This window comes from Anolis sagrei, chromosome 4, assembly GCF_037176765.1.
Source record: "Anolis sagrei isolate rAnoSag1 chromosome 4, rAnoSag1.mat, whole genome shotgun sequence".
NCBI lineage: Eukaryota > Metazoa > Chordata > Lepidosauria > Squamata > Dactyloidae > Anolis > Anolis sagrei.
Window position 1 is genome coordinate 49963976 of NC_090024.1, and position 55986 is coordinate 50019961.

Below are 55986 nucleotides of genomic sequence, written 5' to 3' on the forward strand. Positions count from 1 at the left end.
TTGCTCCTTTTCTTTGGGTTTGATGAGCTGTGATATTTCAGATTTCTCTTTCCCAATATTTCATGTACATGTTGTCCAGGATTTAAAACAACACCAACACAGAATTCTTGAAATATTGTGAACTTGCATCTGAATGGAATGAAGGTAGCCACATTCCACAAAGTCTTTTGAAGATGACAGATTGCTAATTGTAGGATTACATATAAATATGTATGGTCATGTAAATGTAGCAATGTAACACTGGAGAATTAATTAGAAAAGACACCTCCTATTTCAGCATTTAGCTGTCAGTCTGCAGTCAGTAGAATCACAGCATCATTGGACACCTAGGCAAAAGAAGCACAGACAGACACCTTCTCTGCAACCCCAAGGGGGGAAAACCCTACAAATTCAGCTGGAAAGACAGTGAGAAAGAAGAGACATAAGACTTATCTGCTTTGATATCTGGTAATGCTTTTAAACTCTTGTTTTGAAGGATTGTAATCCTGTTTCTTTTTAAGGTAGTATTATTAAAAGCAATAAGCATACTAAATACCTTTGGAAGCTTGTGATTCGATCACTGAAATCCTTAGGGACAAATCCTATCCAGTATCTATTTAGTGGGAATTGCTCCCAATAAGACTTGACTTTTTTAAAATGGAAACTGGGTAGTTTATGTATTCTATTTTATATAGTCATTCAGAATGCTGTTAATACTGTGCAGATTAAAACAGATTTACGGAATCATTGCAAGTAATATTTTAGCCTTTATTTATTCTGCATTAGCCAAGCCTCAGCTGGAGTTCTGTATACATTTCTTGGTGTCTCATTTTAACAATACAGACACGTCAGGACAGGTTCATGGAACAGCAACATGAAGTATGAGTGTGGAGATCAAAAGATATGAGGAACAGTTGAAGAAGTTGGTCATGTTCATTACATGATGATCCACTTTAAATCTCTAAAGGGCATTCATGTATAGGAGGGTGCAGGTTTGATTTCTGTTGCCCCAGAAGATAGGACCAGGTCTAACAATTTTAAGTTACAAGAGAGTAGATTTTAATAGAATACTAGAAGGAATTATTCGACAGTAATAAATGGTGGGGCTTCTATCTCTGGATGGCTTGAAAAAGAGGCTGCACAGCAATCTACACTGAGTGAGAAGTTGGAACTTGATAGCATATGGAACTCCTACCAAATTTATCATTCTATTATACTATTCCATTTTTGTTTGTTCGATTTTTAAAATTACTTTTAGATGCATGAAATGAAATACTATTGAAAAAATGTGATTAAGCCACACAAAGGCTTAAAGGGAGAAGGGAAAACAGTGTGGGGAAATGTACAGAAATAGAACAGGAATTATTTGTTCTCTTTCAAGTTGATCCTTTGGAAGAATGGCAGAATATGCCATGCCATTTAGGTGGGAAACTTCAAAGTTAAAGATAGAAGAATGCTTGTTGTTTCTCGTGTTAAAAATGATGGTTGCTTCTGCTGCTAATATTGTGTGTCTTCAAGTTGTTTCTGATATATGTCCACCCTAAGGTAGATGTATCCTGGAATTCTCTTGGAAATATTAGTTCAGAAGAAGCTGAAAGGTGATGACTTAGGGCCACTCAGTGGATTTTCATAGGGGAACAGGGAATCAAATCCTGGTTTTCAGAGTCTAAAACATAAACCACTATGTCATGCCAGCTCTCTAAGAAATTGTAACAACATAATAGTGTGTTTGGCTAGTACTTATCACATGAGGTCACTTCTGTCGGGTAGATGCCTTGCATTTGTGGAATGCCTTGTTTCATTGATGGGAAAACAATCAGTAGCTCACGATGGAAACTAAGATCTTCTGGGGAGGCCTACTCTCGGTCCCGCCACCATCACAGGCGTGTTTGGTGGGAATGAGAGACAAGGCCTTTTCAGTGATTGCCCCCTGGTTATGGAACTCCCTTCCAGATAATATTATATCAGTCTCCTCCCTCCTTTCCTTCAGAAGGATAGTGAAGACCTGGCTGTGGGACCAAGCCTTTGGGGCAGTGCAATGAGGCAAATGGTGTCCTGAGATGGTTTTTAAGCAACTTTTAATGTGAATATAAGTGATTTTAATGTTTGTATATATTTATGGTTTTATGTCCCGGCATTGAATGTTTGTCGTACATATGTTGTGATCTGCCCTGAGCCCCCCGCAGGGTGAGAAGGGCGGAATATTAAATAATAAATAGAGCTGCCATTCCAATACAGTGTGTGACAGATCCCTTGATCTGCTTAAAATATTGACTCAGGAATATCTCTCTATATCTCTGCCTTCTATTATCTATCTATCTATCTATCTATCTATCTATCTATCTATCTATCTATCTATCTAGTATTTCACCTGCATTCCACAGGATTCTACAGGAATTCTCCACTCTTGTGCTTTGCATACGATCTGCAAAAGCAATGGGCAGGCTTTGCTTAATCCTGTCACTTGTGCCCATCCAAGTATACCTCCTAAAGTAATTATTACATGGTCAGTCACTGATATCCCATTGGTTCAGTGGATCTAACCTTAGTGAGAATACATAGGATTCAGGTCATTCAACGGGTATTGATATGCATAACCACATCTCCTTAGTTCATTCTAGTGTTAGGTTCTCAGGGCCATAAAACCGAGGTTGTGTCCATTTCATGCTGCATTCGAAATGGTGCCCAGGTGCAGCACTGAATTTCTGCAGATCAGCTGTTCTAGAACACGGCCATATAGACCGAAAAAACCTACAACCCAGATCAGCTGTTTCTTCCACATCCCTGCACCCACCAAGGACCTCATCACATGGAGGTCCAGAAGCCAAAGGACAAGTGGGGTACAGTGGGGAAAATCAGGGGGCAGTGTCCAGCTTCATCCCCTTACCATGGTTGGCCATGGGCTGCCCTCCCATGACATTTTCTGTCTGTCCCTTGCTTCCTCCTGTGCTGTCCCCAGCTTCTTCAGTGAGAATATGAGTAGTCACCTATATTCTCAGGGTTCCCTCTTAGCATGCTGCTGGCCTGCTGCCAGGACGGAGCTCAATGGAGCCCCACCAGAAGTAGCCATGCGTCATATGATAGGCTCCGGCAGACTCTATCCCGGCAGCATCACATCTGATGAAGTCACAAGTAATCATTGAAACAGGGCTGCTGGTCTTCCTCTTCTTTCCCCTTCACCTCCATCTGTAGAAATTAGAAACATAAGTACAATGAACAGTTGTTCCAAAGGTTATGAGAGAGATTCTGAAATTATCTGATCTGGCAGACTAGCAACTTTCCCCCCATTGTGCAAGAGATTGATAGTATATCATATCAGTCAAAATTGTTTACATTTGCATAGATTTCTGGAAACTTTCTTTGAACTGACATTTTATGAGCTGGCAGTGACCCACAGATTATCTGTTTGAATAGCAGGAGATTAAGAGGCATTGGCTTTATCCCCCTTCTCCCGAGCACTTGATCCTTTTCTATCAGGTTAGGTTTGGGAATCATTCACTAAATAAATCAGGGTAGATACCTAAACAAGGAAAGGCTATAAATTTGTTGGGTGGGATGGAGGCCGGCCGGCCAGTTGAAGTCTTGCTTCTACATGTAGCTCCCTTTTGTGTACATTTAATGACATTCAGTGAGATTCTATGAACAACTATGTGATCTAAAATTTTATGACCACTTTATGAGAAGACAATAATTCTACCTGATTTATTTAATGCAAAAAGTGACCCCTTCGACTTCTCAGTGTTCTTCAGGTATTGGTCTTCACAGATCTGAGGAACAATTCACCACATGTATTTTTATCCCTGTTTTATGTCATTTCTGTAATACTTGCCAAGGAGTTCTAGGAACATTGCTCCAAAATGTTGGGATAATGTAGGAGTTCATTCCAGTTCAATCCTGCAAAACCGATACTGAATTAAGCTGCAATAACACTATCTCATTATATCAAACATTGGAAGTACTGTCCTAATAGTGGTGATGTAAATTATGGAAGAACAGCAATCAGCACCTGTAGACTACAGACAGTTATCAGACTGGAATTACATCTTGGATACCTAGAGCATGCTATTTCTTTAGCAATAAATTCCAGGTGAGAGAATAGGCACATTCTGAAATACTCATTCTAAAAACTTATTCTATGGTTTCAATAAAGGTGTGCAAACAATGTTTTCTAGATGTGACCGAAACTTATAGCTGCTTCTATACGTGCTGAACATATACTCAATATTGCAAATGAAGTCAAATGAACACAATTTTGAAGGTTTTTATGCTGAAATTGTGCTCAAAAATATTGACTGAAGGCCCCTCTGCACAGGTCCTAAAATGTGGAAGAAATTGGGATAAAAGGAGGGTGGCTGACTAAATGAAACTGAAGGACATTTAAACTCTGATTTCAGCTGGAAAATGTGCACATTCACATGACTGTATATTCCAGCACACAAGGAAAACATGTGATTTCATTGCTATACACTGGTGTGGACTGTTCCAGCACATGTACACATGTTAAAATCCCAAAATAATTGTAAATAAGTGGAGCCATGGACACACAGGTGGCTAAATAGAAGCATAATTGGAAAGCAATTCCCATGAGAAGTCTCTGCAAGCATTCCTTTGTTCTCGTGTTTATGAAATTTAAAAGAACTTGAATTTACATAGTGGGCACCAGCATGGCAGGCAAGTGACCACAAAGGGAAATGGGGTTCAATGCCTTAAAAAAGGGACTGAAAAACTTGGCTTATACTCGAGTATTTATGGTAGGCTATAACAGGGTGGGAAAATCATGAACCGTGACATGCATATTGTTGTTGTTCATTCGTTCAGTCGTCTCCGACTCTTTGTGACCTCATGGACCAGCCCACGCCAGAGCTCCCTGTCGGCCGTCACCACCCCCAGCTCCTTCAAGGTCAGTCCAGTCACTTCAAGGATGCCATCCATCCATCTTGCCCTTGGTCGGCCCCTCTTCCTTTTGCCTTCCACTTTCCCCAGCAAGACATGCATATAGCACCCCCATTTGAAAAACTAGGAGAGATCATATTTTAAAAAGTGAAGTGGACTGGTTGAAATCTTGTGTTCCAGCAAGTTTGTTTTAAAATGGATGCAATGGAGTGAGTGACCTCATGGATGGCCAATACAAACCCTCAGCCACTGAAAGTTGTCTTTTTAAACTGTGAACACTGTTAGAAGTTTTCCACCCTGTCTCATCATTTTTTTAAAAAATAATGCTGCTTGTAGTTGAATGAAAAACTTTATATAAGTTACATAAAACTGCATTTCTAACATAAATGGGAATTATGGGCCTGATTCCTACATGAGGGGAAGGCGTTTTGCTTCTGAGTTCAGCATGCAGATATAGGTAGTGAGCTAGTGGGCAAAGACAATGGCAAAGGAAGTAGTAGATAGGACCAGAGATAGCAAACCAATATGCATCTCCATTCCCAACCACAACTTTACCCTTACTTCAAACACACACACACACACACACAGAAATATCCCAACAGTTATGAGACTGTCTCCTCCTATCCTTGATACTGCATATGGGGAAAGGAAAGATTAAACCTCCCCTCTCCACAGTTTGAGATCTTAAATGCTTTCCACTTTATCAATCTTTTCCCCAGATAACCCTGCTCAGATAAAAAAAAGAGCTACAATGAAATGGGTTCTTAATATTATTATCTTTAATGTGTTTTAGCAGAATCGTTTGTATTTTATGATGTTCGGTTGTTGTTACTTTGTCTGTTAAGTTTAATTAGGTTTGTTATATTATCTAATGTATTTATTTTGATGTAATTGTCTGTATGGCAATTGTAATTGTATTTGTCTGTATGGCAATTGTAATTGTCTTTGTATTTGTATTTGTAATTGTAATTGTCTGTATGGCAATTGTAATTGTCTTTCTGGCAATTGAATGTTTTGCCTTACATGATGGAAACTGCCCTGAGTCCTTGTGGGGAGCTAGGGTGGTATACAAATAAAGTTTATTATTGTTATTATTATTAAAAGTGCATGATAGAAATAGGAAGCATGGTGAAAGGCATGACTTTGACATTTTAGGATACCTCTATATAATAATAATAATAATAATAATAATAATAATAATAATAATAATAATATCTTTATTTTTATTTCCTGCCACCATCTCCCCGAAGGGACTCAGGGAGGCTTACAAGTGGGAACAAACCCAACCCAACAAGGTTGACAAACTAAAAACACATTTAGAAATATAATACATATATAACAATCTGATTAAAACAATTAAAAACATCAGAATATAAAGGCAACCATTAAAATGAATCTAAACAAATCTCAATAACCAGAGCCAGAGATAAGATGGGAAAGATCAGAAATTGGAGAGAGCTGGGTGTGGGCTTGTGCAAACAGCAGATTATAGGGTAGGACTGGGGTAAAATGCCAAGTTCACTGTAATGATCAGTTTGGGCTGGGCATTCATAGACAGGGGCCTAATCATTATCAAATGCGCATTGGAACATCCAGGTTGTGAGGTCCCGGCGGAAGATGGACGAGTGGGTGCTAGTCTAATCTCCCTAGGGAGGGAGTTCCAGAGCCGAGAAGACACCACCGAGAAGGTCCTCTCTCTCTTCCCCACCAACTGTGCTTGTGATGTTGGCAGGAGCAAGAGGGTCTTAGGGTCTGTGCCAGTTCATAGGGGAAAATGCAGGCAGGACTCGAACCGTTTAGAGCTTAAGAACCTGCACTTTGAACTGGGACCAGAAACATATTGGCAACCAGTGGAGCTGTTTTAATAGGGGAATCATCCACTTCCTATAATTAGCTCCAGATAGCAATCTGGTCACCGACCTTTGCACCAGTTGCAGTTTCTGGGCTGTCTTCTAAGGCAGCCCCACGTAGAGTGCATTGCAGTGAACCAGGCTGGATGTAACTAAGGCATGGACCACTGTGGCCAAGTCAGGCTTCTGTAGCACCACAGTAGTTCTGTTATACCTCTGACATTTGAATATATGTAAAGATGGATTTGTTTTCCAAGCTAATGGTATAACTAATGTTATTTTCTTTTTGGTTGCAGGGACTAAAGACAGGCACATTCAGTAACACTGGAGAGGTATCTATGACTTCCTCTGCAAACATATCACACATATTTGAAGAATGGATGGGAACAACACATCTGATGGAATATTTTCTCTTAGGGTTCATGTGGCTATTTCTGGCATCAGTTGCAGGTGTTCTCTGGGTCCTTTTCTATGTCTATCTCTCTGCTTTTGTGGTTTTGATCTACGAGAAGACCCTTAAATTAAAGGGAAAATATGATGCCGTATGTTATATAATTCTGGCATATCTCTGGGACATCTTTGGAAGAATATGGCATGGTAAGAAAGGCTTTAGTTGTTTTGTGTTTTGTCCATTTTTTTTTTACATTAGACTAGCAAGCATTACTTTCTGAAGTATTGTGTGGTTTCTGGGCTGTATGGCCATGTTCTAACAGCATTTTCTCTTGCTGCTAGAACACAGCCATATAGCCCAGAAACCACACAACACTTCAGTGATTCTGGTTGTGAAAGCCTTCGACAATACATTCCTTTTTGAAATCAGGTGAAACATTATTGTACAATTTTGTGGGCATCTATACAGAAGTGATGATGATCACTGAATTTAATGGAACTTTTCAGTTCTGCTGGACCCCCCCCCCCCCCCGCAGTTGATTTATGCAGAGCTGCATATTACATATATTTTGAATCTCTACCATAGATTAGAGCTCCAGTTTTATACTCTGTCTATACAGACTTATATTGAATGTTCTTACACTGTGCAGAAACCATCCTTTCATCATTTAAGATATTATTACTCAGAACTATCCTTGAAGTTATTCATGAGTATAGAATCAGAGTTGGAAGAGACCACAAGGGCCATCCAGTCCAACCTATGCCATACAAGAATATCCAATCAAAGCACTCCCATCAAATGGCCACCCAAACTTGTTTGTTTTTTTAAATCTCCATAAAGACACTACCACACTTTGAGGCTGCATATCCCACTGTCAAACAACGCTTACTGTCAGGAAGTTCTTCCTACTTTTAAGTGGAATTCCTTTTTCTACACTTTGAGTTTATTGCTTGTGTTCAAATCTGCATCTACACAGCAGAATTAATGCAGTTTGACACCACTTTAACTACATGGCTCAATTATGGGAGTTTTAGTTTTACAAGATCTTTAGCCTTCTTTGCAAAAGAGTGCTGGTGCCTTGTCAAACTACAAATCCCAGAATTCTATAGCCTTGAGCCATGACAATTAAAGTGGTACCAAACTGCATTAATTCTACAGTCTGCATGCAGTCCAAGACTCTGAAACAGCAGAGCACAAGCTTGCTGCAAGATAGCATACTTTCAAATGTTTAAACGTAATTGTCATGGCCTTAACCTTCTCTTCTCTTCTTTCGACTAAACATATCCAACTTCCTAAGCTCTTCAGTGGGTTTGGCTTCGAAACTTTTTACCATTTGAATCACGATTCTGTACTGTGGTATTAGCTATTCCCCCATCAAATGTGGTGTGATCTGCAAATTAGATAAGCATGTCCCCATCCTATCATTCAAGTGATATATAAAGATGTTGAATAGCACTGGGCCCAGGACAGAACACCATGGCTCCTCAATGGTTATTTATCTCCAGGATGAAGAGAAGCCATTGATGAGCACCCTTTAGTCTTGGTTAATCAATCAATTACAAATCCACCTAATAGTAGTGTTGTCTAGCCCACATTTTACTAGTTTCAAAAATACCACAGGGAACTTTGTCAAAGGCCTTACTGAAATCAAGATATTCTACATCCATAGCATTCCCTTTATCTACCAAACTTGTAGCTTTATCAAAGTGTGCTGTTTCATGTCCCTTGGTTGTATCTTGCTATATGCACATATGTGCTACATATATGCACGATGGGAATAATGGAAGGCCTCCAGCTATAATATTTTAAGAAATACTTGTGTTAGTCTGTTTTGCTCTAAAGGCATAAAAGAATCCAGTACCACATTTGAGACTAACCAGGAAGAAGAAATTATGAAATATGTTTTCATAGATATAGTCCAAAGTTGCAACTGATGAAATGGACAATCTACAAAAGCATATACTAGAACTTTTTTTCTTCTCAAATTGTTATAAAGAATTTTCTGGGTGCCTTTATGTCTTTTTATGAGCAATAATAAGACATGTATCACAAAAAAAAAAAAAATCCAGATTCAAGCCCTTGATTTTTTCTTCTCCCATAGACCATGATTTTATATAGAGGTATTTCTCTCCTATCTGCAGAAGCTTTCAACACAATTTTGAATGAATGTAGTTCCCAGGTTACAATCAAGATAGGTCCTGTAGATTTGTTCTTAAGCTGAATTTGTATGTAAGTTGGAACAGGTACCTTTTAAAGTGTAACTCCAGCCATATATCTGTGTGTTTTGGATAGCATGTAACATTTGTTTTGCTGTTTTTGCCACTGCTCAGAAGATTTCCCCTCACTTTCTGTCTCTGTGACGATTGGATTTTGAAAATTTTGAGTTGTTGTGGAAACAAGGATTAATGATAAAGGTTCAGTGGAGATACCCATTTCCCATGATAACTCTTACAGGAGTGAATTTCTCTTCCTAGGGGTAGATTTCCTCTCACTTCCTGTTGACTCATCCATGTTTGTAACTAGGAGTCATATGTAAGTTGGATGTTTGTAACTCGGGGATTGCCTGTACTCATTTTCCAAGTTGCTTGTAGAATTTCTACAAGCATAGGAGTGCTCTTTACATAAATTCCCCATACCCCAGCCTAATGGATGATGGAAATTGTAGCACAGAGAAGTGTAGTATGTGTCACCCTTCATCATAAAAAGGAATGTTTAAATAGGTCTAAAAACCCCAAGAAATTGTGGAATGGAAGCCAGTGGACATGCATGGAAAACACACATGAAATCGGCCTAGCTGGCTTTAGCCATCTTGGCCAGTTAGGATTGCATTCTCATTTTTTAAAATGAAGTGTAAGGACAAAATACCAAGGTGTGGTCTAACGTATACACCCATTTATGATATTTCCCCTGAATGTCCTCTGATGAACCAGTGTATCACAAGCACTTTATCTCACAATTCTTTTGCATGTCAGGATTAGGATTAGAAAACGTTTTATAATAAATATTGCTTGGTCAAATGCAGTGTGTAATTAGGCTCTTGGCCTTACACCAACCACAGGAACTGCTTTCTTGAATTGCAATCATTATTGCAACAGTTGATCCATCATAATCTATTATTTACAGAGTTTGAAAGAGTTCCCTTTTAGTTGCTGTTTTCAGATTCTGAGCATTATAGTCTTAAAAAAGTAACTTTCCATGCTTGATCTACCAAACTGATTAATGACTCTCATTCCTCAAGAGCATCCTCTAAAAATATATGTGAATGTAAGGGAAGAGAATGCTCACCTACTGTGTTTTTGATGAATAACAAATGATCAAAAATGGACATGATTCTCATGTCTTTATCCTCATGAAGCCCCCAGTAGAGCAGTGGGTTAAACACTTGTGCTGGCAGGACTGATAACTGACAGGTCAGAGGTTTGAATCCGGGGAGAGCACGGATGAGCTCCCTCTGTCAGCTTCAGCTCTCCATGCAGGGACATGAGAGAAGCCTCCCACAAGGATGATAAAACATCAAAAACATCTGGGTATCCCCTGGGCAACATCCTTGCAGACAGCCAATTCTCTCACACTAGAAGCGACTTGCAGTTTTTCAAGTTGCTCCTCATGGTGTAGATAACATCTTGGTAATCTTCAGTACATCTTGGTTCTTGGGAATCATTCTAGTAAGAAATGATTAAACATTATTTAGTATATATTAATGTAAAAAACCTCAAGTTGAATAGAGATATCTGTGTTCATTCCATTTATAATCAATGGGATCCCATTTTACTTATTTTGTACAAGTCTCTGTTTATACAGCAAAAGCTAAAATAGAATACTGTGTCTAGCCATATCAATTATATTAGCTGCAACAAATAAAATAAGATGCAGACATGAACCAGTATGCTTCCTCCTGGAAGATTAAAATCTTCACTTCTCTATGAAAGGAGAAGAAAGCATTCTCAAACAAACAAACAAACAAACACCATATCACTCCACTATTCCCAAAAACTTTATGGCTACGGCAGAGTTTCCATTAACAGTTGTGTCAACACATTTTGGACACTAGGAATCAGCACTTTCCAGTTAGGTAATCTAGTGAGTAAAAGGACTGGCACTTATTTCTATTCCTTTAGAAAAGGTATGGCTCAATTTATTTAATACAATATTGTCATCCTCCTGAACCTATTTAATGACAGTGTAAAATCTCTTTAAGTAGATTACAACAATTTCATGCCAGCTAAAGCTGGTGAAGGGTGTACCTCATTACAACATCCAGAAGTGATGATAGTATAAAAACTCCCAATGTACAAACCTAGTATTTAAGGGCACAGAAATGCGCACTAATCCATGCCCTACCTATAACCATTTATCTAGACCAGGGTTTCCCAAACTAAGGCCCGGGGGCTGGATACAACCCTCCAAGGTCATTTACCCAGCCCTCACTCAGGGTCAATGTAAGTCTGAAACAACTTGAAAGCATACAACAACAAAGTTGATATTGTATTGTATTGTATTGTACTGTATTAATTGCTGTTTTTAATCTAGTGTGTTATTGCGATTGCATTTTATTGTAACTGTTGGCATTGAATTGTGCCGGATGTAAGCCGCCCTGAGTCCCCCCTAGGGGATGAGAAGGGCGGGGTAGAAATGACCGAAATAAATAATAAATAAATAAAAACAACAATAACAACAACAACAATCCTATCTCATCAGCCAAAAGTAGGTCCACACTTCCCATTGAAATGCTAATAAGTTTATATTTGTTAAAATTGTTCTTCATTTTAATTACTGCATTGTTTTTAAGTGTTTTTTGCATGAAAAATATGATATGTGCAATGTGCATAGGAATTAATTCATTTTTTTTCCAAATTATAATCCGGCCCTCCAACAGTTTGAGGGACTGTGACCTGACCCTCTATTTAAAAAGTTTGAGGATCCCTGATCTAGACACAGCTTCATATTATTAGTATTCCTCTCGAGTTTAACCACTGCCTGGACTATATCTGACAGATATATTCCTGTCTTATTCAGCTATTTCCCCCAAAGTTCTAATTTCACTTTTAAAAGAAGTTTTAGACTTTTCTAGTGACTTTCATAAGCATTGCCTTTCTATTGACATAATAGATTCTGCCCAATTCAGTTACTAAAGAGCTTTACATTATTGGCATGTGAACAGAATAGGCACAAGAAGCAGCTGGCTAAGAATTCTAAATGCTCAACTATGAATTGCAAATCTTAGAATTCAATAACAACTGCAGAGTTTTAGAATATAATGATATAATTGTATAGTACTGGTGGGCTTCTGTTGTGAGAATGTATAATGGGGGAAAAACCAATAATTGTGGATCGAATTATACTTGTATTTCTTAATATCCAAGTTTTTGCTCTTCACTGTTGGGAAAAGTAAGGCGAGCAACAGCCATGTCCCTAATGTGTTACTTCGAAGATCTAATCTTGATGTCCCACAGCATATTGAACTAACATCTGAATTGCAACAGTATTTACATTGAGAAGCTTCTATCAATATCATGATTACCAAAGTAGTTAAGGATTACATGATGCCTAAAATTACTAGAAAAATGAATTACATTTGGCTTAAATATTAGTATGTAACTACTGGAAATTAAAACATGAACATAGAATTAGGAAGATGGCAGAAAGTATACAGTAAGTTTGGGGAAAGAGTTTCAAAACCAATGGAATAACCTGTTACAATCAAATATAAATTCAATGTGTTTGTCAAATGCGCAATATCTGTTTGTGAATACATATAAATATGATTGTGATATAATGGTGGACTGAGATGTCACAACTGACATATGCAATGGAATATTTAATGGCAAAGCTTAATCAAACATGGTATTTATTTATTTAGTACACTTGTATACCGCTAATATCTCAGCCTGTGCGGCGACTCATTGCGGTTTACAACATATTTAAAAATACAATATTCACTTTAAAAATATAAAATAAAATATAAAAATACATACATATACATACATAGTATTGGGCCACCAATACAGACCGGAACATCTCATAGTTAAAGTCGTAATCCAATTCGTTATCCTTGATTGCTAGTCCATGATCAAAACATCATCACATCAGAATTAGTTGAAAACTTGCTCGAACATCCAAGTTTTCAGTTTTTTCCGAAATGCCATTAGCGAGGTGGCTGATCTTATTTCAGTAGGGAGGGCATTCCAAAGCCGGGGGGCCACCACAGAAAAGGCCCTATCTCTCGTTCCCGCAAGCCGCACTTGTGAAGCAGGCGGGATGGAGAGAAGGGCTTCTCCTGAAGATCTTAGGGTCCTGGTGGGCTGATAGGCCGAGATACGTTCGGATAGGTATGTAGGGCCAGAACCGTTTAGGGCTTTAAAGGTCAAAGCCAGCACTTTGAATTGGGCTCGGTAGCTAATCGGTAGCCAGTGGAGCTGGTACAGCAGAGGAGTTGTATGCTCCCTGCGCCCTGCTCCTGTTAATACCATGGCTGCCGCCCGTTGGACTAATTGGAGCTTCCGGGCCGTCTTCAAAGGCAACCCCACGTAGAGAGCGTTGCAGTAGTCAAGGCGGGATGTAACCAGAGCGTGGACTACCGTGGCCAAGTCAGACTTCCCAAGGTACGGTCGCAGTTGGCGCACGAGTCTTAACTGTGCGAATGCTCCCCTGGTCACCGCCGAAACCTGGGGATCCAGGCTCAGCGATGAGTCCAGGATCACACCCAAACTGCGAACCTGTGTCTTCAGGGGGAGTGCGACCCCGTCTAACACAGGCTGTAACCCTATACCCTGTTCGGCCCTGCGACTGACCAGGAGTACCTCTGTCTTGTCTGGATTCAATTTCAATTTGTTCGCCCCCATCCAGACCGTCACAGCGGCCAAGCACCGGTTCAGGACCTCAACAGCCTCCTTAGTAGCGGGTGGGAAGGAGTGACAGAGCTGGACATCATCTGCGTACAGATGACACCGCACCCCAAAACTCCGGATGATCTCGCCCAGCGGCTTCATGTAGATGTTAAACAACATGGGGGACAGTATTGAACCCTGAGGAACCCCACAAAACAAAGGTTGTGGGGTAGAACAGGAGTCCCCCAGTGACACCTTCTGAGACCGACCCTCGAGGAATGACCGGAGCCACTGCAGAGCAGTACCTCCGAGACCCATTCCCGCGAGGCGTCCCAGAAGGATACCGTGGTCGACGGTATCGAAGGCCGCTGAGAGGTCGAGTAGCACCAACAGGGACACACTCCCCCTGTCGAGCTCCCGACGGAGATCATCCACTAAGGCGACCAAGGCTGTCTCGGTACCGTGTCCCGGCCTAAAGCCAGACTGTGCCGGGTCTAGATAATCCGTGTCTACCAAGAATGCCTGGAGTTGTGAGGCCACCACACGTTCCATGACTTTGCCCAAAAAGGGAAGATTGGAAACAGGCCGATAGTTTACCAATTGAGTGGGGTCCAGTGGTGGTTTCTTCAACAGCGGTTTTATCACAGCTTGCTTTAAGCTGGCTGGAAAAATGCCTTCCCGAAGGGAGGCATTAACCACCACCTTAACCCACTCGGCCAATCCCCCTCTGGCCTCCTTTAGAAGCCAGGATGGGCAGGGGTCTAGGATGCATGTGGTAGCTCTCATTCCTCCAAGCACCTTGTCCACATCCTCGGTTTGAACCAATTGAAATGAATCCATCAAAATCGGACAAGCAGATGCTCGTGTTACATCCTCAGAGACTGCCGTTAATATGGTGTCCAGTCCAGAGCGGATCAAAGCGACTTTGTCTGTAAAGAACCGAGCAAAAGCTTCACAGAGAGCTGCCGCGTCATCAGGGCACCCATCCTGAATGGTGGGTTTTAAAAGGCCTCTGACAACTCGGAACAGTTCAGCCGGACGGTTCTTTGCAGACGCAATAGTGGCCGCAAAGAAAGTTTTCTTTGCGGCTCTTATTGCTGCGGCATATGACCTTAAAAAGGACACAAACCGTGTTGGGTTTGGCTCGCTCAGATCCGAACGCCACACGCTCTCTAGTTCCCTCTTCTTTCGCTTCAACACCGCCAGCTCCTCAGTAAACCAAGGAGCTGGTTTAGTTCGGCTACTTGAGAGGGGACGTTCTGGAGCGATCGTGTCTATTGCCCTGGTCATCTCCCCATTCCAGAGAGCGACCAGGGCATCAGCAGGATCACCAACCGAGGTGGCGGGGAAATCCCCAAGAGCCATCAGGAATCCTTCCGGATCCATAAGCCTCCTGGGGCGGACCAATTTAATAGGTCCTCCACCTCTGCGGAGGTTAGGGGGCGCAGTAAGTCTAAAGCTGACCAGGTGGTGGTCGGTCCATGGCAACGGAGAGATGGATAACTCCTCAACACCGCCACCTTCCTCCCATCCCTGGCAGAAAACCAAGTCCAATGTATGTCCAGCACTGTGGGTGGGGCCAGATACTTGTTGGGACAGACCCATGGTCGCCATGGTAGACATGAAGTCCTGAGCCGCTCCCGTTAGGGCAGCCTCGGCGTGGACGTTGAAGTCCCCCAGCACAAGCAGCCGTTGGGACTCCAATGCCAGGTCCGAGACTACCCCCGCTAGCTCAGGTAGGGAGACTGTAGTGCAGCGAGGTGGACGGTACACTAGCAGAATCCCTAATCTGTCCCGGTCACCCACCCTCAGGTGGACGCATTCAAAATTTGTTGACTGCGGGATGGGGGTCCTGGTCAGAGAAATGGAATCTCTATAGACTACTGCAACCCCGCCTCCCCGCCCTCCGGATCTCGGTTGATGCTGCACAGAGAACCCGGGTGGACAAAGCTGGGTCAAGTTTACACCTCCAGCTTCGTCCAGCCAGGTCTCTGTGATGCACGCCAGATCTGCCCGTTCATCCAGGATTAAATCCTGGATTAAAGTTGTTTTACCATTGACAGATCTGGCGTTCAACAGCACCACTTTCAATCCTGAGGGACCGCCATCCTGGTTACACCTACTTACCATATCAGGAGACCGATTTGGGATTACTAATGTTGTTCCACGTTCCCTAGGCCGAATTAAAGGTCTCCTTTTCCCGTATCTCCCCTTCCCCACCACGACTTCTATGGGGGCTCCTCGGTTAATGGAAGCCTCTCCCTCCTCCATGACGCATTTGATACGTATAATAATAAACCAAGGATCATTGCGGTTTGCATGCCATGTTACAGTTTCAGTTTGCCATAGCTTTGCCTTCCAAGTGGTTTTTGGTCCTGTTAGGCTGTATTCGAGTTCCCTCGTGCTATTCCATTTCCTCTTACCCACATATGCAATTAGCAACCAAATTAACAGATGCCAAGAAGTAGATGGTGGCATGAGTAGTAATTGTTAAGCACAGTCAGGGCAGGGTTAAGCTGTTGAAATACAGATGGAAACTTATTTCAGCACAACACAGTAGAACAACAAATAAATGCGATGGCTTAAATTAACCCAAGGTGTTAACTAAAGTGCGTCATGGAGGCCTGATTCAACACTAGCTGTATCAATCGAATTAAAGTGCTATAGTTGGTTAAGTGCACAAAGAAGTAGTTTAAAGTGCTAATGGCATAAAGTGCAAGATCACAACAATTAATAAAATACACGATGTAACCAACTGGTCATGGAATCCAGATTAGTTAGCAACCATCAGGAACGGTCAGCACAAATTAAGATGATCAACATAGACTACAATAATAGTCAATAAAAGCAGAGGTAATTGGCACCGTCAAGAATGATTAGCACACTCAAAAATAGATAGCAAGGTTAAGAAAGATTAAGGTGCTAAAGCTCATATAAAATAATAGTCCACTGATGTAATAGGTTAAGGTGCTGATAGTATAAATGCTAGTAACCCACAAAATTGGAGACAATGAGATGCCGGAAGATGGCAATAATTAAACCAAAACAAGGATGGCCCACACGGTTTTCCGGATTTGGTGGGTTGCCCGGCGAGATGATAAAAACTCGAGCAATGGCGGCGGATTACTCCCAGAGGGATGGAGGAGCTGGGGCGCTGGAAAACGGCAGATCAGTGAACCGGCGCAATGAAGAACTCCCTCGAACGCCAGGCCGGACGTCCTTAATTGTTGGGGCGGAGCCGGAGCCGGAACGCCGGGCTGATGACCGAGCACCGGGTGGGTGACAGGAAGGGACGACCAAGTGTCCGGCAGAGCCGGGGCCAACGCGTCGGGCCACGGCAGGCAGCAAACACACGGGAGACCGGCGCGCCAGAGATCGATGCGCCGGAGGCCCAACCAAGCGCCAAGTTGAACGGCAGCAACTGGGGCCGCGAAGGGTTGGCGGGGCAGGCGCGCCAAGGACCACAGCAACAGTTCCACAACGGAGGCCCTGCAGGACACCAGGCCAGAGGCACTAGCGGCCGATGGAATCGAGGCCAAACGCCGGCTGGGGTTATCGAAGGGTCGCGTCAATTGCCGCGGTAGCAGCACCGGCTGGGCAGGGGGCTACTCACCCTTCACAGCTCCCTGAGAAGGGGAAGGCTCCCACCGTGGCCTTAGCTACGATGATGGTGGTGGCAGTGTCAGCAGCAATGGCGGCAGCAGCTCTCACCCGGTTGCTTGTCCCCTCCCGGGGGCAGCTCTGCCGCGGCCCAATCGGATGGCAGAGTGGCGGTAAAGGCCCAGCTGGAACACGCGGCGCTCGCGGCGGCGGCCTCAGAGGCGGCTTTGGCAACAGCACAGGCCCTGACACGTCCCTCCTCAGCACTCTGAGGAGGGGATGGACTCTGGCAGCAATTTCGCTGCGGCAAGGGCGACCGCAGCAGCGGCAACAACAGCGGTCTGTCTGTCTATCTCCTCTCGGTCTCCAGCACTGAGTTCTCAAGAATTAGCTACACAAATAGATGTCAAAGGAGACCCGTTTGCTGAAATGCTTTTGATTCTCTGCCGCAAAGTGTGGTGGAGACGCCTTTTTTGGAGGTTTTTAAACAGAGGCTGGATGGCCATCTGTCGGGAGTGCTTTGAATGCGATTTTCCTGCTTCTTGCCAGGGGGTTAGACTGGATGGCCCATGAGATTTCTTCCAACTCAATGATTCTATTATTCTCTGATTCCTCATCTTCATTAGTGACACTGTTTTGCTTTCCATTTAAAACAGGTTATGAACTACATGGCATAGAAAATATACCAAATGGACCAGGACTCATAATTTATTACCATGCAGCAATTCCCTTGGACTATATCTTATTTATAGCAAAGATATATCTTTTGGAGAAGAAAATATGTTATTCAGTGGTTGATCGCTTTGCCTTTAAAATGCCAGGTAATATTTATTTATTAAATCATTTATATGCTTAATTATTGTCTTTTTCTCCAGGACACTTTCAGGAATATATATGCACTTTCCCCATCTTAACCCAAGTATAACAAGAACAGCACTTTTAAAAGTCCTTTTTGTATCATAACAGTTGGTGAATCATCATTATCATTATCATTATCATCATCATCATTTATATCTCGCACCCTCTCCCAGAAAGGACTTATGGTGGCTCACAACAAAATAAATAAATACAATAAATGATATAACACAGACAATAATCATATATCAATGAACAAAAACAAAATGGCACAGTAGTGTCTCATAGTACCCCTTGAGAGTTCAAAAACTGAACCTAAAATAAAACGGACACAGGATACATGCCAGTATACAAACAGACTTGCATCAGAGGAAATATACATTTCCTGACCATCTATAACAAGTTTAGCTAATCTCCCTGGCACACAACAATATGCTGGTAATAGCATTTCACAAACGTATATTGGATGGATATACCTTTGCAGTCATTCAAATGCAATGATAAATTACCAAGCAGCTGCCAAGTAAACCCTATTCACATGAACTCTTTCCCTCACATTTAAACTTTCTGCTGTTATTAATAAAAAAATAACTGCCTGTCAACCCTAAGATTGAAACTATTAATTTGGTTTTCTTTAAGATTCATAAGAACAAAATAGCTGCAGTTTCTAAAATAAAATCTGTAGTTGATGATACTTTTAATTGAGTATAATTCTATGTTAATTTGGTTTTATGTTCACCGTAATACATTTCCATATCTCAGTTCCTCAAATCCTCTAGCCACAAAGCTGGAAGGCATTTTATTGGCTCTTTACAGTATAAATACATTGGGAGGGGCTTAAAAGGAAAGGGAAAAGAAGAAAAAGGAAAAAAGGAAAAATATTCATAGGGATTGGGCATATGCACTGATGCAAGATGACCAGATCACCCAAAGTACATTTTCTTAAAGTTGATGCTTCCTGCATTAGACTGCCAATGCCTTTCCACCCCTGAATGAACCTCATCACATTAAGGCTGGGATTCATCACAACCTGTTGCTCCATGCCCCGCATCACCCACCTGCCCCCATCCCATCCCATGCCGGTAAGTGTCCGCTGGCCAGTTTCCCCCTGTTGTTTCCTGTGCAACATGGGAAGCCTCCCGTGTTGCCACCGCAGCCCCTTACTATGCTTCCACTTCATTTGCAGCATGTACCCCTGCTGGAAGTAGATCGACTTTATGGAATGGGAGCTGGTGAGCTCCGCAACACAAGTGAAGTGGAAGTGTCATACAAAGGGAAATTTTGCCTGTCTGATAAGGCTGTAAGTCTTTTTGGGACACCAGTGCAATAGCCATTAACACTTTCTAGTCTTTAATATAGTTTGACTAATATTTAACAAAATGCTTATATATTTTTAGTTCAATCTCTTTGCTGAGATAATAGCCCAAACCTTAGAGATCTTAGCTCTAGCTTTACACGAATCTATGATCAGGGAAAAGGGATACAGCTTGTACTGGATGGGGTCACACTCTCCCTGAAGACACAGGTCTGCACTTTGAGGATCCTCAGTGCTGGACCTGGAGGTCCAGGTGTCATGGTGTCCTGGAGGGCTTTTGTACAATTAAAACTTGTGTGCCAACTATGTCCATTCTTTGGAAAGCCAGATCTGGCCACGGTGGTACATGTCTTAGTTACATCCCATCTGTAATACCGTAACTTGCTCTACATGGGGCTGCCTCTGAAGAGTGCTCAGAAACTTCAGCTGGTCCAAAGAGCTACATCCAGATTGCTAACTGGAGCTGGCTAAAGGGGGCAGACAACCCTCCTGTTGTAGCAGCTCCACAGGCTGCCAGTCTGTTACTGGACCCAATTCAAAGTGCTGGTTATGACCTTTAAGTCCTAGATGGTCCTGGTCCAGGGTATTTGGTCAACTGCATCCCCTTGTATGAACCTGCCCAGGCCCTGAGATCTTCAGGAGATGCCCTTCTCTTGGTCCCACTTCTATATCAAGCTCAGTTGGTGCGAATGAGAGAGCGGGCTTTTTCAGTGACTTCCTCACAACTCTGGAACTCCCTGCACAGGGAAGTCAGAATGGCTCCTTCCCTGCTGTCCTTCTGGCAGAAGGCTAAAACCTCTTTCTATTAAGCAGGAATTTAAAGATGAAGGTGTTTAAAATCTAGTCAGGGGATGCTATGGTTTTTAACTTTGAATATGTTTGATGGATTTTAACTGAACTTTTAAATACTGTTTGTGTTTAATTCTGTTTTAATGTTTGGATATTTGTATATTTTAAATTGGATACCAATGTTTTTATGTAAAGCCACTTTGAATCCCCTTTGGGGAGATAAAGTGGGGAATACAAATGATGATGATGATGATGATGATGTAATTATTTTTATTTCTTGTATTCTCAGAATTATGTGGCTTTGCATTTTTATATTCAGAACATTTCTTGAGGGAATTTATAAGAAATGTGTGTTGTATTTTACAGGAAAATATTTGATTAATACAATTGTAGTATGCATGTCTGGGAGGCTTAAAATATTCATGTTTTTTCCCACCGTCAGGGGGATCTTGCAAACGTTGAGGGCAGACTATATTGTAATGTGGCATTTAATAGGTATTTTAAAACTGCTTTTCATGTAGGCCTGAAGAATATGTACGAGATCTTGAAAATGACAACTGGTACAAAGGATGAATGTCTTTGTACTCTGAAGGAAGGTCACTTGTTGGCTATTTCACCAGGAGGAATGCGAGAAGCCCTCTTCAGTGATGAAACCTATACAATGATATGGGGCAAACGAAAAGGTTTTGCACAGATTGCTCTAGATGCAAAAGTGGTTAGTAAGAAACATGCATAGATTTTTTAATTGTTGTACCATGAGATGGAAATTAAGCATTTTATCATTGTCTTGATGATAAAATATTTATATTAATGATAAAATATTTCTCTAACCCTATATAACACCTGCTTTCTTTTTCCAATTGTTTTGTGGCTTTGCAAGTATTGATGACAGACCCCTATAGCAGATTTATAATAAATCTGGATTTCTTTTTTAGTGTGTTGTTTCTATATTGATTATTTTTTCTCAGTTATATCCACAACAACTTATAGCTTCCTATTGTTCTCCTTCCCCTGAATTCGCTGTTTATTTACTGTTTTTCGTCTCTTGAGAGTCCTTTCCTCTGTTCCATATGAAAACTGTTGTTCCAGTGCTCCCAAGCTGCTGTTGCTCACAACCTACTTATTTTTATATAACTCTTCATATTTTTTTTAGTGATGAGACGCTAGTGAATGGCTATTGGTGTTAATTGTATATTGTTGTTAATTGTATACTTTTCTATAATATGTTATGATGTTAACTGTTTTTTATACCGTGTGTTGATACCATTGAATTTTTGCTGTTCTTGTTGTTAACCGCTGTGAGTCGCCTAAGGGCTGTTGCTCACAACCTACTTATTTTTATATAACTCTTCATATTTTTTTCCTTTAAAAGTACACTTCTATTTCAGCTGCCTTCTCTTTTGGAAGATTTTAATTTATACACACAAGCCATCAAAGGGGTGATGTGGGTCTTTTTTTAAAATCCAGTTTGCATGAGTTTCAACTTCTTTCCCATCATCATATTGCATTTCTTCTCTTGCAGTGTATGCAGTGATATTTTTCTTCCCTTCCCCCGTGTAGGTTGTTGTTGGTATTTATCACAGCTATTCTATACTAGCTACTTAGGACTTTATTACACAGAGGCAGGCCCGTAGCCAGGATTTCAATTTGGGGGGGGGGGCTGATTTTGTTTCGGGGGGGGGGGCTGAGTCTGAGTGAAAGAGGGTCTACCCTAGCAAACCTTTTGAATCGTTACCCCAATACCCCCATGCATATGGGATATATTGAGTATTGTGATCAGATCATGATATGAATAAACATAGCAGTTTAAATAAACATAACAGTTTAAATAAAGTAAGGCCTTTTCGCGACCCACCATGAGAAATTCGGGGGGGGGGGCTGAAGCCCCTCAAGCCCCCTCCCCCCCGGCTACACGCCTGCACAGAGGTGAAATGTGGCACAATAGCAATATCCATTGTGTGATATCCATTGCGAGTCTGCTACCTTCCTATGATGAAGCAATTATTAGGAGCTATTAACATTCAAAGCCAATTAATAGGCTCTGATTATTATGCAAAAGTACCAGGACATACCTCATGTGATAAAATCTAGGAACTTCTGAAGTGGTAGCCTCTCCTCTCTCCTGCAGAAAACAACATGTATTTTGATCACATATTGTGAAATGCCTTTTAAAAACTCAAAACAAAAAAGTATGGTGTATAGTGAGAGGGTAGAGTCAGTGCATTTCAGTAGTGCAATAGTAGTAGATGTGAAATGTTGCCCATCATAATGCTGGTAAATGGCTGCCATTCTGCATTGAAGGAACACCATAGATTAGTTGTTCTAGTATAGTTATGTCCTTAGTTATGTATGTGCAACTTGCAACCACATCACATAAGCTCCTTTTTGGCAGCATGCACAGGTTCACCTCTGATTTTATGATGAATCCCACTGGTTCCCATTCCATGAGGTTAAACAACTTCCAGTGGGGCTACATCATAAAAGTAGAGTCAAAACATTGCATGCCATCGTGGTGGCAACACAGGAGGCTTTCTGTGTTGAATAGAAGTTAATGGGGGAAGCTGGACGGCTGATGCTTCTCCATGTGGGATGGGGACTCAGGTGAGTTGGACAATGTGGGGTGTGGGGCAACGGATTCCACACATCCCAATGGGTACTGCTGGATTCACCTCAATGTGTGGCCATTCCAGCAGCCTTTCTGATGCGGTTGTAAGTAAGAAATGCTGGCTCAATTCTCCTAAGACCATCTTAATGGCCATATTGGGCAAAGGAGGTCTATTTAGCTGCAGTTGAGGTTCAAAGAGGAGGATGTTCAGTCCAAACTCTGGAAACAGCCATTGAAAAGCCCCTCTCTTCAGGCACATGTGCCTGAGAAAACAATAGACTTGAGAGAAAATCCTTCCCCGAAGAACTTAGAGCACAATGTATTGTCGAAGGCTTTCATGGCTGGAATCACTAGGTTCTTGTGGGTTTTTTCGGGCTATAGGGCCATGTTCTAGAGGCATTTCTCCTGACGTTTCGCCTGCATCTATGGCAAGCATCCTCAGAGGTAGTGAGGATGCTTGCCACAGAGAGATCACAGTTTAGATTCATCCTGTGCTGTTCTGTACACAGACAGTATATATTTATGGGGGAAATATGTTTTATTATTCTATCTAACTACCACATAAGCAATAGAGAAACTTCTCCAATATTTAAGCATATTTTAACTAGTTTACATTTTTCTTCAGTTCCTTTTAAACAAGTATTGTAAAATTTAAATTGGGGTAGCAATTTCTCCCATGCACTAACCTCATATTTTTCCTCTCCTTACTTAGCCCATAATTCCTATGTTTACACAGAATGTTCGTGAAGGGTACAGGACCAGTGGAAAAATAGGTAACATGGATTTTCTATTTCTCTTCTTAATTTAAGTGTACTTTCTCCAAATTTTAAAATAAATTGTCACTATGGTAATTTAACATTCTGCAGGATACTGTATTCTATTTTATTTTACTTTCAACGTCGTAATTTTATTTTATTTTATTTGTATTAACGTTTTATTGAATTTTAACATAGGTAAGTAAAGGATAGAACATCAAAAGAGTGAGAACAATTTTTTTGGATAGGAAAGTTTGGAAAAAGAGAGAGATTGGAAAAAGGGAACAATTAAAGAGAGAAGAAAGAAAAAAAAGGAAGGCGTGATGTTTTGACTTCTATCTAATCTCCGGTGGTTGTAGAATCATAATAGTCAGCCTCCCAAGGGGGCATGGTACAACATTAATCTAAGCATCCCTGTGGTTTCTAGTCTGCTTGTGAGAGTTTGTTAGTTATATCATTAAGACTATCTTTAATTTCTTAAAGTAGTTTTTGACCAGGTCCCAAGGACTTCCAAAAAAAGTTGTAATTTTATTTTGAAGTTTTTACATTATGCAACGGTTTTATCAAATAAAATGTGTCCATTTATCCCTTCATCTCATTTTAACATAGAAATTGGTTCTTTTTATTGTTGTATCTTAGAATAAATGTATTGTGCATATTTTCTTTTAGTTATACTCGTCCTTCCTGTTAATTATATTCCACCTCTTTCCTAACATGGCATCCAAGAGGCTGATTACATAGATGAAAACAAAGTATAGCTATAAAATCGTGATTATAAAAACAGATTAGAGAAATGGGCCAAAACTAACAAAATGAAGTTCAACAGGGACAAATGCAAGAAACTCCACTTAGGCAGAAAAAAATGAAATGCAAAGATACCGAATAGGGAATGCCTGGCTTGATAGCAGTATGTGTGAAAACTATCCTGGAGTCCTCGTGGACAACAAGTTAAACTTGAGCCAACAATGCGATGCGGCAGCTTAAAAAGGGGGGGGGGGATTTTGGCCTGCATCAATAGGAGTATAGTGTCTAGATCCAGGGAAGTCATGCTACCCCTCTATTCTGCCTCTGTTCTCAGACCACACCTGGAATCACACTGTATCTAATTCTGGGCATTGCAGTTGAAGGGAGATGTTGACAAGCTGGAATGTGTCCAAAGAAGGATGGCTAAAATTTAAGTCCTATGTGGAGTGGCTTAAAGAGCTGGTCATGTTTAGTCTACAGAAGAGAAGGTTGAGAGGAGACATGATGACCATGTATAAATATGTGAGGGGAAGTCATAGGGAGGAGGGAGAAGGCTATAATACAGAATCTCAATCAATTTTCTTTAATTAAATAAGCCATCCTATTAAACAGTAAAAGATCTCCATATTGACAGAAGTTGACCATACAGTTGTTCTGGAGGACCAAAAGACTCCAAGAAATATGCTATCTCAGAATTAATTTGTTTGCAGTTTTCCCACATTAGCAGGTATCCTGGGCTCCTAACTCACTATATCATATTGAAAACAAATTAATAATAAGATTACCAATATCATACTGGAATTCCATCTACATTCTGGCCTTGGAATAATAATATTGTAGGGCTGGAAATGATATGGAACAGTCAACCAAAATAATCAAAAAATAGCAAGGCCTTATGCAGAAATGTTACATTTCAGATGCGTTTGCTAATAGGAATAAAGATGATAAAATGTATATAATTGTGTATGTCATGGAGAAAATGAACAGGGGTTAATTTCTCTTTATTTTTCATAATGCTAAAATCTGGAATCACCAATTGAAATTAAAGCAGGAGATTCAGGACCATGGAAAGGAACTATCTTTTGGCATAGTTATATTCTGGGATTCAGTATCACATTGTGCAATGATGACTGTAAGCATGGTTGGCTTTAAAAGGGGCTTGGATACATTTGTAGAGGTTAGAAACATTAATAGTCAGGATGTCAGTATGTCTTTGTATTTGAATTTCTGGGGTATATGGGAAGGAAGATATATTTTGATAACTGTTCCTGCAGTTAGGCTACTCCATAATTTTAAAATACATTTTATGAGCAATTTTGCAATTTATGAGCAATTTTGTAAATACGTTATATTTACAATTCAAATATAATTGAAAACAATTCAAATATAATTGAAAACAACCAAATCTTTCTCAAAAATAAGGAGAGGGAGGAAGGAAAACAGGAGAATCCCATTGACTGACATCAGAGCCAGCATTTCATCACAAAAGTAGAATGGTACAATCATCTCAGTTAGGTGATGGGAGCATGCTGTGACTTGCTCTTCCTGGTTTTTTTTTCATGTCAGGAGTGACTTGAGAAACTGCAAGTCACTTCTAGTGTGAGAGAATTGACTGTCTACATGGATGCTGTCCAGGCAACGCCCGGATGTTAAGCTAAAGGCTTCCCCTTGACATTAAGTTTAGTCTTGTCCAACTCCAGCGAGGTGGTGCTCATCTCCATTTCTAAGTCAAAGAGCCGGTGTTGTCTGTAGATGCCTCCAAGGTCATGTGGCTGGCATGACTGCATGGAGCCCAGATGTTAGGGCAGATAATTGGTTTATCATGGAGAATAGGCAGATCGACAATGGGATGCAATTGTATCATGCGATAGGGACCATAAAAAAAGGTGACAGTCCTGCTCCAATGCCAGTTTGCCTCCTTCATGCGATAAAGCCCATGCAAGTCCAGGATCTATTTTTGATGATGTTATTGCACTTTAGAATTTTCTTCCTGTAAACATGAACTTGAAAGCTGTGAGGTGCATGCTGATGTGTCATTTCGCTTTTATCTCACATAGGAGTATTGCGAAAACTATATGAATCTCTTCGAGTGCCATTTGTTTTTATATATGGTGGGTGGCCAGTTAAATGGCGTACATATATAGGAGAGCCTATTCCATACGACCCAAATATAACTGTTGAAGAGCTAGCCAAAAAGGTAAGCTAATTTATACCTGAAAATTCAGATCCCACTGATACTTGATTTTCCAGGACAATCATACTTGGCCACAAGTGATTGCTTCTGATGGCTTTACATTCCTTTGCAAAATTGAAATCCCTTTGCTATTTGATATTACCTTTTGCCCTCAGGGATTCTCAAATGCTCTCTAGGGAATGGGGAGGCAATTTTGGCATATGTTTATAAGAAGAAGGATTTTGATCCTATAGAAGTGGTCCAAAGTCTACTTCTAGATTACTTCTTGGTGAAAAAGGCAACCTCAACTGGGCCTAAAAATGATCTAGAGAGGGTTAAAATTATTGTGAAATTTCCTACACACCTCTGAAATGATATTTACATGAAACTTTCCCAATTTTGTAGGAGACACAATCCTCCAAGGCTGCTTGCAGTGCTAATGGTAGCCAATAATAACAAAAAGTTACCTGCTGTGATTGAACCCCCCCCCCCTCACACACATCTATCTATCTATCTATCTATCTATCTATCTATCTATCTATCTATCTATCAATGCTCTGTTCGTTTTGAGTGACATCATAATGCAAAATATGATGGACTAATTGCCACCAAATTTGGCCACAGGACACCTACTAACCCAAGGAGTGACCATCACTCAAAAATTGATTTTTTTTTGTAGTGGAAGTTGCTGAGATCTATAGTTAACCTACAATTAAAGAACATTCTGAAGTCCACCAATGATGGAACTGAACCAAATTTGGCACACAGGGCTCCCAGGACCAAGAGAAAACACTAGAAGGGTTTGGTGGGCATCGGCCTTGAGTTTTGGAGTTGTAGTTTACCTACATCCAGAGAGCACTGTGGACTCAAACAATGAAGGATCTAGACCAAGCTTGGCACGAATACTCCATATGCCCAAATATGAACACAGATGGAGTTTAGGAGAAATAGACCTTGGTATATTTTGGAGTTGTAGTTAATGGGATTTATAGTTCACCTACAATCAAAGAGCATTCTAAACTCCACTAACAATAGAGTTGGGCCAAACTTCCCACACAGAACTCCCCATGACCAACAGAAAATACTGTGTTTTCAGTGACCCTTCTGACACCCCCCCCCCTCCCGCAATCCCCCCCCCAGGGGTCCTAACCCCCTGGTTGAGAAATCCTGCCTTAAGGCCATCCAGTACAAATCCCTTCTCCAGGGCAAGAAAATATAATCAAAACCCTCCTGACAAAGAGCCATTTAGCTATATATATATATATATATATATATCATACACACACACATGTATATATATGTATATGTGCATGTATATGACAGATATAGTATCATAGATTTGAAAGGGACCCCTAAAGAAGGGCAATTATATGTTGCATGTTTCAGAGTAGGCAAACCAGACATTCTCTACATCAACACTGACAAGAAAAACAACAAGCATAAAGAAATTACATATATTAGAAACCAACCTTTCTCATTACTTTATTTTCCAGATCACTAGACTGGGCCACAGCAATGTGTGGCAGGGGATGGCTAGTAAAATATAAACTACATAATGCTTTAAATGGGGAATGGGTACAAGTGTTATATACAGAAACAATTAGTGTGTAAAAACACAAATACCTAACCAAAAATTCAGTTCCAGCACACCAGCATTTCTGTTAAGATGACATATTAAGAAAAACATGCACAGTGTTTGGTCAGGACTTGAGCTATTACATCTAATTGTTTGGACAGTAGAACAAAGTTATGCCAGGATCATCTGGAAAAAAATTCAGGAGTTCACAATGTTTTGCTTGGCTTCCTAACAAAGCAAACAAACATTATTTTGTTTCTCTTTATCTATACTTCTGAACATCCGAGCAAGGTTTGCTCAAAAGGTGAAAACAATATTCCTCTGTTATAGTCTTCTTGGAAGGATAAAGAAACTATTGCTCTCTATTGAAAATGGAGGGGATTACTGAAAAAGAAGAGTAATTTCTGTCAAATTGAGCTTTTATAGAGGATACTATTACAGGTTAAGCATCCCTGATCCAGAATTGTAAAGTCTGCAGTACTCCAAAGCCTGAAATTGTTCATGTGATTGGCTGGAAGAATGTGCTCAAATTTAGTTTAAAACAAAAATAAGATAAATATTACTTAAATTTACCTTCAGACTGTGTGTAAGATATACACAAAACATGAATGAATTACTTGGATTCCATCTCTGAGATATTGCATTATGTATGTGGACATACAGCTTATTGCAAATTCTGAAAAAGAAAAATCCACAATCTAATGCACTTTGGGTCCCATGCATTTTGGATTACGGATTTTCAATTTGTAGTGCCTTCTAGAAAAAAAGGTGGGAGGGAAACAGACTTCCACCAAACTTTTTACCTTTCAATCAAAGAAAGAAGGATGTAATTCTCTCTTGAGACCAAATGGTAAGATGAAAAGTTTTTCCCAGAGAACTTAAAATTAGGGTAAATTTATATGATAGAATACAGTTCTTTAAGTTACCTGAATCTGAAACATACCATGTTCTAGTTATTATTTTTGTAAGCACCAAATTGAAAAATGATCCCTGTCCTTAACCTACCCTTTCACACTTCTTTTACTTCTTTAAAACATAGCTCAAAATGATTAGGTATATTAATAGAATATACTTTTCAGCATTAAGCTCTATGAGAAAAAATGATCCTTCTCAGCTTCTAATCCATAACTCTGTCCATGGCCCTACCACATCAGCTGGGAACTTCTGTTTTTCCTTTCCTTATTCATTTCCTTATTCCAGAATGTTGTAGCATAGAGGGGGCCTAAGTTACCCAGTGGGATTCCATGGCTGAGTGGGGATTAGCAGCATAAACCAATGCTCAAATCAATTCTGCCGCACTAGAAGTCTAAATATCCTTCCCTAAACTGAAAATTCTAGGATTTCAGAGGATAGAATGACTGCAGTTAAAGCAGAATCAGAACACTCCAATTCTGTTGAGTGAGAGTCTTAGGTTGAAAGAGAACTTCAACATAAAGAAAGCTTGAATTGTGCTTTTTTCTTATCTTAACAGACAAAGATTGCTCTGCAGTACTTAATAGACAAACATCAAAGGAAGCCGGGATGCATAATAAGAGCTCTGCTGGAAAGATTTTATAATCCTAACCATGCAAAAGATGTCTGATTACCTTGAATAAACTATGTGGCAAGGTCTGCTTCATTATTTAAATACTAAACCAATTTTACTGCCTTGCTGTAGAAGTGGGAAGAAGTACATTAGTGTTCTTGAACCACGGCACACCCTCTCCCAAATTAATCTGGATCTTTAAAAGACTTCAAGCAAGATATACAATATTCTCTTTATTTTTTAAACCTTTTGAACTTCTGCCGCTTCGAGTTTATGCTGTTCTGAAGCCGCTGGAGGCTCTGGGAGGATCCAGGAGCAACTGTACCCTGCACTATATTGAAATCAAACGTCTTAATAAATTTATTAAATTATATTCTTGTGTAAATTGTATTGATTGTATTCTGTATCAGTTCCTAAATGTATACAGCTGTATCAAATATGTTGTGAAGGCATCGGTTTCTCCAATGCCCCTTATTTTAATAAGCTTCTAGGAAAAGAGATTTCTCAGCCATTAAGAGGTCCCTCCAGAAATCTCACAAACTAGATAATATCAGTTTCTTTGCGTATATATGTGAGAGATTATTCCGTTATCACCAGGGTAGTACAGATACAGTGAAGACATCTGCCTTTGCGCTATGCTACTTTGCTGCTGAGTATGCATGCCCAGTGTGGAACACATCTCACCATGCTAAAACAGTGGATGTGGCTCTTAATGAGACATGCCACATTATCACAAAGTATCTGCACCCTACACCACTGGAGAAATTACACTGTTTGGCCGGTATTGCACCACCTCACATCTGCCAGGAAGTAGCAACCAATAGTGAAAGAAGCAAGGCAGTGACATCTCCAGCCCACCCCCCTGTTTGGGTATGAGCCAGCACACCAATGCCTTAAATCAAGAAATAGTTTTCTAATATCTACAGAGACGCTTGCTGGAACACCTCAGCAAGCGAGAGTCCAAAAGTGGCAGGCTAAAACCCAGAACCTCAATCAATGGCTGATACCAAATGAGAGACTCCCTCCTGGGCACACAGAAAACTGGGCAACTTGGAAGGCGCTGAACAGACTGCGCACTGGCACCACGAGATGTGCAGAACCAACCTTAAGAAATGGGGCTACAAAGTGGAATCCACGACATGCGAGTGTGGAGAAGAGCAAACCACAGACCACCTACTGCAATGGAACCTGAGTCCTGTCACATGCACAATGGAGGACCTTCTTGCAGCAACACCAGAGGCACTCCGTGGCTAGCTACTGGTCAAAGGACATTTAGTCAACTACCAAGTTTGCAAACTTTGTGTTTTGTTTGTTTGTTTGTTTTTAATGCAATATAACTGTTTGCTCCTGACACAATAAATAAATAAATAACCAGGGTGGTATTTATATTGTTTACTTGTTTAATTATGACAGGAGATTTATAGTTCCAATGGAAGAGAAGGCTAAATCAAAGATGAATATGTTAGCTTTCTGAAAGGGCAGCTGAGCCTTTGGTTACCCAAAAATATTACATTTTTTTTTCAGGTCTTGCACCTTTGTCTTCTTGGAACTAGAAACAAAAATCAATCAAGACATCATCTATATACTCACATCATAATTGTTTTTAGTTTTGGCCCTCCATGAGAGCATCTCTGCAATAGATTGGACCTATAAACCAACTAATTATCAGCATTTCTTCTTCCTGCCATGGGGATGCCCTCCTCCTGTCTGTGACAAAAAGGAACCCCTCAGCCAGCCTGTCCATAGATCCTAGTTAGCCCATTTGTCAGCAAATTAGGAGGAGATGCGGAAAGTCTGAATAGCTGTCAAAGTTGCTTAAAAATGCCTTGTACTTTGCTATAAAGGTGTGCTTATACATTCTGAATAGTACCCTGGCATCCTTTTTGGCCAGATTGTAAAAAACCTCTATAGTTGGTCTTCAGACATGGAGTGCTTTGTTTTCTCTTCTGGCTGATCAGGTTTAGCAGAAGGTCACTGGGCATATACTTTCTTAACCACAATCTTAGGTGAAATCACTATATAAGGATCTACTGGTAGATATGGGTAATCTGAAGTAGATACGCAATTGTTTAATAATCCCACTTCAGACCCCCATTATGTCACTGAAATGAAAATGGAGAATGATGAAGGGGAAAGCACCAAAAAACAAAGAGGAGCTTCAGAATTCTTGTATTGAAAATATAGGTCTTTTGCACCCATGGTTGGTGGATCTCAGATTGGCAGAAAAAAAGACTCCATGAGTCTGATGTCTAGTCATCTGTACTTTCTTGTATTACTGCTGTTTTCATAAAATTTAAAGTTCAATTGCTTTAAGCATTTAACATTTCTATACAGATCTATTTTCTTCTTCTAAAGGTGAAATGGTATGGAAGAAGTTTTCTACGTAAATATGGATGTTTTACTGGTGGTTGTTTTTCATTCTTAATGTAATACTTTATACTTTTTAGGAAAAAGATAACTATAATACCTGCTTGAAAAAATATCATATAAACACATTTCATGCTGATGATAATAACAGTACAGACAGTCCCCAAATTGCGAACAAGATTGGTTCCATAGGTTTGTCCTTAAGGTGAATTTGTATGTAAGAAAGAACAGGTACATTTTAAAGTGTGACTCCAGATATATATATCTGGATAGCATATTTATCACCCCTGTGGCATTTGCTTTGCTGTCTGTGCCCCTGGTGTTGGAGGAAAATTCTGAGAGTGCCTTGGACCGTGAGAAGATCCAACCTTTCCATACTTCAGGAAATAAAGCCCAACTGCTCACTGGAAGGAAGGATATTAGAGGCACATAATGAGAAGACAGGAAAGCTTAGAGAAGACAATGATGCTGGGGAAAATGGAAGGAAAAAGGAAGACGGGCCAACGAAGGGCAAGATGGATGGATGGTATCCTTGAAGTGACTGGCTTGACTTTGAAGGAACTGGGTGTTCCCACGGCTGACAGGGAGCTCTAGCGTGGGCTGGTCCATGAGGTCATGAAGAGTCGGAAGTGAATGAATGAATAAACAACAACAAAAACATTTCCAAAATACTTTAACAAAGCCACATTTCTGGCTGAAATAGTGATAACTTTGCTTTCTGGCAATTTGATGTACAGAAACCTTGTTTGAAACACAAAATGAATTAAAATGTTAAAATTTCCTTTGGGCTATGTGTAGAAAGTGTATATGAATTTTGCTGTTTAAACTTGGATCCCATCTACAAAATATCTCATTATGTAGTTATATGCAAATACAAGTATTTGAAATCTGAAAAAAAAATCCAAAACAGTTCTGGTTGCAAACATTTCAAATCAGGAATACTCAACCTGTGTGACATTTTGAGCTTTCCTTACACAAATAAGAACATGTGAGATGGTGCATAAAAATACTACAGGCACACAAGATTTTGTAGTACTATCTTACATTATTGACCTGGAATGTATAGGGTTAATATTAATATCTTAATATTCAGAACAGTATTGAGACATTATGAGTTCTATCTCTCTATTTTTAGGGAATTTTCTTAATTTGCATCATTGTTGATTGCCTATTAATGTCAGTTGTGTTCACAGTGTAATAACAGAGCCATCAAATGCCAATCCCACATTGGGAACATACGTATCTAACATCAGACGAAGATATACTATTTGTTATTTAAGTATGACCAAGAAGTGCTTTCAACTGATTGGAGATGACTTGCTACACATTGAGCTGAAGGTGCCTTTCCCTAATATCCAAAAGTAATTTTCCAGTAACCTGAAATATCTTCCTTCCAATAGTCGAGTTAGTATGTGCAATATAAACGTTCCCTACTTTGTCTTCTAAATGCCCCAAATAGCTCAGGTTCAGACTATCTTAAAGACAAAAGTCTGAAAGAGGAGTAGAGAAGCACCAAACTCTGTTACTGTCACCATCATAGCTGTACCCCACCCCCCAACCCCACCTTACTCTCCACACTGAAGGCAAGAAAGAGGGAATGTCTGCAGCTGAAAGTTTAAGGTTGAAAGGGATAGCAATAAAGGCACATTTACTCTTCCATCTGTTTGGCCTTGCAACTCTAATTGTGAGCTTCTTTGGTGCTATATTAGGAAAAATATTTTAAAATAAATTTATATAATAACATATAGACATACATCTTTGGAGAAAATAGATTTGACACAGATTTTTTCCTAGTGTCCTTGTTTTATTCAGTCATCATCATAGTGAAAGAACAGTGTAGTAGAATCAGGTTTCATCAGGTCTCAAAAACAAAACATCCCTGAATATAATAATCTGATTTGCATTACAACTATTACCTCTGTGTCCCAATTCCAGAAGCCGTTTCTAATAAGGTTACACGGGTATTATTTAAAGTTATTGCATAATTACTTCTATATTGAAATATGGTCACGTGTATAGCTTACGGAAAGTATTAACATTTATGTTCTCATAGGTAGGATGGCATGAGATACATCTAAGATAATTGAGAGGAGCCTCCTCCCACTTCTGCAAGACTCTGGAAAATACTCAATTGAAAGTATTCCTGACTGGGAAAACCTCCAGACCTAGTTTTCAGGATGTCTGCAGTGGAAAGAAAACAGAAGACATTTCTTCCATGCTGGAAATAAAGCACCCATGCCATGCTGGATGTAATAACTTTTTTTCTGAGTAAAAATGTTTACTTTAGCACTATCACTTTTTTCTTATATAGTAGTTGTGGAAAGAGTATATGGTAGACTGCCTACAATATAACAGGGAGATAATATGGAAAACTTCCTAATAATGGAAACACATTCATATGACAACAGAAGGCTAGTTTATAGTTTATTTTAATTGCATAATTAAGATCTGCATTCAGTGATGACGAGGCTTGCGGCTCCATGTGCACTAATAAGATTTATTTGTCATACAACTAATTAAGTGGGATGCAGTTCCTGGAAACATATATCAACAAGGCTTGTTAGCCTTTTAGGTACCACACAGCTCTTCACTGTTTTTGCTACAACAGACTAATACCAACCTCCTCAAAACCCCAAAACAACAACAATAACAAATAGTGACCCATAAATTATCTTTCTCTATAGTTACTTCAGGTTGTTAGGAAATGTATTAGGTGTATATCTGTCTCAAAATTAACTGCAATTTAATCATGCAGAAATATTTTGATGTGGTATTTATTCATTTATTTTACATCTTGGTTTTTCTTCAGTATGGGACCCAAAGCTGCTTATAATGCCAGTTAAAACAAAGTAGCTAAAGCAATATATACGACAAAGTAATAAAAAATAAGCAAACAATTGAGTTATACATTAATTTAAAACTATATTTCCTTTTCATTAATGGTTATAAATTGTAATTTTATTCATTACTAGCTGTCCTCTGCCACGAATTGCTGTGGCCCAGTCTGGTGATTTGGAAAAGTAATGAGAAAGCATGTGGACAATTTCAACAGAAAGGAGGAAACCATGAAAATGAACAAAATCTGGCTACCAGTATTAAAAATAACTCTAAAATTACAACAGCAAAAAAAACAGAGGGTAAACAATCAGGGACATTTATTTATTTATTTATTTGGGGTTCTTGTACCCCGCCCTTCTCACCCCGAAGGGGACCCAGGGCGGCTTACAGCTGCAAGGCGCACTTAGACGCCTGCTACACAAACAATCATCACAAAAAAATATAACAGTACAAATTCCCACAATTCAACATTATCCAATAAAATCAGTAAAATGATAAAATCAGTAAAAACAATACAAACCTGGATCTTCCTCCTACCCATCAGTGTACAATCAACTCAAAGATCTGTTTTGGTTCCATTTCGACAATCCTGCCGATCTTACACATCTGATTGTCTTATTTGGTTGTTATTGTCTAATTGCCTGGTTGCCCAAAGGCCTGGTTCCACAGCCATGTCTTCACCCTCCTCCTGAAGGAGAGGAGGGTTGGTGCTGTTCTGATTTCCCCCGGGAGTGAATTCCACAGGTGGGGGGCCACCACTGAGAAGGCTCTGCTTCTCGTCCCCACCAGCCTCACTTGTGAGAGTGGTGGGGTCGAGAGCAGGGCCTCCCCAGATGATCTCAAACTCCGAGGTGGGACGTAGAGGGAGATACGTTCGGACAGATACACTGGACCAGAACCGTATAGGGTTTTGTAGGTTAAGACCAGCACCTTGAATTGTGCTCGGAATTGAACCGGCAGCCAGTGGAGCTGGCACAACAGGGGGGTGGTATGCTCCCTGTATGTCGCTCCGGTGAGCAATCTGGCTGCCGCACGCTGGACTAGTTGGAGTTTCCGAACAGTCTTCAAGGGCAACCCCACGTAGAGCGCGTTGCAGTAGTCTATCCGGGATGTAACAAGAGCGTGGACCACCGTGGCCAGATCAGACTTCTCAAGGTACGGGCGCAACTGGTGCACAAGTTTTAATTGCGCAAAAGCTCTCCCGGCCACCGCCGAGACCTGGGGTTCCAGGCTCAGCGGTGAGTCCAGGATCACTCCCAAGCTGGGACATCAAATCACCTCTCAACAAAAGATTGCCCCAGGCACTGCCAGGCCATCAAATGCTAATCAAGGTGGTCAGTTGAAACATTCACACCTAGCTCCAGCAGACAAGAGTTCTTTGTCCCACTCTGGTCATTCCACAGATATATAAACCCATTTTCCTAGTTCTAACAGACCTCACTACCTCTGAGGATGCTTGCCATAGATGCAGGCGAAACGTCAGGAGAGAATGCCTCTAGAACATGGCCATATAGCCCAAAAAAATCTACAACAACCCAGTGATTCCGGCCATGAAAGCCTTTGACAATATAATGCGAAAGCGTTGGTTTCTAATATAGGTTATTTCTTTATGCTTGTGGGTTAACAATATTTCTTGTTGTTTCTTTGTCAGTGTTGATGTGGAGATTGGTTTGCCTACTCTGGAACATGCAACATATAATTGCCCTTCTCAGGCCCGTAGCCAGGGTTTTGTTTCGGGAGGGGTTGAGTTTGATTTTTTTTGGGGGGGGGGGCGGCTGAGTCTGAGTGAATGGGCATATGGAATGTTCATGCCAAGTTTGGTCCAGATCCATCATTGTTTGAGTCCACAGTGCTCTCTGGATGTAGGTGAACTGCAACTCCGAAACTCAAGGTCAATGCCCACCAAACCCTTCTAGTGTTTTATGTTGATCGTGGGAGTCCTGTGTGCCACGTTTGGTTCAATTCCATTGCCAAAATTTGGCGGCAATTCGTCCAGTGGTTTTTGAGTTATGTTAATCCCACAAACAAACATTGCAATTTTATTTATATAGATTATGTTCCATCAGGTATGGATTAAAATGGGAAAATGATGCAGGGTGAAATGGTTTCAGTGTTGGACTACAACTCTAGAAAGTTGAATTTGAATCTCCACTTAGCTGTGAAAAGTGTTAGGTTTACTTTAGGTTTGCCAGATGAACAGAACTTCCATTTAATTTCAGAAACACTGTGAAAAAATATGGTCTGAGTCATGAAAAACATACTTCATTCTTAATCTTTCCTCAGCTCTGTCATATATAATATATATACTGATGTGAGGGAGCACGCATGCACACACGTGGGAGAATAAAACAGATCAATTGATAATTTCTATCTTAATTGTGTACTTACCTAATAATGATCCAATAGCCTCCCCTACATCACAACCCACACAAATCCTTGTTGCAAATAAGGATTGTAGGAGGTCCCAAACAATACTTAGAGGATAATTTCTGCTAAGTATTTCATGGCATCTAATGATGTCATTCATTAACCTTACTTCATAATTATGTATTATTTCATTAGCCTTTTAAAGCCCTTCCAGACAAGTCTCAATCCTGGGAGGAACTGGGATATTTTTTCAAGAATTTGTGCCTTTATTGGCTTACATACAGCCTACAAATTATAAATTACTACTTATTTAGTATAGAATAATGTGAATGATAATACATGAACAAGACACAAACCCAGATGCCAACCCTGTGCACACTTCTCTGCTAGCAATATCACAGGAGCCAATAATATGACCTACAACCTAGAAGTGCATTTATGTGTCTTTCCTCCAATGTGATACATGCCATCTGATGGCAGCAATGCCTCTCTACACTCTACCTTAGACTAACAGAGATGGGCTAAAGTGCTTCTGACCCAATAACAGTCTGGGAGAGTGCTAAAGCCTGCTACCAAAAGAGCAGTCTTCAAAACACTTCTGTAATTTGAAAGTGTTGAAAGAATGAACCATCAGAAAGTGAGCAATTGAAAGACAGTGGGTGCTTCTAGTTATGTTGAAAGAATTCCATTGTTACAGGTACATCTACCAATGCCACCTTCTCAAAGCCTAGCTCTTATTATCCCAACTAAAAGGTTTCCAGGGCACTGCACATCAGGGGGCTAGAAAGTGATGGCTGAAGTCCAGTCCAACTTGGGGATGCACTGAGACAGGAATGAGGAGGTCCCTCCACATTATCTCCTTTGAACTGGATTTTGTGAGTTTACACTGTCATATAATCCAATTCAAAGAAGATAACCTGGATTTTATATAGCAGTGTAAAAGCAGCCTAGAAGGGGCCTCAGGCCCCTTCCTCACTGCCACTAGATCCCAAGATCTGATCCCAGATTATCTGCTTATCCCAGTTTATCTAGCAATGGAGACTCATATAATCCAGTTCAAAGCAGATATTCTGGGATCAGATCCTGGGATATAGGGGCAGTGTGGAAGGCGCCATAGAGTCCTGCCTCAGCCGCTTGTCTCAATGTGTTCACTGACTCAATTTCCTAGCATCTCAATTTGCAATCTTTTGAAACCCTTCAGCTGGAGTACTGTCTGTTTTAAAAGCGAGAGTTTTGGGATCATGTTTCATCAGGAATGATGAAAGGTCAGCAGTTCAAATCTGGGGAGCAGGATGAGCTTGAGGTGTTAGACCCAGCTTCTGCCAACCTAGCAGTTTGAAAACATGCAAATGTGAGTAGATCAATAGGTACCGCTCCAGTGGGAAAATAGACCTTGGAGGTGTCTACGGACAATGCTGGCTCTTCAGAGATGAGCACTACCCGCCATAGTTGGACATGACCAGACTTAATGTCAAGGGGAAAACCTTTACCTTTACCTTACAAATTTATATCTGATGAAGAGCAAACAGATGCTTCTGGCAGTTTGGACTATTATTAAAACTTGTGAAAGGCCCAAATCCAGTATTTTGATTCTGTTTTCAAAACAATTCTGCAATTCATTACTAAATCATTGCATTTGTAGTTACACAAGGGCTATTTGGCAACTGCTAAGTCCAGATATTACAACATATCTGCACTTAGCAGTTGCAGAAATACTAGTGGAACACCACCTTTTTTCCCACTGGTAAATATTGCACATAACTAGAATATGTACTCAGAAATAAGGATACAAATCATGAAAATCTAAAATGAATATTGCGAGTTGACAATTCTCTTGAAAAGGAACAAATGTTTAAGGTTGCTTATGCATTTTGAAAATAGAATTTTTGTTCTAGTTTTTCTAGGCCTTGGAAAGTTACAGCCCTTCCACATAGTCTTATAACCCAGAATATCAAGGCAGATAATCCACAAAATCTGATTTGAACTGGATTACCTGAGTCCACACTGCCAGATAATCCAGTTAAATGTGGAATTTATATAGCTCTGTGGAAGGGCCTTACTTAGCTATGTTATTTATTATCCCCATTAGTCATTATATTTGTTGTAAAGCTTTTCAAAGATATCTGTTTTACAATAATATTTCAAAATATCAGAAAATTATATAGAATTTGCACAATACAAAACAACCTTTGCATGTGGTGCATCTTGCTAAGTAAAGCAGACTAGAATTATAAATTGAATTTAAAATTTAAAAAATAAATGAAGAAAAGGAAACAATCCTGTCAGTAATACCCAACTATAGATGATTCATCAAGAAGAAGGTCTCCTCACTAGAGACCTCATTACATGGAGGTCCTTAAACTGAGAGACAGCAGGGGAATCCATCACGGGTGAATTCATGGGGCAGCAGGGGAATCCATTGGGCAATGCCCTGCATCGTACCAGAAAATTACATGATGTTCCTGATTTAGTAAATGACAACACGATGACAGCCCATGTTCTCAGAGCAACTCCTTTACACACTGCCCCTATATCCCAGAATATCAAGGCAGAAAATCCCACATTATCTGAGTGTGGACTCAGATAACCCAGTTCAAAGCAGATATTGTGAGATTTTTCTGCCTTGATATTCTGGGATATAGGACTGTGTGGAAGGGCCCTCAGTTTCAAGGAGTAGCATTTCAGATGACTTCCCTTATTAACTTTACCAGGAAGGAGGTTACTTATCACTGGAGACCTTTTAATACCATGACGAGATCAAAGCTGCAATGAGAAATGACAAGACAAATGGCAATGAATCAACAAGTCATACTGTCATCAAAAGTATTACACATTGCACAATGCTTTGGCTCCAAGGAAGTGTGATTGGAGTTCTGAATTTGCAATGAGACTCACCCACGTAGTCCTCTCTCTCTCTCTGTTCCATATTGAAATCTACTCTTCAGGGCTAGGGGAATAGCAGGATATGTACCTTCAATGGGAAGATTCACAGACAGGTGTACACTGGTTTAGTGAGTAGATGTTTTCCTAAGTATTATGACATTAACAGGAATTTTGATACTATAGGCAGAAATAGAGTAATGATAGGTTCCCACATAAGGTGGAGGCTAGTAGGAAAATAGAAAGACCACATTCCGGATGGATAGACTTAGAAAGGAAAACCGCAGCCCTAAGCCTGTTAGATCTGGGCAGGACTATTGAGGATAACTTACTTGGAAGTATTCCATTCATAGGGTTATCATAACTTGAAGTTAGCTAACCATAACAAAATGGAGATTAAAATACTTTCTATCAGAGACTAAAGCATGGAGAGGCTCAAGCATTGGCTAAGCCTAAAAATGGGAGGCTGACAACCTTGAAATGGTCTGGCAAAACTGGCTGAGAGAGCAGGACAGATAGATTCATGGATTCCCTGGGCGTGATGTCATTACAGAACCAGACCCTATTGGGAAGTGGGGAGTTCTTCCTATGAGTCAGACATGGTGAAGCTGAGCCTCACACTAAAAAAATGTCTGTGGCCATTACGTAAGAATGCGTAAGAAACTGATGAGCCCCCAATAGAATCCATAGGAAAACTAGAAAAAAATGCTCACTTACAGAATCGTAGATCTGAAAGAGATCACAGGATTATCTGGTCCAACCCCCTGCCATGCAGAAGTATACAACTAAAGCCCTTCTGAGAAACGGCCATCCAGCCTCTGGTTAAAAACCTTCAAAGAAGGTGTTTCTACCACTAAACTTCTAAAGAATCAATCTGTTCAACTGCTGACCTGCCCTTACAGAAAAGCCTAATATTTAGGTTAAATGTATTTTCTTGTCAGTTTGAATCAATTGAATCCATTATTTCATGTTGTAATTGCTGGAGCAGGGAAAATATGCTTACTTCATCTTCCCCTCAGATATTTAGAGATAGAAATCACATCACTTCTCAGTTTCTACTGCAAATTAATCACATAAAGACTTAAAGTGGATGCAGAACCTCCAGGTCTAAGGATAGTCGCCATCTGCTCCCTCCAGGCCCTGTGGCCCATAGAGATAGCCTTTCCCCATGACCTAAAGATATTCACTGATGTCGACAACCTGTAGATACTCTGGGCCCACTTCCTCATAAGCAATATTGCAGCAGATACATCACAACCATTGACCCTGGGTTCCTTCCCATTGGCCTCAGCAAAGTCAGTTTCCCTGTCTTCCTGCAGCCCAACTGTATCACTCAGTTCTTTCCAGATAAGTATTATATGTATGATAAAGAGAAACACATACTCCAGTAACAGTACATGCAAGCTCAGTTATACATGAAGATTATGAAAGTACTTGGCTGTAAGACAATGTAAAATTCATCAAGCAAATTATCTGTTTAGAGATGTTTTATTTATTCATCTATAATCATAGTAGCTAAAGTGAAACATAGAACTGATACAATCTTGAATAAATATTCATCTAACTGTAGGATATGGTTCTCTCTCTGACTCAGGATTTGATCACATAAGGCAAATAGAGTGCAATTACAGAAGCACTGAGTCTCTCCCATAATTGAACTGTGTTGAATTATGACTGGATTGTCTCTTTTCGTTGATGGGGAAAACACAGCAATGAATTCAGTATTGCTATTCTTTGGTTTCTCTTTCTTGTGTGATAATTTCTTATCCCAATATTGAAATCAGAGAAAAAAATTCATGGGAATGCTGAGAGTATGCTACTGCACATTTGCAGCCAAATGGAGAGAAAAGGAAAATTTAAAGAAAACCACAGGGTGCATCTACTGTGCAGGATCAACACAGGTAGGAAGAAAGGCTATGTGGAAGACTGATTGTGGGAATTCACATCAACAATGTGCCAACATTGCAGAATTGTAGTTTGGTGAGCAAAGGGTTGTTCTAATAATGGTATGTTTCCGGTTAGTTAAATAATGCAATTACAATAAGACAACAGGCTGTTGTGATAAATTCCAAAGCACGGGATGTGGTTTCCATACAAGTGTAAAAATATTTAACTGCGTTCCTATGTGATGCACTGAATTTATTAGCACTGCATTTCCCTTGACACTGGTACAAGGCTTATGCATTATGGCTGAACCCTGATCCATTTCTACTGGCAAAATACTGGTAGACCCCCATATCTCTTTCTGCATACCCATTGGCAGCAATGAGGGGGGTTCCCAGGCTCCCTTTCCTGTCATTTTTAGGGTTAAGGTTAGGGTTAGGGTAGGGAGGTAAGGTAAAGGTAAACGTTTTCTCCTGACATTAAGTCCAGTTGTGTCCAACTCTGGGGGTTGGTACTCATCTGCATTTCTAAGACAAAGAGCTGGCTTTGTCCATAGACCCCTCCAAGGTCATGTGGCCGGCATGACTGCATGGAGCGCCATCTTCCCGCAGAATCGGTACCTATTGATCTACTCACAATGGCATGTTTTCAAACTAGGTAGGCAGAAGCTGGAGCTAACAGCAGGAGCTCACAAGGCTCCCCGGATTCGAACCTGCAACCTTTTAATCAGTAAGTTCAGCAGCTCAGCACTTCAACCCGCTGCACCACCGGGGGCTCCCAGTGATAACCATATTTATTTATTTACTTACTTACTCTATTTGTATCTCTCCTTTCTCTGTCCCGAAGGGGATTCAAGGCGGCTTAACATATGATAGTAGTTTTCTAAGAATGAGAGTTTTCTTTGTGTTTTAATAATAATTATTATTATTATCTTTTCAAAGTATTTTCTGAAGGAGGTGAGGAGAGGAACAGAAAGAAGCTAAAAGAAGCTAAAGGGTGACTCAAGGCTCTCAGAGCCACACAAATATTTCTAAAGAAAAGCACACCGCAAGAGCAAAGAGAAAGATATGTTCTTTCTTTCTCCTGTGTGCCATGAACCCCACCCATCCATCCCATCCATCCCCAAATTCCAGTCAGTCCCACTAAACAAAAAAACTCAAGAAAATAAAGGAAAATAAAAAAGATTCCAAAGAGAAAGGCCAAGCCAAGCCAAAAAAATCAAGCTGAGCGGTGGCACGGCAAGGCAATCGGACTGAAGCATGAGGACGCAACCAACAGCAATGGAGGCAGTCGCCCATTAAATAGACACAGCCTGCATAAGGCATGTCACAGCTTTCTTCTACTCCAACTGGCCCAACAGGCAGGGCTCAAAAGGTGACCTCTTTGCACACCATGTGCTTCCGAAAAGGGGAGGAGGAGCTGTTACGGCCATCCAATCAAGCCAAAGAAAATGGATTGGCTGAAGGAAAATGATTAAAATGCATCCGCACACAAGCCTAACTAGTGGGATAATGTCAAATATGATTTAGTTGACAGATGTAGGAAAACCATATAAATTGACAGGCAGAAATTCATCTTTAGCAATAGAGCTGTGCATTCTTATGATTATTTCAGACACATGCATTGTTTTGTTTTGCAGCTGCCACAGTAATACCATATGCCTATAGGTATGTTTACCAGGGTATATGCTAGCACACATTATTTTTAATATTATCTTAATATTCTAAGTGGCTAACTTCTTTTTGTCAAAACCTTTCATCAACACACAGTTCTGTATGGTGGGTTATAGGTATTTTCTGGAATTTGGTTCTAGCCATCTTGTCATGGATACCAAAATCTATAGATGCTCAAGTCTCAATGGTATGGTAAAATTATATCTGTCATATAAAGGGGAAAATCAAGATTTGTTTTTTGGTTTCTTTTTGTGGTTGCCTGTGGTATTTTTAAGCTATAGGTTATTGAATCCATGGATGCAGAATCCATTTATATGGAAAGCCAAGTCTTATTTCCTAAATTCATCTATTTTGTAATCTCAAATATATTTCACAATTTGAATGAACCAAAGTTAAGATATTTCCTCTAATAGTGACGAAGGTCTGCTACGGTGTTTTAAGGTAGCTCAATAGTGCCACCTGCAGTGAATATGAATGATAACCTGATTTTGGTCTCTGAACAAACATCTGAAATTAATACTTTTTCTTCTATCAATAAAGGGTATTAGAGAGAAGCTGAGTCTTTTAGTTAGGGATAAATCAAATTTTAGTCATTGTTTAGAGCACATCTATTGATTCAATAAAACTTAAGCTAGAAGTTTAAACTAGCAAATCCTGTTTAATAGATGAATATTTAAAATGTATATCTTAAAAATTATAATGTGAAGAGTCATGAAGCATTTGAGAAAGGCCTGTGCAGGTTGGCTTTACCACTGATATCATAAATGGATATCAGAAACTGTCTTCCACAATTGGGCAAAATAATGATCTGCTGGTTTTAGAGAGTATTCACACTGAAGAATGTTGTAGTGGCACAAAGAAACATTCCACAAAATAAAAAATAAAAAGTCATGGCAATTAATGTGGTATGAAACTGCTATAATTCTACAGTGTGGACACAGCCTCAAATTTCCATGATGATGGTATATGTCAATGTTTCGTAATCCTAGAAACATCTAATGAGGAATCCAATAATGTGTTCCAACTATTTTGCTCTCTCAGGGCTCATCTAGACAGTACCGTTATCCCAGGAGCTCTCACTGCAAAATGGAGGGTGGCCAAATGCCGTTCCCTGGAAATGCAGGAGAAATCACTATAAACCTCAAAAACCACAAGATTTTCAGGTGTGGGAATATCCTAGTTCTGGTCCGAAAATGTGCATCTTCAAATGTCTGTATGTCCCTACACTCATAAAAAGGATTTTTATGTTGGTTTATTCCTGAGTTATACATGTAGTTTCCTAACTGGTTGTATCCTAAAAACATGGCAACAGTTGACTAGAAAGTGAAAACTTTATCCTGGCAAGAGACACTTTGACTTCCATATGTTTAATCAAGTTTGTGACATACAAACAAAGGTATTGCCATGTAATCAACTTTTCCCCATGTTTTTATGATAAAAGCAATGAGGAACAGACATGTATAACCCAGGAACATTACCTCGTTGTTCCCAGGCACAAGTACACAACCAAACCTGTCTGGACAGATGGCCATGCACTCTCTGAATGAGAATAATAATGACAAAGCCCTGTTCCTGGCTTGAAAGTATCAGTTCATGTTTAATAATGTAATTCTGACTTTGAAAGTAGTGGTCCTACTCCACAATTGTGGTTTGTGTGCCACAAACTTCTTCAAAGGGGTGATTAGCAAAGTTTCTCTTGCCAGGACAAAGTTATTGCCGTCTAGTCAACATTGTACATCCTTTTACAACAACAGCACTGAGGAACAGAGATGTATATAACCCAGGAATGGAACTTATACAATGATTTGCATATTCACGACAGAGGCAGAAATCCTGGGACTAACAGATCTGTATGTGGACCTCTTCTCAGGTCCTGAGGGGTTTTTTTTTTGCGCTTGACTAAAACCCGCAATTTGATGTTGTCTGGAAGCGCCCTCAGTCTCCACCACACAATCCTCTCCAAGACTATGCTTAAACACACGAGGTAGACTGATTCACTTGCTTAGAATTTGAATTCTGTGTCTTATCATTACACTGAGCATTGTTTTAAAAGAATATCACTAAAACACTCTCCATGTGTAGAACTCCATAGTTGTTAATCTACTACTTGTGTGTTTATGACAATTCATTTATTTATTAATTTTTCCCATTACTTTTCTCTTATAGAGGGATCCAAAATAGCTTTCATTCATAGTAGATTTAAAATATTTACAGTAACATTTAAAAATTATTAAATGGAATCATGGAATCATGGAGTCATAGTTCGGTGAGCAATAGGCAGCTTTTGACAGAGAAAGCTACAGACTTCAGAAAACTTTTGAGTCTCATGCTTCCATGGCCTTGAGCTATACCAATTAAAGTAGTGTCAAACTGAATTAATTCTTCAGTATAGATGCACCTCTTATTAATCATGATTAGAAATCTGCCTACTTTAGTTATGAATGATAAACTGGACCAAGAAACAATATTCTCTATTAATTATTGTTGACATCCATTTATAATTAAAGTTAGAATATGGTGACTCACTAAGTGACAATTCCTGAAAAATAAATAAAAAACATTATTTTCATTTCAAGAAACACAATAAGAAGTTAAAATTAATAATGCCTTATTCCTGCAAAGACTGGAACTAAATACTCAGCAATAGTCTGAAATTAATGAACCTGAAAATGACAAAAAGTACCCATCATCTGCTATTGTATGACTAATGGAACTTCATAGCATACAAAATTCCTTTTCAACTTTTTCCATTTTCTCAAGTATGATCTTTCCTATCATTCTAGTAGTATTTGGGTTAAAATGGGAGGTATCCATGGAGATCACTTATATAAAAACATAAAATAATAGTTATAGGAAATCAAGAACATAACTGTAGGTTAGTAAATGTTACTGGACAAACTTTAGGATAGATTCATAAAGCTTTCCATCGACTGTCAGGAGTTGCTCACAATAGAATATTCAAAGCAGAGCAAGTGGTTCCCTACTGAAATTGCCAGAGACTTAACTCCTATTGAAATACCACAAAATACTGGAAGGAACAGAGAAGAACAGATTACCTGAGGAAGGTGTACCCACAACAAACGGCAAAACAAGGAAATACTATCTGGGATACCTTTGTAACCTCTGTGACCTCTTAGAATTCTTCTCTGATACTACTACAACTTTGTATGTAACAAATGGTCCTCCAAGAAACTTAGGATTTACTGCTAACTGATGTCAGGCCATGGGACCACAAATGCATCACAACTGAATGACAAATAATAAATAGAGAGGTATGATTGTCACCATTAACTAGTTGATAGCCTTAGTACAGGAAGGGGATTGTTTAAAAAGTTAACCCAACACAATTATTGCATCATGAGCCTAGGTAAACTTTTAATCAAAACATCATTGAACACATACTGATTATTATTATATTAATTATTATTGTGTTTATTTATTTATAGCCTGCTTTCCTCTTAATCAGGACTCAAAGCAGCTTACAACATTTAAGGCAATACACTTTAATAACCTAGGACATATAAATATTAAAATAGAATTAAACTTAGAATTATTAAAACAAATTAAAATAACATAAAAACATTAAAAATTGCTAAAAGAATTTAAACCCTATACAGCATCGCATGGTTAATCTTGAAAACCTTCTGCCTTAAAAGGATGTCTGAATAAAAACTTTGAACCTGCCATTAGAAGGACAACAAGGAGAAGGCCATACTGGCCTCCCCGTGAAAAGAATTTCAGAGCCCAGGGGCAGTCACAGAGAAGGCCCTCTCCTCCATCCCCATCTGCCGTGCTTATGATTGTGATGGGACTGAGAGAAAGGCTTGCCCCCAGAATCTCAATGCCCAAGCAGTTTTGTAACTAAGGCATGTGCCACTATGACCATTCAAGGAACAGGTGCCATTTGTGCGCAAGTTTTAAATATGTGAAGGCATTCCTGGTCTCTGAAGAAAATATGTCCTCCAGATTCAGTACAGGAGAATCCACAAACTGCAAACTTGTGTCTAGAAATGTAATCTAGTGCAGGTTGAATCTCTATTCCCTGACCTGCCTTCCAACTCAAGAGGAACACCTGTATCTTCTCTGGATGAAGTTTCAGTTTGTTTGCCCTTATCCAGTCCATTATTGATAGCAGACACTTGTTCAGGATCAGAATAGCTTCCTTGATTTTGGGTGCCAGTTTATTTCCATATTACATATAGATGGCACCACATGTTAAAATTTCAGATAACCTGTCCCAGTAGCATGGTGAATAAAGCAGAACCCCAAGGGATCTCAGGCCAACCACTAGGTTGGCCTGAGTACCCTTTATGGTGGTTCTTTTCTCTCCTGGCCTCTCCAGGAGAGAAAAGAACCACCATAAATGGTACTTCAAAGTTCTATCTCAGAGAGCTGAGCCAGAAGAATACCATAGCTGATGGTATCAAAGCCACTAAATGGCCCAGTAGAACCAACAGGTACATTCTCTTCTTGTTCCATAACCAGACATGAAATCAGATTGAAATGGATTTAGATAAGCATGATAAAGATACAGGCTAATTGTTGTTTATTCGTTCAATCACTTCAGACTCTTCGTGACTGCATTGACCAGCCCATGCCAGAGCTCCCTGTTGGCCGTTGCCACCCTTAGCTCCTTCAAGGTCAAGCCAGTCACTTCAAGAATACCATCCATCTATTTTCCCCTTGGTTGGCCCCTCTTCCTTTTCCCCCAGCATCATTATCTTCTTTAAGCTTTCCTGACTTCTCATTATGTGGTCAAAGCAGTGCATCTTTGCATTCAATATCCTTCCCTCCAGTGAGCAGTCAGGCATTATTTCCTGGAATATGGACTGGGTTGATCGTCTTGCGGTCCAAGGCACTCTCAGAATTTTCCTCCAACATCATAGTTCAAAAGCATCTATCTTCCTTCACTCAGCCTTCCTTATGGTCCGGCTCTCGCATTCATAGGTTATGTACTACGAGGAATACCATTGCTTTAACTATGTGGATCTTTGTTGCCAGTATGATGTCTCTACTCTTAATTATTTTATCAAGATTGATCATTGCTTTCCTCACAAGAAGTAAATGTCTTCTGATTTCCTGGCTGCAGTCTGTGTCTGCAGTGATCTTCGCTCCTAGAAATACGAAGTCTATCACTGCCTCCACATTTTCTCCCTCTATTTGCCAGTTATCAGTCAGTCTGGTTGCCATAATCTTGTTTTTTTTATGTTTAACTGCAACCCAGCTTTTTTACTTTCTTCTTTCACATTGGTTAGAAGGCTCCTCAGCTCCTCCATGTTTTCAGACATCAAAGGGCAAATCCAGACAGGCCTTTATCCCAGGAGAATCCATGTTTTAAAAACGCAGATCTTCCTGGAGGCCTGTTCACACACACCCAGAATGTGTGCACTGTGTGGGGTGGGTGTCCAGATGCTCTCATGGTACTGGCCCACGAGAACATCTGACGGCCCTTCCCCCTCCCCTGAAGCCCCCAGACTACTTTGAAAAGTAAAGAAAACTTACGTGGCCTCCAGTACACTCTTGGAGCAGCTCTCCCAGCACATAGAAATGATGCACCAGGGGAGCGGAGGGGGGCAATTTTCCTCCTCCCACCCCTTCGCTCTCCTCATGTGTCATTTCTATGCACTGGGAGAGCTGCTCCAAGAGTGTACTGGAGGCCAGGTAAGTTTACTTTTCAAAAGGGTTTGGGGGGCTTTTGGGGGGCTTTTGGGGGGAGTATTCCCACAGTTTTCCAGACTAATTTAGTCCAGAAAACTGTGGGAATGGTGTCTGGACTGCAGTCCAGACACCAGAAATAGAGGGTTTAACCCACACCTTCCAAGAAGGCGTGGAATAAATCCACTATCTAATTAATTCGCTATAATCCAGAGTTTTCCTGGTTTGTAGTGAATTAATTTGGGACTGTCCAGAATGTTGTCTGGACAGCCCCTTCTTTATTGCGGGAGTTACCACAATAAAGGTACTGTCTGGACAGGTCAAAGTGGTATCATCTGCATATCTAAGGCTGTTAATGTTTCTTCCAACAATTTTAACTCCAGCCTTGGAGTCGTCAAGCCCTGCACGTCACATGATGTGTTCTACATACAGGCTAATTAAGGTTTATACAGCTGTGAATATGTTATGGGAACTTCTGTGATAGCCATTTGTTTAAGAACATGCATACTTATTCAGGCATAGGTTTTGTAGAGTAATTATTTTTTTCTGCAGCTTTCTATTGTTATTGTTATAGTTCTCACAGTGATATCATTAAAAGTTTTCAATCCGGGAGTGCAGGTTATTGCAGAAGGAGTCAGGAATTGCAGACAGATCTGTTTACCATATCTACTTAGTGTGCTTCTTTATTTAAAAATGTTTTTCATCATAATTGTCTGCACTCTTAGATTAGATAAATAACAGGTCTAAACAACTAACTGATGTTTTCTTGACAGCCATGCCATCAACAAAATTCTTTAGCACCATCCTACTTCTGTTCTGCCATGGTTGGCATCAATAGGACAAATAAATATTCCAACCTCTGAATCAGCCGGTCTGCCCATTATGAATGTATGGAATATTCCAGGCATTGCCAATAAGACAATAGGGTCACCAGTAGTTAATCACACTGTCCTCTGCTCTTGATCCTTTTTTAGCTAGTCATAATTCCTAAACAAAAATAATGCCAAAACATTATTGTTCTCCCAAAATTGGAATTAGCTTATATAAATGTACTTGTTTTGGTGTTTGAGTTCTCATTTCGTGTGTTTTATTTGAGCGAGCTGTGATACAATGCATGATCTAGTCGGGAGCAGGGGCGGCTCGTCCATTACGCGAAGTAAGTGGTCGCAGAACACTTTTTTTTGCCAGGGGCGCAGAGGCGCCTCTGTAAATGCCCCTCAACCACCACTTGAGGAGCGCCCCCTCAGCTCACAACAGCCCTAGCAGTCCGGGGGAAGCCTCGGCTTTCTTGCTTCGCTGCCGGGCAATCCTCTTCCCAAAGGGGCCGGGCCCTTGAGCCTCGCCTCACCTTGCCCCTCTCATTTCTGCTCCACCTGGCCACCGGGTATGCGAGCAGAGCCGGCGCTCAATCGTTCTCCACGTTCGATCCCTTCCCCATGACCGGCTCCCTTTCCCGATTCCCCGGCGCTCCACCTGCCTCCTCTCCTCTCTCCAATCCGTGGGTGGGCCAAAGGGCGGAGCCGCCGCGCCTGGCCCGCTTCGGGTCCGGAGGCGTGTCTGAAGACCCCAGCGTGCGCACCAAGAGTTGCCTCTTCTCCTGACTTTCTCTTCAGCCATTGGGACCAAGAGAGCGAGAGAGAGAGAGAGAGAGAGAGAGAGCCCCTTCGGCTGGAGGTATCTTCTACATCCGCTCCCTCCTTTGTTTTTGTGCCTACCTTCAGGAAAGGTGGGCATCACCACCTCTCTCTCTCTCTTGGTCCCAATGGCTGAGGAGAAAGTCAGGAGAAGAGGTGACTTTTGGTGCACACGCCGGGGTCTTCAGGCACGCCTCCAGACCCAAAGCGGACCAGGCAAGGGAGCAAGTGCGGCAAGTGTAGTTACTGGGATGTATAGTTCACCTACAATCAAAGAGCATTCTGAACTCCACCACTGATGGAATTGAACCAAATATGGCACACAGAACTCACACGACAAACAGAAAATATATATATCAATGATTGGTTGGGGGGAGGGGCGCCAAAATACTTTTTGCTTATCGTTGAAAATTACCTAGGGCCACCTCTGGTAGGGAGGGTATGCTGCTGAGATTAAGTGAATCACTGAATTGGTCAAAGTAGATCCTGATGCTACTTATTCTATATAGCTGCTCTTAAAGTATCTGCAAGCTCATGGATATAGGAAATAGAAGTGTTGAAGGGAGGCTGAAGGGTAGATCATGGCCACTGAATCTTCTGGGTATCAGTAGGAATGATGAGCATACAGAAAGTGAAGTAAGTGGTGACGTACCTGGAGTACTGACTTTTAACTTCAGAACAATGTATAATTTCTTGCTTGAGGTTGTAAAAACAGAAAGTTTTTACAACCTTCATTTTACAACAGGCCCATTTGTCCACATTTCAACTCATCAGAGAAAATGCAGAGATTTGGATAGAGAAAACCAGTCTCTTTTGAAAGAGCAACAGTGCAAGAATGCTTCTAAAATTACTAAGGACAGAAAGCAAACACTTGAAAGAGTGTGATACAGAGATAGAAGATAACTCCTGCCACTTTCCAGAGGAGGGGGAATGTCTTGTAGTTTAGGTGATTCCCCAGTAAGAATAGCATTGATAGAGATATGCAGGCGTGACAAAATACTGCGACAAGTATGCAGTCTTCCTGATGTGAGCATCCAAGATGTGGCGGAGAAACTATGAGAACTCATCAAATATATTGACTATAGCTACTTTTTCCTCATTTATGTGGGAACATATTATATTGCCAAACACAGCCTCAAACATATTGAAAGCTACTATGAGTCTCTTTGTCCTGTGACCTCTTCACATGGCAATTGCCGGTGAAAGGAAAGGTGTGCAGAGCGGCTAATGCTCCGTGTGCCCCCCTTCCTCCTCACATGGGAGGGGAGAAGAGAGCATGCTCTTAATCAAGAATCTGGAAAAGATTTACATAGTCACATTGGCCTGTTTGATCCTCTCATAGGGCCCTTCCAGACAGGCCCCAAATGTAGGACCCGTCTCGCTTTTACCTCCATACGACACCTTAGGTAAAAGTGAATCAATGTGGAAAAAACTGGGTTACCTTTAAGGTCTGGCTCTTTCCAGGTGATGGGTCTGTGAGGATAGACCCCCAGGGCTGGCTCTTGGGATTGACTTCAACAATCCCAGGGTCAATCCCCACAGCCAGTTGGTTCTTTGAGTTCCAGGAACCCAAAGGAGTTGGAAGGTGCCCACCCTCTTCCCTCCAGCCCTCCATCCCCCCCCAAAAAAAACTTACTGGAGGAGCCTGTTGGCAGTATTCCTGATGCATGAAAATTGTGTGTCAGGAGATGGGGGGAGGGGGGACTTCCCCCCACACCTCCTGATGTCAAAAGGTTGACTTGGGATGGCATCTAGCCATCCCTCAAAGGCAAGCATGTAGCCGGGGGGGGGGGGGGCTTGAGGGGCTTCAGCCCCCCCCCCCCGAAATTCTCATGGTGGTCCACGAGAAGGCCTTACTGGTACATTGTTTAAACTGTTATGTTTACTCATATAATGATCTTATCACCATGCCCAATGTATACCATATACGTGGGGGTATTGGGGTAATGGTTTGCTAGGGTAGACCCTCTTTCACCCAGACTCAGCCCCCCCCCTGCCCCTGAATCATATCTGGACCCACCCAGCAGGCAGGACACACACTTGACCTAGTTTTTGTGGCGGACAGTGGAATGATCAGAGTGGAAGAACAAAACATCCTTCCAGTGTCATGGTCTGATCACTATCTGATCAGTTTTAGACTTTCTGCGACCCTCAACCTTCGCAGGGGTGGAGGACAGATTAAGATGGTCCGCCCCAGGAAACTGATGGATCCAGATGGGTTCCTGAGGAATCTTGGGGTTCTTCCTGCCATGGAGCCTGGCGATTCTGTTGACGCCTTGGTGGATCTCTACAATAGGGAGATGTTTAGGGCGATAGATACGATTGCTCCCGAACGCCCCATCACGTTGCATCGTGACAGTCCGTCTCCCTGGTTTACTGGGGAGCTGGCTGTGATGAAGCACACGAGAAGGGGGCTAGAGCGCATTTGGAGGAGATCTCGGGACGTGTCTGGCCAAGCATGGGCTAAAGCCTCTCTTAAGGCATATTCTGTGGCTCTACGGGTGCCAGGGAATCTTTCACAACCACCCGTATAGCGTCTGCAGCAAATAGATCATCGGAGCTGTTTTGGGTTGTCGGGGAACTCCTTCACCCACTTGTGGTGGAGGAGACCTTCGACGACCCAGCAACTCGGTGTTGCGAGTTCGCACACCATTTTGCAGGCGAAGTTGCTCAGATACGCCTTGAGCTCAACTCCAATTTCATCACAGTACCAGATGAGGTGATTGAGGCATCTGCTTGTCCAATTTTGTGGGATTCTTTTAGGCTTGTTCTTCCTGAGACCGTGGAAGAGGTCCTTGGAGCTGTGAGGGCGACCACTTCGGCTCTAGACCCTTGCCCATCTTGGCTAATTAAATCAGCCAAGGAGGGGTTGGTTGATTGGTTTGTGTTGATCATTAATGCATCGTTGGAGCGAGGGATTTTTCCATCTAATTTGAAACAGGCTGTGGTTCGTCCACTCTTTAAAAAGGCTTCCCTTGACTCCATGGTGCTGAAAAAATTACAGATCGATCTCCAACCTCCCTTTTTTGGGTAAGGTGCTGGAGTGGGTGGTCACCTCCCAGCTCCAGGGCTTTTTGGATGACATCAACTACCTAGATCAGTCACAGTCTGGTTTCAGGCCTGGTCACGGCACCGAGACAGCCTTGGTCGCCTTGGTGGATGACCTCTGTAGAGAACTGGACAGGGGGAGTGTGACTCTGTTGGTTCTCTTGGACATCTCAGCGGCTTTCGATACCATCGATCATGGTATCCTTCTGGGTCATCTCTCTGGGATGGGTCTCGGGGGCATGGTTTTGTCATGGCTCCGGTCCTTCCTGGAGGGATGAACCCAGATGGTGAAGCTCGGAGATGCCTGCTCGGACCCCTGGCCTTTGACCTGTGGGGTCCCGCAAGGCTCCATTCTGTCTCCCATGCTTTTTAACATCTACATGAAACCGCTGGGAGAGGTCATCCGGAGTTTTGGAGTTGGGTGCCATCTCTACGTGGATGACACACAACTCTACTACTCTTTTCCACCTAATTCCAAGGAGGCCTCTCGGGTGCTGGACGAGTGCCTGGCCGCTGTGTCTATCTGGATGAGGATGAACAAGCTGAAGATCAATCCCGACAAGACAGAGGTCCTCCTGGTCGATCGCAAACCGGATCGGGGTATAGGGTGGCAACCTGTGTTGGACAGGGTTACACTCCCCCTGAAGCCACAGGTTTGCAGTTTGAGGCTCAGGCGTCGGCGGTGTCCGGGAGGGCTTTTGCACAATTGAGACTCGTGCGCCAGCTGCGACTGTACCTCGCGAAGGCTGACCTGGCCGGGGTGGTCCATGCCTTAGTCACCTCTAGATTGGACTACTGCAATGCGCTCTACATGGGGCTGCCCTTGAAAATGGCTCGGAAATTCCAACTGGTCCAATGGGCAGCAGCCAGGATGTTAACTGGGGCTCCTTACAGAGAGAGGTCAACCCTCCTGTTCAAGGAGCTCCACTGGCTGCCATTTATTTTCCGAGCCCAGGTGCTTACCTTCAAAGCCCTAAACGGTTTGGGACCATCCTACCTGTGTGACCGCATCTTCCTCTACGAACCCACATGTTCACTTCGTTCATCTGGAGAGGCCCTGCTCATGATTCTGCCTTCTTGGTGGGGACTCGAGACAGGGCCTTTTCCGTGGTGGCCCCCCGACTCTGGAACACTCTCCCAAAAGATCTTAGACAGGCCCATACATTGGCAGTCTTTAGAAAGAACTTGAAGACCTGGCTGTTCCGATGTGCCTTCCCAGATTAGGAATCTCCAATATCAAGTCCCAGAAGCACTTTAGTAGAACTAAGATTGCTGCACACCGCACATTGCACTTACCTTATAATCCTACATACCTCCTGCCACATCAGCACTTTTAATCTTGTACCCATTTCTCTGGCCCGGCCCAGTTTTATAGTGTCTTGATGTATTGTTTATTGCTTGTTCTTAATATTGCTTAACTGTTTTAAATTTGCTTTAGGTGTTGTATTGTTGTGTTGTGTTGTGTTTTGAGGCCTTGGCCTATGTAAGCCGCATCGAGTCCTTCGGGAGATGCTAGCAGGGTACAAATAAAGTTTTATAATCATCATCATCATCATCATCATCATCATCATCATCATCATCAAACTCAGCTTCCCCTGAATCAAAATCCTGGCTACGGGCCTGCTCAAAGGAAAGCCCAGGGCTTGGGCTGGTGGTGGGGATAGAAACCTGGGAGGAAGTGGATTATATTAACCCATTTCCTCCTGGGTTTCTGACATGTCTGGAATGCCCTTAATCTTTCCTATCTCCCTCCCTCCCTCACC

At 41.1% G+C, this 55986-nt stretch overlaps 1 protein-coding gene and 1 long non-coding RNA gene across 4 annotated transcripts; one reads left to right on the forward strand and one right to left on the reverse strand.

Annotated features, from left to right (window-relative positions):
• Positions 1-257: 257 nt before the first annotated feature.
• On the forward strand, positions 258-30505 carry LOC132774837 (DGAT1/2-independent enzyme synthesizing storage lipids-like). Of its 2 annotated transcripts, none has more exons than XM_060775320.2 (7): positions 258-447; positions 7019-7319; positions 18197-18361; positions 21021-21214; positions 23817-23877; positions 26661-26800; positions 29824-30505. In XM_060775320.2, exons 2-7 carry the CDS (start codon positions 7061-7063, stop codon positions 29932-29934), a joined length of 930 nt encoding a protein of 309 aa, XP_060631303.2. In that variant the 5' UTR covers positions 258-447; positions 7019-7060; the 3' UTR covers positions 29935-30505. The 2 variants fall into 2 exon arrangements, with proteins under 2 accessions (XP_060631303.2, XP_067323524.1); XM_067467423.1 differs by lacking the exon at positions 258-447 and adding an exon at positions 3959-4066.
• LOC132774839 (uncharacterized) lies at positions 2873-40476 on the reverse strand. Of its 2 annotated transcripts, XR_009631446.2 has the most exons (5): positions 40345-40476; positions 40158-40212; positions 22572-22621; positions 10399-10775; positions 2873-3165 (listed from the first exon to the last, which is right to left on the reverse strand). It is a non-coding gene; the product is annotated as an uncharacterized lncRNA (long non-coding RNA). The 2 variants fall into 2 exon arrangements; XR_009631445.2 differs by lacking the exon at positions 40158-40212.
• Positions 40477-55986: the final 15510 nt, after the last annotated feature.

Excerpts from the sequence above, each read along its gene's own strand:
- LOC132774837 (XM_060775320.2), top strand. The coding sequence starts at position 7,061 with ATGACTTCCTCTGCAAACATATCACACATATTTGAAGAATGGATGGGA. Across the intron at positions 18,362-21,020 it reads CTTTGCCTTTAAAATGCCAG|GCCTGAAGAATATGTACGAG; the intron begins GTAATATTTATT and ends CTTTTCATGTAG. Across the intron at positions 21,215-23,816 it reads TTGCTCTAGATGCAAAAGTG|CCCATAATTCCTATGTTTAC; the intron begins GTTAGTAAGAAA and ends CTCCTTACTTAG.